Here is a 72089-nt window from a genome sequence, read left to right on the forward strand (position 1 = left end):
AGCTCAAAAAGGGTGAATATCCGGAGATCTGACATGAGATTCAAAGAAGAGGTTGGGAAATTCTCACTATCCCCATTCAACAAGTCAGAATCTTAATGGTTTAAGAGTTCTATGCCAATGCATGGATCACTAAGAACCATGATCAAAGTATGAACCCGGACCCCAAGAATTGGCTTACAATGGTCCGGGGAAAATACTTAGATTTCAGTCCGGAAAATGTAAGGTTAGCATTCAACTTGCCCATGATGCAAGGAGATGCACACCCCTACACTAGAAGGGTCAACTTTGATCAAAGGTTGGATCAAGTCCACATAGACATCTGTGAAGAGGGCGCTCAATGGAAGAGAGATTCAAGAGGAAAGCCGGTTCAACTAAGAAGGTATGACCTCAAGCCCGTGGCTAGGGGATGGTTGGAGTTTATCCAACGCTCAATCATTCCCACTAGCAATCAGTCTAAAGTTACTATAGACCGGGCTATCATGATCCACAACATCATGATTGGAGAGGAAGTAGAAGTTCATGAGGTTATATCCCCAGAACTCTACAAGGTGGCAGACAAGTCCTCTCCTTTGGCAAGGTTAGCCTTCCCTCATCTCATTTGTCACCTCTGCAATTCCGCTGGAATTGACATAGAGGAAGACATCCTCATTGATGAGGACAAGCCCATCACTAAGAAAAGGATGGAATAAATAAGAGAACCTCACCAAGAGCATGAGGAAATTCTTCATCATGAAATCCCTGAGATGCCTCAAGGGATGCATTTTTCTCCACAAAACTATTGGGAGCAAATCAACACCTCCCTAGGAGAATTAACTTCCAACATGGGACAACTAAGGGTGGAACACCAAGAGCATTCCATCCTCCTCCATGAAATTAGAGAAGACCAAAGAGTCATGAGAGAGGAGCAACAAAGGCAAAGAAGAGACATTGAGGAGCTCAAGCACTCCATAAGATTTTCAAGAGGAAGAACAAGCCGCCATCACTAAAGTGGACCCGTTATTTAATTTCCTTGTTCTTATTCTTCTGTTTTTCAAAACTTATGCTTTATGTTTTATTTATGTATGTGTCTTATTACATGATCACTAGGGTTTTAGTGTCTATGACTTAAAGCTATGAATGTCCTATGAATCCATCACCCTTCTTAAATGAAAAATGTTCTTAATTGAAAAAGAAAAAGAAGTACTTGAATTTCTAATTTTAAAACAGTTTAATTATTTTGACGTGGTGGCAATACTTTTTGTTTTCTGAATGAATGCTTGAATAGTGCATATTTTTGAATCAATAACACTACCTGAATTCTGAGTTCCTATAGAAGCCAATCATTCTGAACTTCAAAGGATAAAGTGAGATGCCAAAACTATTCAGAAGCAAAAAGCTAATAGCCCCGCTCATCTAATTAAGACTGATCTTCATAGATGTTTTTAGAATTTATTGTATATTCTCTTCTTTTTATCCTACTTGATTTTCAGTTGCTTGGGGACAAACAATAATTTAAGTTTGGTGTTGTGATGAGCGGATAATTTATACGCTTTTTGGCATTATTTTTAGTATGTTTTTAATATATCTTAGTTACTTTTTATTATACTTTTATTAGTTTTTAAATAAAAATCATATTTCTGGACTTTACTATGAGTTTGTGTATTTTTCTGTGATTTCAGGTATTTTCTGGCTGAAATTGAGGGACTTGAGCAAAAATATGATTCAGAGGCTGAAAAAGGACTGCAGATACTGTTGGATTCTGACCTCCCTGCACTCGAAGTGGATTTTCTAGAGCTACAGAAGCCCAATTGGCTCGCTCTCAATTGCGTTGGAAAGTAGACATCCTGGGCTTTCCAGCAATATATAATAATCTATACTTTTCCCGAGATTTGATGGCCTAAACTGGCGTTCCAAGTCAGCATAGAAATTCTGGCGTCATAACGCCAGAACTGGCATAAAAGCTGGAGTTAAACGCCCAAACTGGCACAAAAGCTGGCGTTAGCCTCCAAGAAAAGTCTCTACATGTGAAAGCTTCAATGCTCAGTCCAAGAACACACCAAGTAGGCCCGGAAGTGGATCTATGCATTAATTACCTATTTCTGTAAACCCTAGGCTACTAGTTCTCTGTAAATAGGACCTTTTGCTATTGTATTTTCAATCTTTGATTAGTCTTATGCTATGTTAGACCTTTATGGGGGCTGGCTATTCGGCCATGCCTGAACCTTCATTACTTTTGTATTTTCAATGGTGGAGTTTCTACACACCATAGATTGAGGTGTGGAGCTCTGCTGTTCTTCATGAATTAATGCAATTACTACTGTTTTTCTATTCAATTCACGCCTACTTCTTCTCTAAGATATTCACTCGTTCTTCAACCTGATGAATGTGACGATCTGTGACACTTATCACCATTCTCACCCATGAACGCGTGCCTGACAACCACTTCTGTTCTACATGCAACAAGCTTGAGTGTGTATCTTTTAACCTTCTGGTTCACGACGCATGGTTGCCTCACCTGACAACCGAGCTTTCCATTCCGTGAGATCAGAGTCTTCGTGGTATAGGCAAGAATCAATTGGCAGCATTCTTGAGATCCGGAAAGTCTAAACCTTGTCTGTGGTATTCTGAGTAGGATCTGGGATAGGATGACCTTGACGAGCTTCAAACTCGCGAGTGTTGGGTGTAGTGACAGACGCAAAAGGATCAATGGATCCTATTCCAACATGATCAAGAACCAACAGCTGATTAGCCGTGTGATGACAGCGCATTTGGAACATTTTCACTGAGACGACGGGAGGTAGCCATTGACAACGGTGAAACCCAACATAAGCTTGCCATGGAAAGGAGTATGGATGATTGGAAGAAGGCAATAAGAAAGTAGAGGTTCAGAAGGAACAAAGCATCTTCATACGCTTATCTGAAATTCTCACCAATTAATTACATAAGTATCTCTATCTTATTTTATGTTTTATTTATCTTTCAATTATCAATTCTCCATAACCATTTGAATCTGCCTGACTGAGATTTACAAGATGACCATAGCTTGCTTCAAGCTGACAATCTCCGTGGGATCGACCCTTACTCACATAAGGTTTATTACTTGGACGACCCAGTGGACTTGCTGGTTAGTTGTTCGGAGTTGTGACAAAGAGTTGAGATTACAATTGTGCGTACCAAGTTGTTGGCGCCATTGATGATCACAATTTTGTGCACCACCTTTACAATGATCTAATGGACTTTTTTCTCACCTCCTACCACAATGCAGTACAGCATGATGGCCCTTTCTTTGGTGACTTCTGATGTGTTAACAGTTCCCAAAATTGATCTTCTTATAAGTTCATACCACCCTTTTACTTCAGGGGCGAGATCCTTCCTTCTCAGCTATTTGTGCCTTCCATAAGCGTCCCTCTTCCAATCAGTATTAATCACACAGATATCGCTAGAAATTTTATCATAATCTCGATTACCATTTATTCTCTCTTGATAACCAGGCTCATCAAAATATGCTGCCCTTAAGCCCAGAACCCTCATGATGCTCTTCGGGCTAAAATCCACCTCCACACCCCTTACATAACTTTTGTAAGTGGTGGGAATGGACGTCTCCAACCTTGTTGTATTAGCATAGAACTCTCTTATAATGTTGGCATTGACCCTGGTGATCAGATTAGTGAGGGCCTCCCATTTCCTCTTTCTTATCTTCTCTCTTATTTTCGGGCATTCACCTTCGGGCAGCTGGAAAGGAATTTCTGGCAATATCCCTTTGAAAGTCATCCATATATATTGTATTTGATGAAATGATGACTTGAACTTCCATCGATCAAATTCAGTTCTTTCTTCTTCAATAGCAGGCTCTTTCCCTTTTCTTCTTTTGTGGCCTGATGAAGATGCCATGGTTATCTTACTGTTTGGTTGAGTATTGGTAGAGAAATAGTAATGAAGATTGGCTAGTGTAGTGCAATTTGGGATGAAAGGACGGTTTGAGAGTGAAGTGAGGTTATGAACTCAATGAGACCAGAAGGGTTTGAGGCATAAGGAGCACGGTTGTGACTTTGAACCTTAAGGACATAAGACTAAATTTATGAATGCAGGAAGTTTAAAAATTGGAGCTATGAGACACGGTCCAAGTGAAGACTATATATAGCAATTAGGAGTGGAGTTTGGATGGTTGGGATGCTATGTGAATGGGTGAGGATCAGTGGTATGCATGTAAAGTTGAATGAGGACAAAGTTTGCCTCTTCCTTGAGCATGTGGCTTGGCCATTTGGGTGTGGTGCACCTCCCAAGCATTGTGCAGATTTATATTCTCCAAGGAATGGATTCCAAACCATGGGACCCACTTCTTGTCTTTATATCAACTGTACCCTTTATTAACTTTTCTCTTTCATTCATTTATTCTTCTGCATGCCTATCCATCACAAAAAGGAAAGAAATATGAATTAGAAAGGTGGCAGCAAACACATGACCTGCTGTAATTAAATTTAAAACTAAAGACTTGACTAGTGTGCCTCATGGGTGTTCAATCAGCCGTGACTCTTTATGTGCATTTCTAGTCTTGGTGGACACCAAACTTAATGTTTGGCAATGTGGTTCAAAGGATTATTTCCACCAAGTGATGTCATTGAAGTCTTACAAAATTCTTGTCACCTTTGATTAAATCATTATGAGAAACACTTTATTTTCTGAATTTAAACATGAACTAAAAAATGCAAAATGTAAAACATGGTTGCACTTCATGAAATTTAAGACTTAATTCAATTTTGACTCTTATCACTTGTGTTCTTCGTATATATAGAACACCAAACTTAAGGTTTGGCTATATACTCCAAGAAAGCAATTAGGCATATATCAATAGGGCTATATGATCATTACTGTTTCAAAAACATTTTAGGTGCCTATAGGCACACCAAACTTAGAGTCGGATCATATGCTTCAAGATATCCTATACAAGTGTTCACTTTGTCTCTGAAATCTTGAATTCATGTTAGTAAACCAGTGATTATTCGTATCAAAGCAGTAAAAGCAATAAACTAAAGCATGGGTTACCTCCCATGGAGTGCTTCTTTAGCGTCATTAGCTTGACTGTTAGTCTCTGTTAGGGTGGCTTGTAGTGCCTCATGTCCTCTCCTCGCACAGTGAAGCTTTCTCCACTTGATTCCTTGATGATTTCTACATGTTCCAAGGAAAGGACCTTTCTGATTGTGAACACTTGAGGTAACTGGGATGGAATGGTTGGAGGATCGGGTGGGGTTGGTAGATAGTGGGCTGATATCACTTTGTCTCCAAGGGAAATACCTTCTGTAGGAATCTTCTTGTTTCTCCATCCCCTTGGTAATTTCTTCATAACTCTTTTTTCTTCTTCTTGTAGTGCTCCAGTGACTCTTGTGTTAGAGAGGTCCTTGTTAGCTGCTCTTCTTGATTCTTGTGGCTTCATCTCTTTCTTGAACTCTCTTGGTTGTTGTATCTCTTGAAATTCTTGCTTGTTCACTAAGGATTGTTTCAAGTACTCTGATTCCGGATCACTGTGGCTTTCCTCCAGGCACATGTTACTGTGATCATCCTTCGGCTTTTTAGGTTCTGGCTTAGATTCAGATGTAGGTTTAAAAACATGGAAGGTAAGATGTTCATCATGTATTCTCAATATTAACTCTCCTTGTTCCACATCGATGAGCACTCTAGCAGTGGTTAAAAATGGTCTCCCCAGGATGATTAGATGGAGGTAACTTTCTTCCATGTCTAGAACAACAAAGTCAGTGGGGAGAAAGTACTTTCCCACTTTGACCAATACATTCTCGACTACTCCTTCAGCTTGCTTCTGAGTCTTATCAGCCAGTTGGATGATTACATCTGTAGATTTCAGCTCATTAATTTGCAACCTCTTCATGAGAGACAGAGGCATCACATTTTTGCTAGCTCCTAGATCACAGAATCCTCTATCAATTTTTGTCTCTCCTATGGCACAGGAAATATGAAAGCTCCTTGGATCTTTATTCTTCAGAGGTAAGTTCTTCTTGATGAGGGCACTACATTCCTTGTTCATTATCACTGTTTGTCCCGCTTTCAAGGTTCCTTTCTTGGTCAGTAGCTCTTTCATGCACTTGATGTATGTAGGCATCTGTTGGAGAGTTTTGATGAAGGGGATGTTGACACTGAGGGATGCAAACATGTCTAGGAATCTTGAGTATGACTTTTCTTTCTCACCTCCCCTAAGTCTCTGGGGGAATGGTGCCTTGGCACATAAGGGTTCAGCATTTCCTTCCTTGTTGGTTATTTCCCCTGTACAGGTCCAATTCCTTGTTCCTTTTCCTCCAAGTTTCCCTAGGAACCTTCTTGGCTGTGCTCTGTTGGCTTGCTGGTATCTTCTTCCAGGATTTCTTCATTCATAAGAGTAACTGCCTTACACTCTTTCCATCTCACCTTCTTCATTTCCCCTCTTCGATTTTTCTCAGTGTCACTTGGAAAACTATTAGTGGACTTTGGAATCTGCTACGAGAGGTGTCCTACTTGAGATTCGAGGTTCTTAATAATCTCTCCTCAGCTTTTCATATTATCTCTCACTTCTTCTTTGAAATTTCTATTGTCCTTAACTTCCTTGCAAAAGTTGGTGAGCACAGCTTCAATCTTGGATAATTTGTCCTCTGATGGTGGATTGGGAATTGAGTGTTCAGACTGATTGGCTTGGGCTTGATAAGGTGGCTGAGAGGGATTGTTGTATGGTTGTTGATATGATCTTGGATTGGACTGTTGGTATGTGCATTGGTTGGGATTATGAGGTTTGTGGTCTTGGCTCTGGTTTTGTTGGTTTCCCCACCCAAAGTTTAGGTGGTTCTTCCAACCAAGGTTATAAATTTTAGAATATGGATCATGAGCTTGACTAGATGAATTTCCAAGGTAATTGGCTTCCTCCCAATTAACTCTTTCCCCTGTGTGCAACTCTCCTTGAGGTGATGGTTGAATATGGATGGTTGCAGCTTGACTCTTTTTCATTTGCTTGGTCAAATCAGCTAGTTGCTTGGTAATCATCTTATTTTGGGCCAAGATTGCATCCATAAGGTTTAATTCCATGACTCCCCTCTTGTTACTTCTGTCTGAGGCATAAAAATACTCATTGTCAGCCACTGTCTCTATGACATCAATGGCTTCTTCAATGGTCTTCTTCTTGTTCAGCGACTCTCCAGATGAGTGGTCTACAACCTTCTTTGATTCATACGAAAGTCCTTCATAAAAGATATGCAATTGCACCTGATGAGCAGATAATTTATACCCTTTTTGGCATTGTTTTTACTTAGTTTTTAGTATGTTTTAGTTACTTTTTATTATATTTTTATTAGTTTTTATGCAAAAAGTACATTTCTGGACTTTACTATGAGTTTGTGTGTTTTTCTGTGATTTCAGGTATTTTCTGGCTGAAATTGAGGGACCTGAGCAAAAATCTGATTCAGAGGCTGAAAAAGGACTGCAGATGCTGTTGGATTCTGACCCTCCTGCACTCAAAGTGAATTTTCTGGAGCTACAGAAGCCCAATTGGCACGCTCTCAATTACATTAGAATGCAGACATCTTGGGCTTTTCAGTAATATATAATAGTTCATACTTTGCCTGAGATTTGATGTCCCAAACTGGCGTCCAAAGCCAGCCTAAAACATCTTGGCGTAAAACACCCAAACTGGCACCAGAATTGGAGTTAAACGCCCAAACTGGCACCAAAGCTGGTGTTTAACTCCAGGAACAGCCTATGCACATGAAAGCTTTAATGTTCAGCCCAAGCACACACCAAGTGGGCCCCAGAAGTGAATTTCTGCACTATCTACACTTAGTTACTCATTTTCTGTAAACCTAAGTTACTAGTTTAGTATAAAAACTACTTTTAGAAATTTATTTTAGGAGCAGATGCTATCATAGACCATTGTTCACATTTGGAGGCTGGCCATTCGGCCATGCCTAGACCTTTTTCACTTATGTATTTTCTACGGTAGAGTTTCTACACCCCATAGATTAAGGTGTGGAGCTCTGCTGTTCTTCATGAATTAATGCAAGTACTATTGTTTTTCTTTCAATTCACGCCTACTTCTTCTCCAAGATATACTCTCGTACTTAATTCAATTAAGTCAGAATGAAGGAGTGACCCGTGACAATCACCTAATCTTCGTTACTCGCTTAGCCAAGATCCACGTGCCTGACAACCACAAAGCGGTCTACATGATGTTCAACGTAGTCATTGGACGACAGCCGAAGTATATTCTCTTGGATATCTAATACACAGACCGAGTCCGTGAGATTAGTATCTTCGTGGTATAGGCTAGAATCATTGGCAGCATTCCGGGGATCTGGAAAGTCTAAACCTTGTCTGTGGTATTCCGAGTAGAATCCGGGAAGGGATGACTGTGACGAGCTTCAAACCTACGAATGTTGGACGCAATGACAGTGTGCAAAAGGATCAATGGATTCTATTCCGATGCTAGCGGGAACCGACAGATGATTAGCCATGCGGTAGCTATGCCTGGTATTTTTCATCCAAGACGAGAAATCCGACAATTGATTAGCCGTGCAGAAACCGTAGAGGACCATTTTCACTGAGAGGATCTTACAGCTTGCCATGGAAGGGAGCACGCATGGTTGGAAGAAGGCAATAGGAAAGTAGAGGTTCAGAAGCAACAAAGCATCTTCAGACGCTTATCTGAAATTCCCACCAATGAATTACATAAGTAACTTTTAAAAACCAATAGGTAATCGTTCAAAACCTTTTCGAAGAAACAATGGTTAATCTTTCAAAAATCCAAAATCTTACTTTTCTTATAAGAAAATCTCAATCAGAAACCATTCACGCAATCAAACAACACAATCATTAATTTAGCACCAAAGTTTATTCTCAAATGTAGCATGCCAGGACAAACACAGGCATGACAGACAAGGAAAGCACAAGTAGGTAGCAGTTATAGCAAATAGTTCAAGTAGTAGTTAAGAACAGTTTATCAATTAGGCAAACCAAAACAAGTTCAAACCCAAGCAAAGCATACAAATGCATATGATGCATGCATGTCCTATGGCTGATGAGGCTCATCTGTCGGTTATCCAGCCAACCCGACAAGTCTGAATTGTCCTTAGACTGTCCCCCGACGTGCATCCCCAAGAGTCTATGCATAGCTTTTTCTCAAATAATCAATATTGCTCAATGGGGGTAACATTCACGGGAATTTATATAGTGCCCGGTCACACTTACGTCGTAGGGTCAACAGAGTATCGAGTTTTCAACCTGGTACACATGGTGGCAAGCCACGGTACTTTATCCAGGAAACCTCGTATCTCAGATAATTCAAATTTATAAGCCATGTGAATAATTCAAAGTTCATATCTCAACATTCTCAACATTCTCAACATCATAACTTCATCAACCCAAATCTCATTTTCAACTTCATTCAAAAACCATATTTCAAAGAAAATTCTCATCATCATTCTTTCCATTCCATCCATTAACAATCCCAAATCAAAACATAATTCTTTCTCTGATAAATAAATAAATCTTAAAACATATAATGTTTAAAACAAATCTTTTTAATTAATTACTTCAAATAAAACTTCCAATTTTATAAAATTTCGGCAGCATCTCCTCTAAAACTCAGATACTGCCACCCTTTTCGGGTCCCATCCAAACATTTCTCAAACCTTTCCTCAACTATTTCCAAATCTCAAACCTTTCATAATAATCAAGTAAATAACATTTCAAACCGGTTTTTACCAACAACCATACACCACTCACGCAATCAAGTACCCAATAATCCAATCCAACCAACCATCATATCAACAAGACAAATATAATCACAAAAATATATCTTTTTACGTCAATATCTATTTATCACAACTCTGTAATGTAAAATAGATTTTAAGAAAAACTCCTACCTCGATTAACCGAGTTCGCACAAATTTATCGTGATAATTCCCTCTCCTTTTAATTCATGGCAGCAGCTGCGACTGAGACAAAGGAACAAGATGGAAGCAAAGCAAGGATTAAACCTTAAAGTTTCAAGAACAGAGAAATTGGAACCAAAACAACAACTCCAACATCGGCTCAATCAACAGAACAGGGCGCAACAACAACGGTTTCAATCTAATTGATGGCAGCAGCGGTGGCGGAGCAGGACGGCATGAGAGCGGACCTCGTCCTTCTCCCCCTTGTCGCATTTCTGCTCCCCTTTCTTCCATGCATATCTCATGCTTTCCACTCTCCTCTGCCTCGTTGTCGTCGTCCTCGCGAGCCGCCACCGCCGGCTTGGAGCCTGCCGCTCGTGTCCCACCGCTCGTGTCCCGCCGCGTCGCCATCTTGTTGCGGGACTTGGTGCCGCCGCTGCCATCGCGTCGTTTGGAGAGGAAGAGTCGCGCCTGAAAGGGAGAACCAGGAGGACCGTCGTGCAAGAGGGAGGTGACGCCTTGTTGTCGCGGTGCTTCCATGGCCACCGACGCGCCGCCGCACTTCATCGTTACCGCCGAAGCCTTCATCACCACAGATACAGTCAACTCTGATTAGGGCAGAGGAGAGTGGAAAGCATGAGAGATGCATGGAAGACAGGGGAGCAGAAATGCGACAAGGGGGAGAAGGACAAGGTCCGCTCTCATGCCGTCCTGCTCCACCACCGCTGCTGCCATCGATTAGATTGAAACCGTTGTTGTTGCACCCTGTTCTGTTGATTGAGCCGATGTTGGAGTTGTTGTTTCGGTTCTAATTTCTCCGTTCTTGAAACTGTAAGGTTTAATCCTTGCTTTGCTTCCATCTTGTTCCTTTGTCTCTGATTAGTACTGTTGCTTTATTTTTCCTATCGCACAAAGATTTTATGTTTTATTTATATTTTAATTATCAAAACCTCATAACCAATTGTATCTGCCTAACTGAGATTTAGAAGATGACCATAGCTTGCTTCAAGCCAACAATCTTCGTGGGATCGACCCTTACTCACGTAAGGTTTATTACTTGGACGACCCAGTGCACTTGTTGGTTAGTTGTGTGGAGATGTGAAAAGTGTGAATCATGATTTTCGTGCACCAAGTTTTTGGTGCCGTTGCCAGAAATTGTTCGAGTTTGGACAACTGACGGTTCATCTTGTTGCTTAGATTGGGTAATTTTATTTTATGTTTAAGCTTTTTATTTTTAATTTTCGAAAAATTTAAAAATAATAATAAAATATTCTTCAGAATTTTTAAGAATGAATTCTAGAGCTTCATGAGATATGGTGAAACCTGGCTAGCTGTTAAGCCATGTCTAATCTTTTGGACCGAGGTTTCCACCTTCCATTGTAAAAAGGACATGCTTGTATGTGTTATGTTAAAGCTTGGCTGGCCACTTGGCCATGTCTAATTCTTTTGGATCGGAGCTTTAGAATCACATTACACGAGCCTTTGGATTCTCATTCATAATTCTATGCTGAAGCTTGGCTGGCCATTAGCCATGTCTAATCTTTTGGACCGAAACTTTAGACTAACATTACAGGAATCCTGGAATTCTTATTAAAAAATTTGAATTTCTTTATTTTCCTTTTCTAAAATAATTTTTGAAAAATACAAAAAAATTAATAAATCATAAAAACCAAAAATTTTGTGTTTCTTGTTTGAGTCTTGTGTCAAATTTTAAGTTTGGTGTCAATTGCATGTTTTAATTTCCCTTTAATTTTCGAAAAAAATTGCATTGTGTTCTTCATTGATCTTCAAGTTGTTCTCGATGATTTTTCTTGTTTGATCTTTAAATTTTCTTGTTCTGTGTCTTTTCTTGTTTTTCATATGCATTTTTGAATTATTAGTGTCTCAACATTAAAAATTTCTAAGTTTGGTGTCTTGCATGTGTTTCTTTTCTTAAAAATTTTCAAAAATATGTTCTTGATGTTCATATTGACATTCAAAGTGTTCTTAGTGTTCATCTTGACATTTAAAGTGTTCTTGCATGCATTAGTTGTTTTGATCTTAAATTTTTATGTTTTGTTTCATTTTTGCTGTTTAATGAAAAAAAAAGAGAAAAACAACAAAATGATATCTTTTTCTCTCTCCTCATTAAAAATTCAAAAATAAAAAATAATATCTTTCCCCTATTTTGCTCATAAATTTTGAAATTTTGGGTTGACTTAGTCAAAAAATTTTAAATTTAGTTATTTCTTGTTAGTCAAGTCAAAATTTCAATTTAAAAATTCTATCTTTTCAAATCTTTTTCAAAAATAAAATATTTTTCATTTTTCTTAATATTTTCGAAAACTTTAAAATTGATTTTCAAAATCTTTTTCTTAATATTATTTCATAATTTTTCAATTTATTGCTAACATTTAATGTTTTGATTCAAAAATTTTAAGTTGTTACTTGCCTATTAAGAAATGATGAATCTTTAAATTCTAGAATCATATCTTTTACTTTCTTGTTAGTCATGTAATCAACTTTAATTTCAAAAATCAAATCTTTTTAATTTCCTTTTCAAATCTTTTTCAAAATAGATTTCAATCATATCTTTTTCAAAACTTAATTTCAAATCTTTTTTTTCTAACTTCTTATCTTTTCAAAATTGATTTTCAAATCTGTTTCAATTAACTACTTGACTTTTTGTTTTAATTTTAAAAGTTCACTATTTTTTTCAAAATCACCTAACTACTTTTCTCTCTCTCTAATTTTCGAAAATCACTAACCACTTTTTTAAAATTCTTTTTAATTAACTAATTGTTTTAAATTCTAATTTTATTTTATTTTCCTTCTTAAATTCGAATTCTAACTAATAATTAAAATAAAAACAAAAATATTTTTCTTTTCTTTTGAATTAATTTTTGAATACTCTCTCTCTCTCTTTCATCTCTTTCTATTCATGTATTTATTTACTAACACTTATCTTCTTCTTATAATTCGAACCCTCTCACTCTCTCTGTGTTCGAATTCTTCTTCTCCCTTCTTCATTCTATTTCTTCTATTCTTCTACTCACATAAAGAAATCTCTATACTGTGACATAGAGGATTCCTCTTCTTTTCTGTTCTCTTCTTTTTTATATGAGCAGGAACAAGGATAAGAACATTCTTGTTGAAGCTGATCCTGAACCTGAAAAGACTCTGAAGAGGAAGCTAAGAGAAGCTAAAGCACAAAACTCTGGAGAGGACCTAACAGAAATTTTCGAAAAAGAAGAAGACATGGCAGCCAAAAATAACAATGGTGGAGATGCAAGGAAGATGCTTGGTGACTATACTGCACCCACATCTGACTTCTATGGAAGAAGCATCTCAATTCCTGCAATTGGAGCAAACAACTTTGAGCTTAAGCCTCAATGAATTTCTCTAATACAGCAAAATTGCAAGTTTCATGGACTCCATTAGAAGATCCTCATCAGTTCTTAGCTGAATTCTTGCAAATCTATGACACTGTTAAGACCAATGGGGTTAATCCTGAGGTCTACAGACTTATGCTTTTCCCTTTTGCTATAAGAGACAAAGCTAGGACATGGTTGGACTCACAACCTAAAGAAAGCCTGAACTCTTGGGAAAAGTTGGTCAATGCTTTCTTAGCCAAATTCTTTCCACCTCAAAAGTTGAGCAAGCTTAGAGTGGAAGTCCAAACCTTCAGACAGAAGAAAAGTGAATCCCTCATGAAGCTTGAGAAAGATACAAGCAATTGATCAGAAGGTGTCCTTCTGACATGCTTTCAGAATGGAGCATCTTATGTATATTCTATGATGGTCTGTCTGAATTATCCAAGATGTCATTGGATCACTCTGTTGGTGGATCTCTTCATCTGAAGGCCTGCAGAAGCCCAGAAACTCATTGAAATGGTTGCAAATAACCAATTCATGTATACTTCTGAAAGAAATCCTGTGAATAATGGGGTGACTCAGAAGAAAGGAGTTCTTGAGATTGATACTCTGAATGCAATATTGGCTCAGAATAAAATATTGACTCAGCAAGTCAATATGATTTCTCAAAATCTGACTGGAATGCAAGCTGCATCCGGCAGTACTAAAGAAGCTTCCTCTAAAGAAGAAGCTTATGACCCTGAGAATCCTGCAATGGAAGAGGTGAATTACATGGGAGAATTCTATGGAAACACCTATAATCCTTCATGGAGAAATCATCCAAATTTCTCATGGAAGGATAAGCAGAATCCTAATCAAGGCTTCAATAATAACAATGGTGGGAGAAATAGCTTTGGCAATAGCAAGCCTTTTCCATCATCTTCTAAGCAACAGACAGAGAATTCTAAGTAGAGCCTCTCTGACTTAGCAACCATAATCTCTGCTCTATCTAAGACTACTATCAGTTTCATGACTGAAACAAGGTCCTCCATTAGAAATCTGGAGGAACAAGTGGGTCAACTGAGTAAAAGAGTTACTGAAATCTCTCCTAGTACTCTCCCAAGCAATACAGAAGAGAATCCAAAAAGAGAGTGCAAGGCCATCAATATAACCAACATGGCCGAACCTATAGAGGAGGAAGAGGCAGTGATTTCCAGTGAGGAAGACCTCAATGGACGTCTACTAACCCCTAAGGAGTTCCCTATTGAGGAACCAAAGGAATCTGAGGCTCATACAGAGACCATAGAGATTCCACTGAACTTACTGTTGCCATTCATGAGCTCTGATGAGTATTCTTCCTCTGAAGAGGATGAAGATATTACTAAAGAGCAAGTTGCTCAGTATCTAGGAGCAATCATGAAGCTAAATGCCAAGTTATTTGGTAATGAGACTTGGGAGGATGAACCTCCATTGCTCATCAATGAACTAAATACCTTGGTTCAACAAAAATTACCTCAGAAGAAATCGGATCCCGGAAAGTTCTTAATACCTTGCATCATAGGCACCATGACCTTTAAGAAGGCTCCATGTGACCTTGGTTCAAGTATAAACCTCGTGCCACTCTCTGTAATGGAGAAACTAGGGATCTTTGAGGTACAAGCTGCAAGAATCTCACTAGAGATGGCAGACAATTCAAGGAAACAGGCTTATGGACTTGTAGAGAATGTCTTAGTGAAGATTGAAGGCTTTTACATCCCTGCTGACTTCATAATCCTAGACATTGGGAAGGATGAAGATGAATCCATCATCCTTGAAAGACCCTTCCTAGTCACAGCAAGAGTTGTGATTGATGTGGATAGAGGAGAGCTAGTCCTTCAATTGAATGAGGACTACCTTGTATTTAAGGCTCAAGGATCTTCTTCTATAACTATGGAGAGGAAGCAAGAAAAGCTTCTCTCAATACAGAGTCAAACAGAGCCCCCACACTCAACTTCTAAGTTTGGTGTTGGGAGACCACCACTAAGCTCTGAATCTCTGTGAAGCTCTCTAAGAGCTCACTGTCAAGTTATTGACATTAAAGAAGCACTTGTTAGGAGGCAATCCAATGTTATTTAATTATATTTATTTTCCATTGTCATTTTATGTTTTTTTTAGGTTGATGATCATGTGATGTCATAAAAACAACTGCAAAATTAAAGCAAAAATAAAAAACAGCATCAAAAATAGCACACCCTGGAGAACAGGCTTACTGGCATTTAAATGCCAGTAAGGATAGCATAATGGGCATTTAACGCCCAGCCTGGCAGCATTCTGGGCGTTAAACGCCAGAAAAAGGTGTCTGGCATCTGGCTGGCGTTAAACGCCAGAAAGGGGCAGCAGACTGGCGTTTAACGCCAGAAAGGGGCAGCAGACTGGCGTTTAACGCCAGGAAAGGTAGCAGAGCTAGCATTTAACACCAGAATTGGCACACAGAGGGCGTTTGAATGCCAGAATGGTGCAGGGAGCAGAATTCCTTGACACCTCAGGATCTGTGGACCCCACAGGATGCCTACCTACCCCACCTCTTCTTCTCTCCTCTTCACACATTTCCATAACACTCTTTCCCAAATATCCTTGACCAATCCCATCAATAACTCTTACCCAAATACCCTTCACCTATCAAATCCTACCCTCTTTCCCATATTCTCTTCACCATTTACATCCATCCATCATAAACCCCACCTACCTCACCATTCAAATTCAAACCATTTCCGTCCCAAACCCACCCATTCTCACACGGATTCCCTATCTCTCCTACCCTATAAATACCCCTCCTCACTACCTTCACTTTCACACATCACAAACACTTCTTTCTCCCTTGGCCGAAACCACTACTACCCTCCATCTCCTCCATTTCTTCTTCTTGTACTCCTTTCTTTCTTCTTTTTCTCGAGGATGAGAAAACATTTTAAGTTTGGTGTGGAAAAATCTCTGCTTTTCTATTTTTCCCATAACTATTAATGGCACCTAAGGCTGGAGAAACCTCTAGAAAGAGGAAAGGGAAGGCAATTGCATCCACCTCCGAGTCATAGGAAATGGAAAGATTCATCTCAAAGGTCCATCAAGACCACTTCTATGAAGTTGTGGCCAAGAAAAAAGTGATTCCTGAAGTCCCCTTCATGCTCAAAAAGGGTGAATATCCAGAGATCCGACGTGAGATTCAAAGAAGAGGTTGGAAAGCTCTCACCAACCCAATCCAACAAGTCAGAATCTTAATGGTTCAAGAGTTCTATGCCAATGCATGGATCACTAAGAACCATGATCAAAGTATGAACCCGAACCCAAAGAACTAGCTCACAATGGTTCAGGGGAATTACTTGGATTTCAGTCCAGAAAATGTGAGGTTGGCATTTAACTTGCCAATGATGAGAGGAGATCCTCATCCTTTCACTAGAAGGGTCAACTTTGATTAAAGGTTGGACCAAGTCCTTAGGGACATTTGTGTGGAAGGAGCTCAATGGAAGAGAGACCCAAGATTGGTAATCATCTTATTTTGGACCAAGATTGCATCCATATGGTTTAATTTCATGACTCCCCTGTCGTTACTTCTGTCTGAGGCATAATAATACTCATTGTCAGCCACTGTCTCTATGACATCAATGGCTTCTTCAATGGTCTTCTTCTTATTCAGTGACCCTCCATATGAGTGGTCCATAGCCTTCTTTGATTCATCGGAAAGTCCTTCATAAAAGATATGCAATTGCACCTGATGAGCGGATAATTTATACCCTTTTGGCATTGTTTTTACTTAGTTTTTAGTATGTTTTAGTTACTTTTTATTATATTTTTATTATTTTTATGCAAAAATTACATTTCTGGACTTTACTATGAGTTTGTATGTTTTTCTGTGATTTCAGGTATTTTCTGGCTGAAATTGAGGGACCTGAGCAAAAATCTGATTCAGAGGCTGAAAAAGGACTGTAGATGCTGTTGGATTCTGACCCTCTTGCACTCAAAGTGGATTTTCTGGAGCTACAGAAGCTCAATTGGTGCGCTCTTAATTGCGTTGAAAAGTAGACATCTTGGGCTTTCCAGAAATATATAATAGTCCATACTTTCCCTGAGATTTGATGGCCCAAACTGGCGTCCAAAGCTAGCCTAAAACATCTTGGCGTAAAACGCCCAAACTGGCACCAAAGCTGGCATTTAACTCCAGGAACAGCCTATGCACGTGAAAGCTTCAATGCTCAGCCCAAGAACACACCAATTGGGCCCCAGAAGTGGATTTCTGCACTATCTGTACTTAGTTACTCATTTTCTGTAAACCTAAGTTACTAGTTTAGTATAAAAACTACTTTTAGAGATTTATTTTAGGAGCGGATGCTATCATAGACCGTTGTTCATGTTTGGAGGCTGGCCATTCGGCCATGCCTAGACCTTTTTCACTTATGTATTTTCTACGCTGGAGTTTTTACACCCCATAGATTAAGGTGTGGAGCTCTGCTCTTCTTCATGAATTAATGCAAGTACTATTGTTTTTCTCTCAATTCACGCCTACTTCTTCTCCAATATATACTCTCGTACTTATTTCAGTTAAGTCAGAATGAAGGGGTGACCCATGACAATCACCCAATTTTCGTTACTCGCTTAGCCAAGATCCACGTGCCTGACAACCACAAAGCGGTCTACATGATGTTTAATGTAGTCATTGGACGACAGCCAGAGAATATTCTCTTGGATATCTAATACACGGACCGAGTCCATGAGATTAGTATCTTCGTGGTATAGGCTAGAATCATTGGTAGCATTCCTGGGATCTGGAAAGTCTAAACCTTGTCTGTGGTATTCTGAGTAGGATCCGGGAAGGAATGACTGTGACAAGCTTCAAACCTGCGAATGTTTGGCGCAATGATAGTGTGCAAAAGGATCAATGGATTCTATTCCGATGCTAGCGGGAACCGACAGATGATTAGCCATGCGGTAGCTGTGCCTGGTATTTTTCATCCGAGACGAGAAATCTGACAGTTGATTAGCCGTGCAGAAACTGTAGAGGAATTTTTTCATTGAGAGGATCTTACAGTTTGCCATGAAAGGGAGCACGCATGGTTGGAAGAAGGAAATAGGAAAGCAGAGGTTCAGAAGCAACAAAGCATCTTCAGACGCTTATCTGAAATTTCCACTAATGAATTACATAAGTAACTTTATTTTATTTTATGTTTTATTTATATTTTAATTATCAAATCCTCATAACCAATTGAATCTGCCTGACTGAGAGTTACAAGATGACCATAGCTTGCTTCAAGCCGACAATCTCCGTGGGATCGACCCTTACTCACGTAAGGTTTATTACTTGGACGACCCAGTACACTTGCTGGTTAGTTGTGCGGAGATGTGAAAAGTGTGAATCACGATTTCTGTGCACCAGCATCCACTCGTTAAACATCTCAGGGGGGCATTTCCTTGTCAAATCTTTGAATCTCTCCCAGGCTTCATATAAAGTTTCACCATCCTGCTACCTGAATATCTGCACCTCAGTTCTCAGTCTATTCACTCTTTGAGGAGTGATAAAACCCATATTTAGGGTTTATCTTGTATTGGTTTTAGGAGATTTTATCACCTTTTACCCACATTTATTCAATAAAATAGCATGGTTTCATGATTGTCTCCCAATTTGTGCTTAAGTGTGAAAACATGCTTTCTAGGTCCTTAATTAGCTAAATTCAATTCACCCTTGATTCCACTAGATGCCTTGATTTGTTTGTTAAGTGATTTCAGGTTGAAAAGGCTAGGAATGAATCAAAGGAGTGAAGAGGAAAGCATTCAAAGTAGAGAACACATGAAAAGCCAAAGATTTGGATATCTTCATCCATGCGCACACGCACTGTACGCGTACGCGCCGGTGGGCACACGTGATTTTTTAATAGAAAATGTGTCCAGCGATTTCTGAGAGCTGTGGGGCCCAATTTGCAACCAACTTTGGCCCCAAAATGCATTTAAAGGATGAAGGATTGAAGGGAATCAACACTTAACATCATTTACACACATTAGGATTAGTTTTAGTTAGTTTTAAAGAGAGAGGCTCTCACTTCTCTCTAGAATTAAGATTAGAATTAGGTTTAGTTCTTAGATCTAGGTTTAGACTCATGCTTTCTTCTACTTTTGCTTCTCAATTCTTGTTGTTGCAATCATGATTCTTCTATTCTTTTGTTGTAATTTCCTTCATGTTGCTTCTATCTTTTGTTGTAGATCTACTCTTGTTCCTTCTCTACTCTTTCAATTCAATTAGAGGTAATTCATAATAATTGTGTTTCTTTTAATTGTTGTTGTTAATTCTTTGCAATTAGTTGTTGTTAGATTTTGTTCTTGTTGTTGATTTACTATGTTTTCCTTTTAGGCCTTCCAAGTGTTTGATAAAATGCTTGGAAGGATGTTAGAGTAGATTTTAGTGCTCTTGGCTTGGGAAGGTAACTTAGGAATTCTTGAGTTACTAATGTCCAAGTGATTGATGATTGGGAGCCATTAACTCTAGATCTCACTAATTGAATTGGTGGAGAACTATGACTTATGGACTTGGATTGACATAGCTCATTTGACTTTCCTTTATTAGTTAAAGGATGACTTAATGGGGTTGATCCTTGCCAATTCTCATGTTGTGGTTAGTGATAAGGATTGAGATCCTTGACCACCAAACCTTGCCAAGGCTTTTCTAGTTGTTAGTTTATTTTTCTTGCCATTTATATTTCTTGCCTATTATCCCCAAAACCCCAAAATACATCTCATAACCAATAACAAGAACACTTTATTGCAATTCCTAGGGAGAACGACCCGATGTTTAAATACTTCAGTTATTAGGATTATTAGGGATTTGTTACTTGTGACAAACAAAATTTTTGTATGAAAGGATTATTGTTGGTTTAGAAACTATACTTGCAACGAGAATTTATTGTGAATTCTAAACCACACAAAAGTCCATTCATCAAGGAGGGTAGAACCTTGCTAAGAATCTATTCACCACATCCTCCCAGGTTGTCAAGCTTTCTTTGGGAAATGATTCTAGCCATTTGGATGATTTGTCCCTCAAAGAAAATGGAAACAGTAACAATCTATAGGTGTCGGGATGAACACCATTAGATTTAACTGTATCACAGATCCTTAGGAATGTAGTAAGATTCTGATTAGGGTCTTCTTGGGCACTTCCTCCGAAAGAACAATTGTTCTGCACGAGAGTGATAAGCTGAGGCTTTAATTCAAAATTATTAGTATAGATGGTTGGCTTTTGAATGCTGCTACCATAGTTTCCTGGGTTTGGATTGATATAGGAGTCTAAAACTCTCCTCTCTTGTCCAGCAGGATTGGCTGCACCTCCTCTGGCATGATTGTTCACCTCTCCTTAATTATGGTTTTCCATATCATCCTCCATGTTTATATCCAACTCTTCCTCCTCTTCCTCTGCAACAATGGCCTTCTTTCCTCTTGCTTCCCTCCTTAATCTCAGGAAGGTTCTCTCCGGTTCACTGTCAAAAGAGGTTGAAACCTCTCTTCTACCTGTCATACAAAGTCCAAAATAGGCAACAACTAGCAAGTGAAGATTTCACAGTTAATGAAAAAGTGTGGTTAGAGAAATTGAGGTAATTAATCAATCAGTTAATGAGTCAGTGGATTAGTGTTAACGGAAAGTAAAGAAATAAAGAAAAAAATAATGAGAAACAACTAAAATTGCAGAAAGTAGATGTAATAGGAGAAATTGAAATTCAATTAACAAAAGCAAAGAATATTGCTCAATCTAGTTATCCTCCAATTTAGTAATTGTCAATACAAAACCAATCCCTGGCAACGGCGCCATAAACTTGATGTCCTGAAAACTGTCTCTCAACAATTTTCTACCGGCAAGTGCACCAGATTGTCATCAAGTAAAAACTCACTGTAGAGTGAGGTCGAATCCCACAGGGATTAGTTGATTGATCAATGTTAATTGGAGAATCGTTCTAGTTGAACAAAATCAGAATTTAATTGGGGTTGCAGAATATAAATTGGCGGGAAACTTAAATTGTAAGTAATTAAATGGCAGAAACTTAAATTGCAAGAAATTAAATGGGAGTGGGGATTAAGCATGAAATTAAAGAAGCAGAATGTAAAAGAATGGGTAGATCAAAGATGGGAAAGCTCATTGGGATCAGGAGATGTTATAATTCTCCATATCAAATTCATTTCCATCTCTTTCTCAATCAATGTATTCATTGATCTCCTTGGAAATCTTAGATGATTAGATCCCAATTCCTTGGTAATCTAATCTCTCTAAGCATGAACAATTGCCCAATTCCTTGATTTAAGTGCTCATGGGAAGAGATGAAGTATGGTCACTGATTATACCACACATATTCATAGATCAAAGTGTTGGTAGAATTACATGTCACGATATCCATCCAAACCCCAACCTAATCCAATGTGAGAAAGCATTTCTAGCATGATCTCCTCATTCCTCTTCCAAGATTCAGAGGAGATCCAATTATGAATAGCTTCTTTTCCAAGACAACTATCCAATTGGATGAAGAACGAAATCTTTCTAGCCAGATCAAGAGAAAAGAAAGAAGAAGAAATATGAAAACTAATATTGATCCATTGAATTACACAGAGCTCCTTAACCCAATGAAAGGGGTTTAGTTGTTCATAGCTCAAAAAATGAAAAACGGAATTGGAAGATACGTTGCAGAAAACAAAATACAGAATTGAAATTGGCAGAGTTTCAATATCGTGAATCCCCCTCACTGACTTGAATCCTAAGCTATTTATACACTTTCTTCCATTCGTCTTCAGTCTCTGAATTGGGCTTTTGGCCTTAATAGAAATGGGTAGAAGTTGCTCCCAATAGCTTCCCTTGCTGTTGAGAAGAGATCTGCTTCAATTTGCCAAGTTCTGATGCTCACGTTAGAGTCCACGTTTGAGGGCCAACGTTTCAAACGTCCTTCAGAGAAATTGGTTTTTTGGACGTTTTGAGCAACGTTTGACTCAACGTTAGAGTGCCAACATTTTCTTGTCCATGCGTACGCGTGACCTACGCGTGCATGTGGATGGAACAATTTACCACGTCACGCGTACACACTGCTTATGCGTGTGCGCGGTTGGGGTCAAAATGTTCATCCACGTGTGCACGTGACGTACGCGTGCGTGTGGATGCAAATTTCTAAACTCATATTTTTAAAACGTTTTCGAAGACATTGGCATCAGTGTTGGACCAACAACATTCCCACCAACGTTGATACATCCACGCGTGTGCGTCATATACGCGTGTGCGTAAATTGCAGATTTTCACGCTCACGCGTACGCGTAGCATACGCGTGCGTGTCGATTCGCCTTTTCAAAATCCAAATTTTGGAGCTCAGATCATGCACGTTGGCCTCAACGTTGGATTGGAAACATTCCCTCCAACGTTGCCTATCCACGCGTGCGCATGGATTGTCAAAAATGCACAATCCACGCGTGTGCGTGGATTATAAAAAATTCACAATTCACGCGTGCGCGTGTAGCACGCGTATGCATCACCACAATTTTTCCAATTTTCCAAAAAGCCTTTTGTGTCTAGCGTTGGGGGTAATGTTGGCTCACCAACGTTCCCTCCAACGTGAGTATCAGATAATTATGCAGAATCTTCCCTCTAAACGTTTGAGGCAACATTGGTGGTCTAACTTGGCCACCAACGTTGCTTCCTCTTCATCCTTTCCATGGCCATTCTTCAACCTTCTTCCATACATTTCTTCACCTGTCATCAACCAATATATGCATCAAAGCCTTACTAATCTTCATGAGAGATTGCATCATTCTTAGCACACAAGTAATTATGGCCAAAGTCTCATGAAATTGCATCAAAATAACCATGGTTGAATGAATCAAGGCATACATGAATTTCTAACCCAAATGATTACTTATGGCTCAAGAAAGTGCATAAAACCTAATGAAATCAAAAGAAAAAGGCTAGTGAAACTAGCCTAAGATGCCTTGGCATCACTAAATGAACAAGCTTACATTGTCATGGTTATAATTCCATTTAAAACTAATTTTTTTGTCTGTTTCTTTGGAGTTTATTCTATTTGGTTTTGAAAAAAAGAAGAAATTTATAAGATTATCAAGGAAAAGATGCAGACAAGACTGCTGGATAATGGAGTATAATTTTTAGCCTGACAATTACGGGTATCAGGGTTTTTTAGTGAGATTTATGAATGGAAAGTACGCATATCTGCTGTACAAGCCTAACCGTGGATCACTGGAATCTTTATCTGGATATTTTTTGCTGCATCCTCATGCTATAAAATTCGTGATATACTTCTAGTCTTAGGCATTTTTTTGACAAACTTATCATTTAATTGTCTCTGATGCTAATAAGGCCACGCTTGTGCCAATATGGTAATAATATTTATATTGTGCCAAATTATCATGTTTACCTAAGTATCTAATTCTGCATTTGGTGTAAAAAGGTCTAAACTGTTGAAGAACAAGTCAGAGCTTCTGTTGAACACAAACTGGGAGTTGCTAATCAGAGCATTACTACTGGGTTTTTTGATAATAATACAAGATTGACATGATACATTTCTTGCTGTTAGTTCATCACAAAATTTAAATCAGCTCTGAGGTTTTATTTTGCCTCTATGTATTATATTGCTGAGGACCGAAGAGAATTCTTGGAATCCCTCCTACGTGAGTGCAAGAAAGAGGACGTAGGTACTTGATTTCTTGAAAATTACACCATTTTCTGTCTCTGCCTAATACTTCTTGATTCATCTGATAATAAATTGGCTTTAGGATTTGCACTTTCTAAATTGTAATATAACTTGATTCGCTTATTGGGAATGATTATCAATATGTGTTTGCGTCATGTCAATGACCAACTCTCCTTAAATCTTATTCTTGGCAATATTGCGTTAGTGTACATGTACTTATATTTTCTTGGCTGGTGACTATTCTTATCCAACAGAATTTTTTTATGCTGGTAATAAGTTATGCTTCCTGATTTATGGTTGTCTATTTTATTGAGATTTTTATTTTCATTAATTAGCCTTCTTTTTCCACCCTACTTTTTCTCGCTGAACATACATGGAACCTAAAAGTATATAGCATGAGCTTGTTTATCATATTCTCTGAGTTGCATGAACAAATGATGATTTCTTTTCCTAATTATGTTTGAAACAACAAGCGTTTATTATTCCATGAGGATAGTATTGAAGAAATTGTTATTTGCAACTTCTTAAGATTATCAAGATTATTGATTCAATTTGATCTCGGATTTCACTTTGATTCACTATGATTTTTTACTTATATTTTTGTTTTTTATATTTTTAAACTCTAACTTCTGTTCCTCCTTTCTTTTTTCAATTTTTAAGGAAGCTTATCTTTTTCAGTTCATTTTTTGGCTTTGAAACCAGAAATTCTTTCTTCCAGTAATTTTTTAAAAGTGCAGAATTTTACCATGAGTAAGCAACCTTTCTAATACCATTCATATGCTATCTTTTATCCGGGATACAAGTATCTTTGTCTCTGTTTCATTTCTAAGTTATTCTCCCGTTCTCTCTCTGGGATTACTTATTGAATTAAAATATATTATTACTTTCCCATTACATAATTGTGATAAATTTTAAATATTTCTTTTGACACTTTGCCCGAATTTTTTTAAAAGATTTTTGATTTGTATTACCTTTTTAAATATTTAATATTGTAATTTTAAATTTAAGTTAGATCAGATTAGTAAACAAATTTGACCATTTAAGTATTTTTTTTATTTGTAATTATAAAAACGCTGAATTATTAGAATTATTATCAGTTTAATCTACTTCAGGTTATGATCTTTTTTAAATTAGTCAAGGCCCACACCACTAACTAACTAATTAAGTAATTATACTTCCTAACTTCTCTCAATTCGCACGTACAATCCCACTCTTCCCCAACTAAATCCTTATTTTTGCTTCACACATTGTCTTGCCATGGAAATTTGTCTATTCCTTGTCGCCGCTGAGCATCGTAGTCGGAATTGTGCGTCCTTGGCTCCCTCACCATCATTAGTCAAGTTCTCTTCCACATTGTCATCAGTTAAGTTCTCTTCCACACCTCGTCGTGCTCGTTGAGGTAACAAGTTCCCATCTTCATGCTAATCCTTATCTTCCTCCTATTGCTTCAGTTTCTTGCATTTTTTAATTGTTGACCATATATAATCACATGCATTCTTTTCTACATTTTTAATTTATTCACCTTATTCCATTAAAAAAATTATATGGGGATATGAACAATCACAGCTAAGATTTGATGGGTTTGGGGGTTGTATAATCATATCTTCATTATAAATAGGAAAAAAATTAAAAAATATGGCCTCTGATTCATTGAATTATTTTCTGATTTAAAAAAGGTCCATTTATGTAATTAATATACGTACATATATCTAATGTTATTTTCTATACAGAGCTAGCATGATGCATCAATTATTACTGGTACTTGTCTATTAATTAAACTCAGTCAATTTAAAGGGGAATAATATTTACCTACTTCACAAATGCAAGTTGGAAGAACTAATTAATCACCTTAGGTTATTAATGAGTGACATTTAAATTTAGCGCTCTAGAAGATTAATGCTAAGTATTCAACTTTTGATGCTATGAGTAAATGGGTCCTCCAAAGCCAAATGTATTTTTGTGGTGTTCAATTCATATAGTTGGAACAAATTCTATTAATTTGTATTTGGATTTATGCTGTTCACCTTCTCATGTTGAATTGAAATTTATGTTCTATGTACCAATTATGTCCTTCATTATTTATATGTTTATTTTTTTAGAATATTTTTTTCTAATACTCTCTTATGCATATTATTATTTTTTATGAAACTTTTTATTTTTTTTATATGAGTTCTTTTACAGTTATTGTTATTTTTTTTTTATGAAATATTTTTTTACTTTGTATTATGATTCTATTAATCCTATTAGAGTACTAAAGAATACTGAGAATACTAAAAAAAGAATGTTAAAATTTATTTAAATATTTAAAATAAAATTATAAGATAATACAAAATAATTATTTAAATTTATATTTTTTTTGTAATTTTTCATCTAAAAGTGATTTTGAATAATGTAATCCAAACAATATTTAGTTTATTATAATATATTTTCAGATATATTTAAAAGATATTAAAAAATATTATAAATTTAACACAAATAATTTTAGTATGTATTAGGTTTTTTATTTTGTAATTTTTCTTTTTAACTTATTTTTGGGTATGATTTAAAAATATGCCACCAGGCCCATCTTTGTGAGTGTATGTATCCAATTCTATATTTGTTTGTCTTTGTGCGTGTATTTTACTTCTAACTGTCCACTTTCTGTAGTAACCACACCTATACAAGAGAGAAATCAAGATTACAAAAATTATATACTAGTAAATGATACGAATTCAACAAATAATGTAAACCAACCTTTACTATTTTATCCAATTATGTTAATTACATCACCTGTTAATTATTATATTAGTCTAAGATTAGTTAATGTTTTTTGGCATGCTACATGTGTTTATACAAGGATTTTAAGATGTCAAGGAAAGCTCGCTACATGAAAGGCACAAGAGTGGAGCCACCATGTCAGCAGCTTCCAACTGCACCTCCTGCGTCTTCACCATCCGCTAACGATGACTGGCTTATCTCCCCGCCCCCCCAAGTAACGGTAAGGTCTCCGCAACGGCTCCTCTCCGACCCTTTCGTCCGCCCCGGAGTGAACCAAGACCTGAGTCACAGACAGCTAACAGTGTACAAGTGACATAACCTAGCAATGAAAACATGGACCCGAAGGCGAACGAGGTGGATTTGTTTGATGAACACATTGACAGGATGTTTATTGCTTCTGATGCTGAAAAGCACAAAGGACTAAAGACTACTGAGTTTTGGGATGTTGATCTCATTGGTAACAAGTGTTGAACCATACGACTTTTTAATTGATTAGCCAATGATATTGTTATGTTTCTCACATGTTGGGCACAATGGACACACAAATAAGATATGATTTTTATAGATTCTGATGGAATAGTCAAGCACGCAAAAATGAGTGTGAGGGAGGATATGAAGCGGTCTCTTAATGGTAGGAAGATTATACTGAGGTTCAACGAGGAACTACAAGCAGTCGGAGATTGAGCTGACCTTTTGAGTGGCATTCTAGGAGCGCTGGATCTTATTACAGCAAATTTCCTATTTGTGAGAAGAGTTGGGCAAAGGTGCAGGGCAAAGACAGGGTTTATGATGATTGCATAAAGGTAATGACTTTTGGCATTCTTTAATCATATTAAACCTTTCAACTTACAATTACTTACAGTTGGACATTGTCATCGCAGGAGATGTTCCACTTTCAAGAAGATAGCGGTGGTAGAATCAAGAAAACATTTTTGCAACAAATGGAGAGGTCCTGGAAGGATACAAGTGGGAGGCTGTATGACTCACATTACAAACCAACTTTGACACTTGAGCAGAATCTTAACAACCGCCCGGAGAAAATTCCTAGAGAGCATTGGAGGTGGTTCATTGATTATCGTAATGATCCTGCCACAAAGGTACCCCATTTTTTAAGTAGCCCTTGTCTTTAATCAACCTAGGATCTATATAAAGGCATATAATACCAACTAATTTTCAGTCTTTGAGATTAATTTATTGCATTCAAGCTTTTTTGGAGTTATATACATTACTTTTCAAAAAAATAGAAAAAGAACGTATATATAAGTAATACACCAAAGTAAAAGAGAAACATAAGAATATTTAACTATTTATGGTACACTTGTATGTATTCATTCTGTGTCTAACCAATGTTACTGTTGATGACATAATAGGCGAAGTGCAAGCAAAATGTGCTGAATCAAAAGAAGCAGCTTTACATGCACATTAGCGGTTCTAAAAGCTTGGCTAGGGCAAGGGAACAAGAGGTAATATAGATTTTTAATCAAGTATAGGTGCCTATCATTGTCTCGAATAATTCTCTATACTTTTAAGCAAATCATTCTTTAGTTTTGATTTATAAGGAATTGACAACTGATGCTGATTTTCAAAAAATAAACGCTGGAGCTATTAAAATAAATTTACTATTTAGGTATAATCAATTACTCAATCCTTGTAAAATAAATGGAGCAATCATTAGATTATTAATCGATTGAGGAAAAATAAATTGGTTGGTATGTAGTTTGGATTTATTTATAGGGAAGAAGAAAAAAAATTATTGGAGAAAATTAGATAGGTGAAACTTATGGTATACACTGTATTGTCACAGTCACAAAAACAAGGGAGGAGAGTAGATAGAAGAGAAGTATGGATCCTAATGCACAAACGACGTGATGGCACCTACATATACGAAGAAGCGTAGAGGATTGGTGTAAGTATACTTAATCAATTATTATGGTACATGTTAGGTTTAATTATTAAAATGTCTTGAGTATGCTATATTCCTAGTGTGATTGAGTATTCTTATTTACGTCTGTAGAAAAAAATATCTAAGATTGAGCAGTTGGATGAAACTACGAGAATATCGTCTGAAAATGATTCCCTTGCCCAAGCTCTCCGTAAAGAGCGCTCGGGTAGAGTGCGTGGCATAGGTTTCGGGCCGATACCAAGTCAACTCTTTCATCTGAGTGCGCAGCTGCCGGTGGATAGAGCTCAAACAGAAGAGGCCCAAAGGATGCTGTTTGAACTACAGGCGGAGGTGACGACCGAGAAATTGAGAAGGTAGGCAGTGGAGGATAAAGTAGCAGCAGAAAATTTGAAAAGGAAGGCAATGGAGGATGAAATAGCAGCAGAGAAAACAAAGAGACAGGCATTAGAGAGTGTGCTGAGTTATATAGTCCAACAGCAAGGTGGGCAGCTGCCACCAGACATCGCTGCACGGATGAATTCTTTGGATGGACATGGCGGGAAATAGAAATTAGGATATGTGTGATAGTTTTTTTTTCAGTATATGTTTTGTTTATGTTACTATGCAACATTAATTATTAGCCAAATACTTTACGTTTTTAGGTGACTATTGAAATACTTTATTGATATTACAATAAATATGTTAGTTTTTTTGCAATTAAATATTCTTGAGTTTTTTTCCTGCAATATAGAACTTTAAAGGGGAACAAAAAGATTTTTAAAATAAAAAAATACTCCATATGATTACGAAATACTCCCAGATTAATTAAATAAATCAAAATAAGATTTTAGAATTTATAAAAAAATGCGCCTAAACAATTAGTGTTTGAAACCGCCGCAAATAAATACCGTATAAAACATAGGAAGCAAATAGTGGCGGTTAAAATACGTCGCAAATATACTGGCTAAATCTCTCTTGGTGATAAATCGCCGCAAAACTAACCGACGCAAAATAATTGATTTGCTGTGGTTATGCCTGAGGTTGCTGGAAACCGCCGCAAAATGTCATCCCCGCCCCCTTATGCACTGCGTTTGTATTGTCGTTGGTGTTATGTTTAGCAGCAATTTAAAACTGTCGCAAATTGGCATTTTAACCACCGCTAATCTTCGTTCTTGTTGTAGTGAAAACTCGGAATCAATATTAATAATTAGTTTTGAGTTGATTTTAAGTTGCCATTTCTATTCTTATGACACATTCTTTCAGGGTGTATTTGTGGGTTGAAATAAAAAAGAAAAGTAAAGTGAAAAGATGCCTTAGACTTGATTGAGTAAAAATTTTATTTTCTTACAAATAATTTATCAAAATGAATTTTTAAGAAAGAAAAATATTAGGAGTCTTAACTCTTAATTCATTTTTGTACTTATTCTCTTAACTTTTAAATAAATAATTTTTTTTATATTTTTAAGAAGTAACATATTTACTCAAACTTTAACTAAGTTAAGCTGATTTAGTAGTTAACTTATTATTCTGCTTATGCACGTGTTAGGGATTTGAATCATGCCTTGTGTATGCATGCAATAATCTATTGGCCAGCAATAAACTTTTTTCAATCTGCAATGAATTAGTCCCTTCCGGCTGCGCCACTCTGATAGCTCGGATATTACGACGACTCTTATACTATTTAATACTAAAATATGAGCCTGTTTAAAACTTTACCCAAATCATTGATAAACATACATCCAGGCTTACAATATAAGTTATAAAACTCACAGGAAATATATATATAAGTTATAAAACTCTCATCACAACCCTATCCCTCTTACAAGACTTGCAAAATTAAAGGCAAGGGAAACATAAGTACTAAAACAATACAAAAATATCGTCTGACAGAAAATAAATAATATCTTCTGAACTTCGTCATCTGTAACCTGAAAAGAGAAGATCTGTAGGGGAGTGAGAACATCATCCTCGAAAGGATTCTCACTATAGGGTTGCATAATTATTATAATAGGATATACGAGATAAGATCATTACAGTGATTAATAACCGCCTTATGCATCATTTCGAAAGCAAAGGTTTACTATAAAATAATAATCTGAAATCTTTTTTGAAAGAGGAACTGTTCATTTCTTAAAAATTCAAAAGCCTTTCAAAAGGTTTATCTATGCTGAGCCAGATTAATTTTTTCATAATTTTCCAAACCAGAAACACAACCGGAACCAACCATCGACCCATCTCATAATTAACCACGGCCCTAGGCCCAAACAATCCATTTCAAAAGAGATACAATACTTTTCTTAAGAAACAAAACTAAATCACAATTTCCTTTTCAATGATTCATTTCAAAAGCATAAGTCATCCCTTTCTTAATAATTCGAATAAAATAGTAGAAGTCTTTAACTCATAATTTTTCGAATAACATTTCAATAAAGTCCCGAATTCTCTTGGAATTTCGGCAGCACCTCCCCTAAAACTTGGACTCTGCCACCCTTTCCGGGTCCCATCCAAACTGATCCACCATCCTTTTCAACGGTTAAAAACCAAAAATCAGTTCAAAAGCAAACTTAATCCAACATTCACCTCATTTTCATATCTCAAGGAAATCGTCTCAAGATCAAATAATTATCAACCGATTAAACTCATTTTCAAAACTTTAAAGTGACAATTCGGCAACAATCCATTTATCAAAACCAAACAATAACCCAATCAAACATATAATCATATTCATCCAAAACAGCCAGGCAATACATAAGACTTATACAATCACTGAAAAGTATATAATTCTCACATCAGTAATTCCAAATTATAAAATCGAAATTTTAGAAAAACCCCTACCTCGACACGTTGAAACCACAACCCAAACTCGTTAACTAACTCCTTTCGTCTCGACCCGAATCGACTGCAACCAACACCTCAGCTCCACTTGCTTTCTCGACAATCACAACGACTTTAATCACAATATATAATAATCAGGAGTCGACCCCACGTTACCAAAACTCATATTCATTAACCAAACACAAAAAAATACTAACGCGAGACTTTTCGAAACATACATACTTACCGAAATAACAAAATGAGCCACCTGCGATTCCGAACCGACCCGACAACAGCTCCAATAACGACCAGAAGCTCCGGTGGATCAACTATAATAACCACGTAGCATCAAAAGCTTCTCGAAATCCAAAAAGATAGAAACCTCAATAAAAACCCTTACCGGTAGAGTTTTCCGGTGACGGCAGCGGGGTTTTGGGTGGCAGTTCCGATGGAGGCGACGTGAACGACGACTGGGCGCGGTGGTTGGACTCCCAGCTCAGCCTCAGCTCTCTCTCGTTTGCTCTGTTCCCGAACTCTCTCTCTCTCTCTCTGGCTCTGCCATAAATGACAGCGACTGACTCTGTGGCAAGGATGACGGCGACGCAGTGAGGACGACGGCGGCGGTGAGACCCCAACAGCGGCGAGCTTCACGGCGGCAGAGCAAGCATGAATGGTGACGACGCGGCTGGAGGTCACGGCGCGTACGGTGGCGACGCGGACTGGAGGTGACGGCGCGAAGGGAGACGGCACATTCCTCTCCTCCAAATCGCTCTCCACCTTCTCTGGTGCACGACGACGCGGCTGCGGCGGCTTCTCCCCCTGCTCGCGTCTTTGCTCCTCAACGACGGCCATGGTAGAACAGCGACTCAGCAGCGGCGGCTCCCTCTCGCGTGCCCTGGCTCGTGCTCGCCTCTCTCTCTCTTCTAGGCTCTCTCCTCTGCGACAGGAATAGCAGCGATAGCCTGGCTCCTGATGCGCGGCGGTCCGGCGATGGCTCCACGGGACGACGGTGACGCGGTTGGGCAGCGGCAGCTGTGCAATTCCCCCTCCCTTCCCTTCTTCCTCTTCCGGTTTTCCTTCTAACCCTCCCCCCCCCTTTTTTTTGTTTTGTTCTTATTGCAGCGTTGCTGTTGCTGAGGTTTTGAGGGGGGTTTCGGTGGCTGCTAGGGTTGGAGGGGATTAGGGTGTTGAGTAAAATTAGGGCTAGGGGTATTTTTGTAATTTCATAGGATAATTAGAAATATAAAATAATAATCAAAAACCAAATTAAATATAAAATCTCTATCTTAAAAATACCTTCCAATTACAATTTATTAATTTATTTCCATTCAAATACTAATTTAGTAAAACTCAGAGATAAGTAAATTAACTCTCTTTTATTTATAAAATAAAATTAAAAATCTAGATATTAAAATTAAGACATATAAAATATTTATTATTTTTCAATTATAAGAACTCTAAATTAAAAATAAGAATTATTCTACTTGTATACGAAAATCTCTAAAATATAATCTTAATTAAATATGTTAGATCATAAATAATTTATCAATAACTTTCCAAAATCCGGGGTCTTACATTCTACCCCACTTATAAAAATTTTTACCCTCGAAAATTTAAGTAATACATAGAATAATACTTAGTCTTAGTATTCTACTTTTAAATGCTTTTTGGAAATGTAAGAAATCTTAGCATATACATATACGTATAAATGTTCAAATAGCACATAACCATGAGACTTAAGTATAAAGTTAGGGTATATTGTAAGGCAGAAAATACAAAAGGCTTGATGCAAAAGGCCATATAGTTTCAAGGTTCTGCAAAAATCAGAGAAACACAATAGGGTGCAAGCTTTTTAAGATAGGCATTCACAGAAGTAAGACGGTAGTTAAAGTGGCCAAGCGTTACAAGGTAGGCTGGTATTTAAGGCAACAGATACAATGTTCGCTTACCGATAACGTACCCACTCCAAAACATCAACTTCCAACCCATCCAGATGCATTTCCACCATTACTAACCATACCATATCAAACAACTCGTCCGAGAGTTCTCTACGTCTCCACTTCCCTTGTACGCCTACTACCGGTCTCAAGTCTAACACCCGCAAACTCTTTCACAAGGAACAAAACCACCACAACTCCTCATAACGTTACACACCTATCACTTCACCTTCCGTATACACAAATCACGTTTTAAAGAACTAACGCATCGCATTACTCCGTCTATAGGTCGTACGTGACATCAAAATAATTCTCGAGTCTACTCAGAAGGATACAAGATTTTAGAAAGGAGAGATAAATGTCAAAGATAATACTCATAGATTTGAAAGAATGTATGAAATTCCAAGTAAACAAGGATGCTCAAGCAATAAAGTTTGCTAGAAATAAATCAACTCACAGCCCTTGGATCAAAGTAATTCAATAGGATCAATAAGAAGAAAAATCAGCGCATTAGTTTGAAACAAATTCAAACTGAGTCAAAGAAGTATGAGGTTTATAGAAAAGAAAATCCAAGGCCAAAGACAAACTTACAAGAGTCGAGTATGGATGAAACTCTTTCGAATGCATTGCTCATGAAGAGTGAAAAACCTTTCAAAAACTATTTCATATTTTCAAAGAAATGGGTGTGCAACAAACACTTTGAAAAAGGATATCAAGAGTATAAATGTGGCATCCTTTAATACAGTTCCATGTTGAAATAGATTAGGAAGAGATTTAAAACCAAATGAACACCAATTTGGCTAAGAACAAAAATATTTCCCCAAATATTTTAGATAGTTAGGTGCACAACCTAACCAATGTAATCATAAAACTTGGAAGAAAACCAAATGCTGGTTCAAAAATTCTCCAAGTTCATATTCAAACAAGCGTGTATAAAATTATTGAAAGGACGGAAGAAGAAATTAAACTCTATTTAGAAAAAAAAATTCGAGGTAAAAATTTGTTTATAAGCTAGTAAAGGAAATAAGTGGTGCGTTGCAAACAGACAGATTTGCGATAAATATGGGAGCTTTCCAAAACTTCATTTAAAATGGTGCATGCCAACCTTAAAATAACTTTGTCAAAATTTGAAGGATGGTTTCAATTACAATCAAGCAACAGAAAAATTTTAGTTTGGAATTTTCTTTAAAGAGAATTCAAAACTTCTTTAAAAAGTTCAAAACAAGACTCCGAAAGTATACTTGAAATCACCATCTCAGAAGGACATTCAAGAAGTCTAGGATGTACTTAAAAAGGAGTCAAGCCATACAAGAAAGGATCTTAAATCAAGATAGTTCAAACAAGATTGGTGCGTGGCAGAAGTCAGACCAATTAAGAAAGTCTTAATAAGAGAGATGCGTTGCAAGTATAGCTCTCAACCAGCTAAAGTCTGCCTCACCAATTTAAAAAGGGGTTGCCACAAATTTTAGAAATAAAAATACTGGGAGTATGAGTCCCAGGTCGTCTCCCAACGAGTTGCAGGAAAGAGTGCTATTTTATTAACTAGAAGTTTCCAGAAAAGTTGAGTTTTGATCATGAATAAAAATAATTGTATAAAGCGATAGAACTAAGAATTATTATTAATATCAAAAGGCCTTGACTGGGGGAATGATTAATTGGAAGTTCTATCCTTGTTGGAATTTTCTCAAGTGTAGTGTAAAGAGGTTATTGTTTTCACTTAGTTAACCCTTACTAAATAAAGAAAAGTCAAGTGATTGAGCTGACTCTTACCCGCAAATCCTAGTCCTCTCCCTTGGGAAGGTCTAGCGTTAGTAGGTACAGAATTAGCCAACAACGTCTAATTTAACTAAGCGCTTGAGCATTCCAACTCAAGTGTCTCCTCTTAATCAACCCCTATGTCAAGTAGGAAATCTACTCCATTGACATAGAATTAATATTCATAAAAATATAAGAAGACATAATAAATTAACTAAAATAAAATAGAGAATTAAAATTAATTAAAATGAAAAGCAACTCTGTATATTAATAAATTCAAAATGTAACATACTTAATTGAATAGGGTCAATGAGCAACTAATAAGAGTAAAGGAATAAAGAAACAAACTAAAGTAATGTCTTCACGGAGGTAATGACTCTTCAGCATCCAAAATTACAAGGCAAAAGCATAAACTACTAATGTAAAGCTAATCTAGATTCAGATCTGAAACTGAAAGCAATCCTAATATCGATGTATCTTGTAACACCCTAACTACCAAAACTCACGCTTCTGGCTGCACGACTCTGATAGCTCGGACGTTACGACGACACTTATACTATTTAATACTAAAATATGAGCCCGTTTAAAACTTTAAACCGCGAAACCGCTCCCAAAAATACTTTCGTTCGATAACGTATATCCATAAATACCATACAACTCACAACAACTCATAAAGAGTACATCCATATATATATACATAAATATATATACAAATAATATTACAAGCAATAATCAATACAATTCTTAACCCTCTTACAGATTATATCAAGATGAAGGCGAGGGTACAATAAACCATAACTAAAACAATACAGAGTACCTCAACAACTAAATAAACTTCTCGTGACTTCTGCGCCCTTATCCTGAAAGGGGAAAAAATGTAGGGGGTGAGAATATCATCCTCGAAAGGGTTCTCAGTAGAGGGTTTTTGGGAATTACTGTAATAGGATACATGAAGATAAACCGTACCAGTGATTAATAACCGTCTTATGCCTCTTTTCAAAAATAACGGTTTACAATAAAAGTAAATTCGGAAATATTTTTTTTTTTGAAAGAGGAACAGTTCAATTTTCAAAACATCAAAAGCCTTTCAAAAAGGTTTATCTAAACTGAACCAAAATAGCCTTTCATATTTTATTCCAAACCAGAAGCACAAAACCAAAATCAACCATTGGTTCATCTCATTCCAACCACGGCCCTAGGCCCAAACAATCCAACAACAACCAATCACCACAGTCCAACAGAGTCCCAGTAGCAAACACAAATAGGGAGATGCAAGCACAAACAAACAGTTATTGCAAGTAGAACAGTTAGCAATTAATCACATAGGCAAACCAAATATAATATGCACACCCAAACAATGTCACATAAATGCATATGATGCATGCCTGTCCCTAGTGGCTGATGATATCATCTGTCGGTTATATAGCCAACCAGACACGTCCTGGTAGCTAACCATGGACAGAAACACCCATCGTGGAGCAAGTAAGTTTGAGCTACAACCTCATTGCTACTACCCGCTCGACCCAGAGCCAGTGGAATAACCACTACTGCGGCTACTACCCAGGCGGGTGTTTAAAAGCTCAACCTGGAGCGAGTGGAATCACCACTACTACCGCTACTACCCAGGCGTCACAGTCTCTAACCTGGAGCAAGTGGGACGAACCACAACCCTTGGTACTACCCAGGTATCTCAAGCATATATTCATTCAGTCACAGCCATGGATCAACATCCATCTCAGCCATTCGGCTTAAAATTCAAAATTCATAGTCAGCCATACGGCCCATAACTCATTCAGCTATCAGCCATAAATCAATATCATACATAGCCATTCTGACTCACGATTCAATCCAGAACTAACCAATATTAATAATCATACCCAGCCATTCCGGCCCATAACAAAACAGCACTTCCACCATTCGACATCATTAAATTCATAAAACCGGCATTAAAGCCATAAATCACTTTTCTCAAGCCATTTCACTTTGAAATCAAATTTCAACTCTTTTCAGCCTTTGGCTTTAAAGATCTCATTTCTCAAATCATCTCAGGCTCGTAAGCCAAATTTACTCAAAGTGAGTTCCCTTTTTAAAACAAAGCCACTCTCGGCATTCTCTTTCCAAAACTTCCAAAATCATGGCAAGTTAAGGATTTATTTCAAAGTATTCAAAATCACCCGTCCAACAATGGGATTTTATAATAAAAGCTTCTCGGCAGAGTCCCAAGTCTTTAGGGAAGGTCAACCTATATCAATTCCTTAAAATTCATTGAAACTCTTAAAATCATGGATTCTCGGTTCAAGTAAATAAAACTGAATTTATTATGAAACCGAACATACAAAATCACAAGTTCCAACCTGGTCCAAAAATCAACTCATTTGAAAAGGAACCGGTTTATTTGAATCAAACCACTTTCAGGTTTCTTTTTGGAACCCATTTTTATAACTCTTCCAAAATGCCTCAAACTTAATTACTCAATCAAAAGTCTAGATTCCTTTGAAATCACTAAAAGCTCCTTTTTATATTGAAATCAATATTAGAGCATCATTCTTTCTTTCAGTGATTCAAACGGTAAGAATAGTTCATTTCTAAATAAGTCAAATTCAAGGCATAAAGTTCACTAAATAAATTAAGCTTGAAAATATAAATATTCTCTTAATAAATCAAATAATACAACTTCTCAAATCCAATCCTTTTTAAATAACTTTTCAAACAAGACTAGGATTTTGTAGAAATTTCGGCAGCACCTCCCCTAAAACTTGGACTTTTGCCACCCGGTTCGGGTCCCAACTAAACCGTTTCTCATTCCTTTTCAACAGCTCAAAACCAGAAACCAATTCAAAGCAAGCTAAATCCAACAGTCGCCTCAGTGGCATATCTCAAGAAAACCATTTCAAAGTCAACTCAATATCAACCGATTTAACTCATTTCCAAAGCTTTAAAGAAACGGTTCAGTAACAAATCATTTGTCCAAGATCAAGTCAATTAAAGTAAACCAGGCTGAATTCAAAAGTGCATTCGACTTTTCACATCATCAAATAATTGACTCAAATCAAATCAATCCTCAACGGATTAAACTCAGATTTCAAATCTTTAAAGAATCACTTCAAAACATTACATTTCACAAAGCCGCACAACAATTCAGCCAAACAAACATCCATAATCATTCGAGTCAATCAAATAATACATAAGGCAGATACAATCACTAAATACACCATATCTCACATCAGTATCCATATGTAATAATACCAATAATAAACTATAGTTTTCAGAAAGCGCCCCTACCTCAAAATGCAAATTCCATAACCCAAACGTCTCACAGAGTCCTTTCCGCCTCATCCCGAAATCACCAGCAGCTTGAACCACAGCTTTGCTCACTTTTGTAGTAACCACATCAACTCTAATCGCAACACGTAACAAACGAGATTAACTCTCATAACAACGAATGCTACAACACCTCAACGTTTAACAGGACAGCAACTAAAGGGGTTACCGGAACGTAAACGCTTACCGCAAATAAGAAGTGACTGAACCATGAAGTGGCAGTCCTGGTGGTGGTTCTGGCAACAGCAACACTCTTCCAGTGGCCCCAACTCGCAGCAACTCCAACCACCGAAGGATGAATACTAAAAGTGAAACAGCCACTTTTATGGCAACTCCAAATCGATGGTAGCAACCCTGGCGGGCAGCAAGGAACCAAGAACAGCCATTAAACAGAGAGTAGAACAAAGCAGAACAGGGCAAGAGAAGCAGCAGTTGCGGGTTCTTACCAGGCAAGACGGTGCTAGTCCTAGCCTCTCTCTTTTCGCGATGAGCTCCAGCCCGTTCCAGCAGTGATGGCAGCGGCTCTAGAAGCCTCAGCAGGGCACGGCAGAGGTAGCAATACAGCGATGAAACCCAGCCTCCACCCCTTCTCACTCATCGAGCATGCTCTCTGTTCTTCATGATGCTCAACGGCGGTGACATGAGCTCCGGCGGCAGTGGCCTGCGACGAGATTGACGGTGGCGAGTCAAGGCATGATGGTGGCGCAACTGGCGGCGGCTTTAACAGCGGCGACAGCAACGCCATCCTTCACCCCCGCGCGTGCACCCTCTGCTCGTGGATCTCCGAGGACGGAAAAGATGACGCGGCCACACGGAACAGCGACGGCGACTTCTCCTCGTGACGGTAAGGGTGGCGAGGCGCGACGGGTTGGACAGTGGCGCGGCGGCACGCTCTCTTCTCTCTTCATTCGGTGCGCCATGGCGGCGGCAAGGCGGCATCTGGACAAGGCGACGGTGACGCGGCGGCGACACCCCTCCTTCCCCTCTTCTTTGACGTTGATGGTGAACGGCGAGCAGCTCGGTGGTGACGGCGAGGCCCATCGGTGCTAGCTCGCTCCTCCCTCTTCTCTTCCCCTGGCGCGACTCAGATTCCATCTCCCTTTTCTGTTTCTGTTTTCCTTTTCCATTGCAGCGTTACTGCTGCTGGTTGTTGGGGGAGGGTTTTAGTGGCTGTAGGGTTAGAGGTAATGGGTAACCGGGTTAGGGTTTTTAGGGTTAGGGGTAGTTTAGGTAATTTTAATAAAATTAGGGTAATAGAGTAATTGAAACTCAAATTAAATCCAACACTAATTGTATATAGAAAATACTATTTGCTCTTCGATTTTACAAATTATTTTCAATAAAATTTCCAAATCTAAAAATTGGAAATAACATAATTAATTTCTCTATTTTCCAAAATAGCAATATTAATATTTAAAATATTAATTATTTAATCCAAATCATATAGAAATCCTTATTATTTCACAACTACCAACTTTATAATTTGAATATAGAAAATAACCCAATAATTGTAAAATTGGATAATAATCTCAATTTATTTCAAATTCAATAAATCAAAACTTGCTTTAATTTTCTTTAATAGAGAAATTTTCGAAATTAAAGCTACAGAAACACTGAATTTGAAATTAGCTAATGATAGCCCTTTTTCAAAGGTTTTGGGTCTTACATTCTACCCACCTTATAAAAATTTTCGTCCTCGAAAATTTATACAAAACGAAAGAAATTTCGTAACAGTTCACCTTTGAACACATTTAAGAAAGAAACAAAAATATCTCAACGTATAAACATATATACGGTTTTCAAATACTTGGATGGTCGTATGTATAAAGATACAAAGCATGAGTGTGATTGTAAAGCAAGCGTTATAAGATAGGCTCAATGCACAAGGTCATATGACCTCAATGCCTCACAAAACTTGAGGTGCCAAAATAGGGTGCCAATCAAGATAGGCGTTCACAAAGCAAAGATGACATGGTTCAAACATGTGATAGTAAAACAAGGCATCGAAGGCTATAAAACATGATGGGGTTAAAACAACGTGCTTAGCATCCGCACACTAATCTCATATCAACCTCAAGGCTTCAACTTTCCAACTCTGTCAAGCACTTTTCAACCTCATAGCCAATCATAAGCCTAACACCCGCAAGCTCGTTTGCAAGGGATAAAACACCCACAACTCATCATAACGTTACACACCTACCGCTTTACCTTCCATATATACATATCACGTCTTAAAAAACTAACGTATCGCATTACGTATACGTCTACAAGTCGCACGTGATATCAAAACAATTCTCGAGTCTACTCAGAAGGATACAAGATTTAGAAAGGAGAGTCAAATGTCAAGGATAGCAATAATAGATTTGAGAGAATATATCCAATCCCAGATAACCAAGGATACTCAAGCAATGAAGTTTTCTAGACACAATTCAATTGACAACCTCAAAGATAACCCTTGAATCAAAGAAATCCAATAGGATCAACAAGGAGAAGGATCAGCGCATTAGTTTGAAACAAATTCAAGCTGAGTCGAAGAAGTATAAGGTTTACAGAAAAGAATATCTCAGACCCAAGACCAAGCTCACAGAACTCAAGAGCATAATTAAAATACTTCCGAATATGCTGTTCGTTAAGAGCCGAAAACTTGCGAAAAAAATCACTTTGCGGTCTAAAACAGAAGTTAAGCAACAACCATACTTCAAGAGAGTAACAAAAGCATAATCGTGTCTTTACTTTAATGCAAATTCATGTTGAAGTATACTTTGTAGAGTTCTAAAACAAAATGCACACAAGTTCGACTAATAGCTAAAATATTTCCTCAAGTATTTTAGAAAGATAGTTAGGTGCACGACCTAACCAAAAGCAATTCATAAAACTCGGGAGGGAAATCAAATGCTTGTTTAAAAATTTCCAAAGTCCATATTTAACAAGCGTGTATAAAAGGTTTAGCAAGGACGAAAGAGGAAGTTAAACTCTTTTTAGAAAAGAAATTCTGAGGTAAAAATTTTCTTACAATTTGGTAAAGGAAATAAGTGGTGCTTTACAAATGAATCGGTTTCCACTAATCAAGGAAGTTCTCCAGAACCTCATTTAAAATAGCGCATGCCGATTTTTAAATTAACTTCATCAAAATTGAACAATGGTTTCAATCTCAATCAAGCAACAGAAAGTAAATTCCGTTTAATATTTCTTCAAAGAGAATTCAAAACTTCTTTAAAAGGTTCAAAACAAGACTCCAAAAGCGTTCTTGAAATCACCATCTATGAAGAACATTCAAGAAGTTCAAGATGTACTAAAAATGAGTCAAGCCTTGCAAGAAAGGATCTTAAACCAAAATAGTTCAAACAAGATCCACTAGGCATGAGACATCAAATAAGCTTTCAATTGATCCCAAAGAATACAAAAGTCATAGAAAAAGACCACTCAATCATTTGTAATTTCTCAATGATAAATCTTTGACTAAAAACTCTTGTAGAGATAATGGGAGAATAGACAATGCACTAACTTGAAACGAATTAAACTGACCCTCATAAGGATGAGATTCAAAAGATAGGACAAACCAAGATCAATGGTAATGTTCACAAAATGTAAAAGATTAGTAAAAAATAAAGTAAAGTATGACATTCATAGAGATGAAAGGTTAAATAGAGAATTTAGCCTGTTCATAGGAAGAAAGCTATGAGTCCAACACTTTCAAAAGAACAACAATGGCACAAACCATATAGCATGCTAAATCAAACTCAATACAAAATAAGTTAGGTAAAGCTTATCAAATGAAACTCAACCGGGATAAAAGTGAAAAATATTTCCTTTCCAAAATTTTGAAAAATATCCAAATACATAATCAAATGAAGATGTGCATTGGAACTATAGTAAAATTACTAGAAAGTCAATTTACTTTTAAAGTAAGTGCAATTCCGTAAACCAGTAAAAGTACAGGCGAGGTATTAGAGATAAATAGTTGTTAAACTGTATAAGAAATCTCAAAGTTTCATATATAGATAAGTATATATCTAATCAACAGCAATTTTTATAAAACCTCAAAATTAGCTGTAATCACTGTCAAATAAGAGGAAAACTGAATCAACAAGTTCTCTAAGAATGAACTTGGAATCCGGAGTTAAAATGCACAACGCAATAGGACAAGTTCAAGGCTATATCAAAGAATACACGAATCAAGAAGAACTCAAACCGAGGATGATAGATACAACAAGGATTTCAAACAAGCATATGCACTTAAGATCAAACAAGAATGCATATGAATAGAGGAATAGAGTTGAAAAATCAAACTACTTTCCAAAAAGATTAGAAAACAAGAACTTCAAGTTAGGATATAAAAGAACAGGTCAACTCGAACAGAATTCAAGACACACAACTGAATAGCCTCGAGAAATAGTTTCTAACGTTCCCAAAACCCACGATTCGCTTTACTCAAAACTCGTATAACATCTATGATAACCCATCAGTACTTTCATGTACATAATTCACTAGTATTAAGCCGGCCAAACTTAATATCAAGAAATATGCAATGCAAGACTAACAGCGTTAAATCAATAGATCGTCATGTGCATAAAGCTCTAATTCTCGTCATTCGGCAAGACCTAATACATGACAAACACTCAGAGTATGCAATTGAAGCATAGTCAGTCCATTCCTCAAGCTCTACAGGAAAAACTGCTCTGATACCATAATGTAACACCCTAACTACCAAAGCTCACGCTTCCGGCTGCGCGACTCTGATAGCTCGGACGTTACGACGACACTTATACTATTTAATACTAAAATATGAGCCCGTTTAAAACATTAAACCACGAAACTGCTCCCAAAAATACTTTCGTTCGATAACGTACATCCATAAATACCATACAACTTACAACAACTCATAAAAAGTACATCCATATATATATATATATACATAAATATATATACAAATAATATTACAAGCAATAATCAATACAATTCCTAACCCTCTTACAGATTATATCAAGATGAAGGCGAGGGTACAATAAACCATAACTAAAACAATACAGAGCACCTCAACAACTAAATAAACTTCTCGTGACTTCTGCGCCCTAATCCTGAAAGGGAAAAATGTAGGGGGGTGAGAACATCATCCTCGAAAGGGTTCTCAGTAGAGGATTTTTGGGAATTACTGTAATAGGATACATGAAGATAAACCGTACCAGTGATTAATAACCGACTTATGCCTCTTTTCAAAAATAACGGTTTACAATAAAAGTAAATTCGGAAATTTTTTTTTTTTGAAAGAGGAACTGTTCAATTTTCAAAACATCAAAAGCATTTCAAAAAGGTTTATCTAAACTGAACCAAAATATCCTTTCATATTTTATTCCAAACCAGAAGCACAAAACCAAAATCAACCATTGGTTTATCTCATTCCAACCACGGCCCTAGGCCCAAACAATCCAACAACAACCAATCACCACAGTCCAACAGAGTCCCAGTAGCAAACACAAATAGGGAGATGCAAGCACAAACAAACAGTTATTGCAAGTAGAACAGTTAGCAATTAATCACATAGGCAAACCAAGTATAATATGCACACCCAAACAATGTCACATAAATGCATATGATGCATGCCTGTCCCTAGTGGCTGATGATATCATCTGTCGGTTATATAGCCAACCCGACACGTCCTGGTAGCTAACCATGGATAGAAACACCCATCGCGGAGCAAGTAGGTTTGAGCTACAACCCCATTACTACTACCCGCTCGACCCAGAGCCAGTGGAATAACCACTACTGCGGCTACTACCCAGGCGGGTGTTTAAAAGCTCAACCTGGAGCGAGTGGAATCACCACTACTACCGCTACTACCCATGTGTAACAGTCTCTAACCTGGAGCAAGTGGGACGAACCATAACCCTTGCTATTACCCAGGTATCTCAAGCATATATTCATTCAGTCACAACCATGGATCAACATCCATCTCAGCCATCCGGCTTAAAATTCCAAATTCATAGTCAGCCATACGGCCCATAACTCATTCAGCAATCAGCCATAAATCAATATCATACATAGCCATTCTGACTCACGGTTCAATCCAGAACTAACCAATATTCATAATCATACCCAGCCATTCCGGCCCATAACAAAACAGCACTTCCACCATTCAACATCATTAAATTCATAAAACCGGAATTAAAGCCATAAATCACTTTTCTCAAGCCATTTCACTTTGAAATCAAATTTCAACTCTTTTCAGCCTTGACTCTAAAGATCTCATTTCTCAAATCATCTCAGGCTCGTAAGCCAAATTTACTCAAAGTGAGTTCCCTTTTTAAAACAAAGCCACTCTCGGCATTCTCTTTCTAAAACTTCCAAAACCATGGCAAGTTAAGGATTTATTTCAAAGTATTCAAAATCACCCGTCCAACAATGGGATTTTATAATAAAAGCTTCTCGGCAGAGTCCCAAGTCTTTAGGGAAGGTCAACCTATATCAATTCCTTAAAATTCATTGAAACTCTTAAAATCATGGATTCTCGGTTCAAGTAAATAAAACTGAATTTATTATGAAACCGACCATACAAAATCACAAGTTCCAACACAGTCCAAAAATCAACTCATTTGAAAAGGAACCGGTTCATTTGAATCAAACCACTTTCAGGTTTCTTTTTGGAACCCATTTTTATAACTCTTCCAAAATGCCTCAAACTTAATTACTTAATCAAAAGTCTAGATTCCTTTGAAATCACTAAAATCTCCTTTTTATATTGAAATCAATATTAGAGCATCATTCTTTCTTTCAGTGATTCAAACGGTAAGAATAGTTCATTTCTAAATAAGTCAAACTCAAGGCATAAAGTTCACTAAATAAATTAAGCTTGAAAATATAAATATTCTCTTAATAAATCAAATAATACAACTTCTCAAATCCAATCCTTTTTAAATAACTTTTCAAACAAGACTAGGATTTTGTAGAAATTTCGGCAGCACCTCCCCTAAAACTTGAACTTTTGCCACCCGGTTCGGGTCCCAACTAAACCGTTTCTCATTCCTTTTCAACAGCTCAAAACCAGAAATCAATTCACAGCAAGCTAAATCCAACAGTCGCCTCAGTGGCATATTGAAGTTAGGATTTTTCCCAGTAAAGAATGTCATAAAAACAGTCGCGTTGTAGATATAGTCTCTAAACCGACAAAAATCCCTTCGTACAAACGTTTTGGTTGTCTCAAGTAACAAACCCCGTTGAAATTGATAACCGAGTATTCAAACCTCGGGTCGTCTTCTCAAGGAATTGCAGGGAGGTATGTTCTTATTATTGGTTATGAAAAAAAAGTATGTTTTGGGGTTTTATTAATGTATAAGATAAGAAGCAACAATAGTAAATGGCAGAGGAAATAAAATAATAACAATAAAAATAAACTCTTGGCAAGGTATTAGAAATTGGAAGTCCGGACTTAGTTATCCTGAGTTACTAATTTCTTAACCAAAGCCAAGAATGTAGAAAACTAAATTAAAATCACAAATATCTGGAATACCTCAGATAAAATACATTCAAAGTAGTAAAATCTAACATGGAAAAATTCATAAGCCAATTGGGCAACATAAGTCAAATAAAAATAAAAGCATTAGAGTATCTGAAAGTAAAAGAGAAATATGAAGAAAAGGAATATTAAACCTGGGATTGAGAGTCACTCCTAAAACTAAGAGAAATCCTAAATCCTAATCCTAAGAGAGAGGAGAGAACCTCTCTCTCTAAAAACTACATCTACTCCTAAAATTATGAATTATGAGAGCCTCCTCATGAATGGATGCATTCTCCTACTTTATAGCCTCTAATTTGTGTTTTTTGGGCCACAAACTGGGTCAAAATAGTCCAGAATTCGCTGGTTTCGAATTTTGCCACGCTAGTTTTTCGTCACTGCGACGCGGCCGCATGGATCACGCAGTCGCGTCGCCTAGCGTCAGGGGAACTATAGCATATTATATATCAAATCGAAGCCCCGAATGTTAGCTTTCCAACGCAACTGGAACCGCATCGTTTGGACCTCTGTAGCTAAAGTTATAGCCGTTTGAGTGCGAAGAGGTCAGGCTGGACAGCTTAGCAATTTCTCCAACTTCTTGTATTCCTTCCACTTTTGCATGCTTCCTTTCCATCCTCCAAGCCATTCCTGCCCTATAATCTCTGAAAATACTTAACACACATATCAAGGCATCTAATGGTAATAAAAGAGGATTAATATTAAGCAATTATAAGATCAAAGAAGCATGTTTTCAATCATAGCACAAAATCAGGAAGGAAATATAAAACCATGCAAATATTATGAATAAGTGGGTAAAGAGTTGATGAAATCCACTCAATTGAGCACAAGATAAACCATAAAATAGTGGTTTATCAACCTCCCCACACTTAAACACTAGCATGTCCTCATGCTAAGCTCAAGAGAAACTATAAAGATGAAGAGGAATGGTAGATTAATATGAAATGCAACCTATCTATATGAATGCAACTACATGCTAAGATGTTTCTACCTACTTGGTTAAAAGTAAACAAATCTTTCAAGAGGAAATATGAACTGGATTTCACTAATTCAAATCATAAAAATGAAGTACAAATAGACTTGTAAGAAGAAAATAGCTCATGAAAGCAGGGAACAAGGAATTGAGCATCGAACCCTCACTGGTAGTGTATACACTCTAATCACTCATGTGTTTTAGGTTCGATTCTCTCAATTCTCTATTAACCTTGCTTTCTAAGGCTTGCTCTTCATCTAACAATCAACATAAATTTAATGCACAGATACACATATCAAGAGGTCTTTTAAGGGTTGTAATGGGGTTAGGGTCAAGGTAGGATTGTATTTGGCCAAGTGGACTAAGATCTGAATCCTTAATTAACTTAAACTTTCCACCTAACTTAAACAATCCATGTAATTACAGTACAAAATCTAACTATCCATCAACCATGTTTTCCACATATTCATGTATCCTAATTCTAAGTACAATACATATGCATTGCTTTCACCACTTACTTTGGGACATTTTGTCCCCTTTTACTTATTTGCTCTTTTTCTCTTTTTTTTCTCTTTTTCTTTTTCTTTTCTCTTTTTTTTTCTTCCTTTTTTTTATATATTTTTTTTCCTTTGTTTTTCTCAATGCATATGATCAATTTATTGAATGCATGAACATGTCCTAAACATTTCTTTCACATTTTTAGAAAATTCTAACATACTCAATTCTCAAACCAAATATTTCCAAACCCAATTTCCCACACTTAAATCATAAGCACTCTCACTAGTCTAAGCTAACCAAAGATTCAAATTAAGGACATTATTGTTTTTCGCTTAGAGTTGATGATGTGCTAAATTAAAGAACAAAGGGGTAAAATAGGTTCAAATTGGTTTGCAAGGGATAAAGAAAAGGTTAAGGCCATATGGGTATGTAAGCTCAGTGAAACAAAGGCCTCAATCATATAAGTGCATGCATACATCAAACCATGGAAATATAGAATTAAGCAAGACAAAGATCACAATTTTAGAGAGAAAAATACACACCAAAACAAAATTTTTGGTTGATAAAATGCAACCAATTCAAATAGGCTCAAAATCTCACAGGTTTTGTGTGTTCGAGTTCTAAACCATGTTCTAGTATAATATCTCTTCAAACAAGTGTAACATTAAATTTTATTCAAATTAGTGAAATTCTCTAAAAATTTTATTGAAAAAGAAAATATTACTTCAACCAAGTGGTAAAATATGCAAAAATTTAAATAATCATGCAATCAAACATGCAAATGCAACAATTAACAAGGAAAATAAAATTTTGGTGTTTGAGAAGAAAATACTAACCCGTGGAGATCGGTATCGACCTCCCCACACTTAAAGATTGCACCGTCCTCGGTGCATGCTAAGATGTGCAAGTGGATGGGGGTTGTGGTTTCTCAGCTGGGCTCTTTTTTTTGTTCCTTTCCTTGCCAGCGGTTTGGGAGTAGCTTTCTCCTTTTCTTCCTTGGTGGCCATCCTGAAGAATGGAAGAGAAAGTAAATTAAATTCAAATAGATATATAGCAAGGAAGAGAATGGAAGAGTGGTGATGGATGCACATTAGGATGTAATTGACATTAACATATGCTCTTGAGTACATGTGAAAAGCCAGCAATGAAAAATAGCCAGTGCATCGAAAGATAAGTGGATGCAGGGTGTTTATTGGCATGCCGGAAAAGGGCATGAGTAGCATAGACCAAGCATTACTTGTAATAAATTATCATGTTTGTATTGATAATTATATTCAATTAAAATAGTAAAGGGGGTTTATGAAAAGCAAGCATTAAATAGTATAAAGTATAATAGAGAAGTGCATAATGCCATATGGGCTTTTTCACAAACACATAGCATGTATGGTAAATAAGCTATTTGAAAGTATTAAATTGAACATGCAAACATCCTTTAAAAAGTAATATATAATTGTCAAATAATTATGCAATAATCCACAATGACCCAAATAAAATTCTAACACCAGTGAAAATAATGCAATGAATGAAATATGCAAATAAATGAAGTAAAATAAAATGAAAGATAAGAAGAATGAGAAGGGAAAGAAAGAGAGGAGAAGTAAGTAAGAAATAAGGAGGGAAAAGAGAAAATAGGATTTGGGGAAGAGAAAGACAAGATATTTTGGCATATGAGGTTAAGGTGTGCGACGTTGGCGACGCGGTCGCGTGGGTGACGCGGCCGCGTGGTGCGCAATAAGGTCAGGCGACGCGGACGCGTGGGGCACCCGATCGCGTGACTTGATTTGTGCTAGTGGCGCGAGTGCAGCCTCGCGGTCGCACAACTCTCTGTTCAAAACTTAGTATTGCCAAAATCCTGGGTGACGCGGTCGCGTGGGTGACGCGATCGCGTGAATGGGCTTATCTTCAATATGACGCGGACGCGTGGGGCACGCGTTCGCGTGGGAGGCTTGGGCTTCCAACATGAGTCCAGCCCAACTCCAGCACAACTTTCAGCCAAGCACCCTTTTTACGTCAATTTTTCAGGGTACGCGGCCGCGTGGGTGACGCGGTCGCGTGGGAGGCCAAAGTTCCCACGTGACGCGGACGCGTCAGCGATGCGGTCGTGTGGGGTGATTTGTGCCATTGGCACGCCTCCAGCGCTACTCCTGCAAAACTCTCTGTTCATATTAATAGTCTCCCATCTCCTTGCGACGCGGACGCGTCGCTGATACGATCGCATCGCGTGCTCGCTTTTTTTTTTCTTTTTTTTTGGTAATCTGAAAAATGCAGAATGCAGTGTTAATATGAATGTGATGCAAAACTCCAGGTTCAATATAAAAAAATAAAATAAAATTCAAAAACAAATAAAACTAAATAAAAATGAAAAAGGACGATCATACCATGGTAGGTTGTCTCCCACCTAGCACTTTTAGTTAAAGTCCTTAAGTTGGACATTTGATGAGCTTCCTGTTATAGTGGCTTATGCTTGAACTCATCCAGGAATCTCCACCAGTGTTTGTGATTCCAGTAACCGCCGGGGTCCCAAACTAGGCATGTAAAACCCTTGAGCAGCTTCAAAAAGATTCTTAGGCTCCCGGGGTGTTGGATGTCAGAACAGATTCCAGGATCCCAAACCTTGCTTTTACACCCATTTTTGTCGGAATCTGTATTTTTTCAGTCGGGTGATAAGTAATTTGAATTCTCACTGCAGCTACCAAACAGCTTCCTAGACCCATTCAATTGAGCTCTACACCAACCTTTGCGTTTAAACTTAAAGCTTCCAACCATAATGAACCTTGCAGGACAATTCTTACCACTGGCCATCTTCCTCTTACTCTTAATGCCACAAAGAGCTCTAAGTTGACCATCCGTCTCCAGTAGCCCATATTCAAGTGGGATTAGAAAGCTATGGGATATGAATTTTACCTACTCGAATGTTGTGAAGGATGATGGCAACTTAGGGGGAGGGGTTTCCAACAACTTTGGCAAGGTAATTTCAAGCTCCACTCCTTTGTGCTCTTCTTTGACATCTTCTACCTCTTGATCAACCTCTACAAAATCTTCAACCATGATCTGCATTGGAGGTTGTACGCTCTTCTCAACATCAACATCAAACACCGTGGAAGGAGGCTTTGTGACTGGACTTTCCAATGGAGGTACAGCATCTCTTAAGTCTGCAACCACTTCTTCCTTTTTAATAATTGTTGCTTTGTCCAGTTGCTTAAGTATAAAATTGTACTCATCCTCGATGATTTTCTTTCTATGACAACTCCTTTCAACTATTCTTTCATCTTCAAGGGTCTCTCCTACCCTTACCCGTAGGGCCTCCTCTAGCTCTTTATGAAGTATGAATTTACGAAGAAGATTCCTTCTTTCCTGTTCCATATCAATAGCATAATTGGGATCATCTTGCTCTTGGATTGATGGATGTGGGTGCTCTTCCATGGATGGTGGTGATGGGATGGAGAGATTATTCGGTGGTTGACAAGAAAGTGCACTAGAGCTTGAGGGTTGATTGTTAAAGGTATTCGGTGGTCTGATTTGGGTGAAGAGGGCTTGTATAGTAGAGTTTAGATCAGCAAGTGCTTTCTCCATGGAGGTTGGGGTGGATCTATGTATGCTTCATTTGGTTCATAAGGTGGTTGGTATGGTGGATGTGGGTTAGGGTCATATGGAGGTAAGTGGTGGAAAAGGGCTTGTGAGTATGGTGGTCCCAAGTTGTGTTGAGGAGGTTCATAGGCATATGATGCTGGTTGTTGATAGTCCATTGGAGGTGGTTGTTGCCATGAGGGTTGATTAAATCCTTGTGGCTCCTTCCATCTTTGATTGTTCCAACCTTGATGCATGTTCTCATTGTAATTTCTTCTTCCTGCAACATAATTGTAACCAGACTCATAGCCAAAGGGGTGAGAGTTCATAGTAGCAATTAAAAATGAAAATAAAAATAAATTTAAATTAAAAGGTTATTTAAATTTTGAGTTTGAAAAATAAATTTTGAAATTTGAATTTTGAAATTTTGAAATTTGAATTTTAAAATTTGAAAATTTTTGAATTTGAATTTTGAAATTTGATTTTTGAAATAAGATAAGATAAGATAAAAATTAAAAAAAAATAAAAATCTGAAATTTTTTTTTTTGAAAAAATTAAATAAAAATATTTTTGAATTTAATGAGGAAAGAGAAAAACAAAAAAAAATGACACCAAATTTCAAATTTTTAGATCAAAACGAAGAAAACAACTAAGAACAGCTTGAAGGTCAAGATGAACGTGAAGAACAACTTGAAGATCAAGATGAACACTAAGAACAAAATTTTGAAATTTTTAATAACTAAATAAAAATCAATAACCTCTTAATTTATGGAAAAATAAAAATAAAAACAAAAATAAAAACAAATAAACAAGCAAAAATAAAAAAATATTTACAATAACCAATAATAAGGCACACGTTTGCAATTTCCCGGCAACGGCGCCATTTTGACGTTAGGATTTTTGCCAGTAAAGAATGTCATAAAAACAGTCGCGTTGTAGATATAGTCTCTAAACCGACAAAAATCCCTTCGTACAAACGTTTTGGTTGTCACAAGTAACAAACCCCTTTGAAATTGATAACCGAGTATTCAAACCTCGGGTCGTCTTCTCAAGGAATTGCAGGGAGGTATGTTCTTATTATTGGTTATGGAAAAAAAGTATGTTTTGGGGTTTTATTAATGTATAAGATAAGAAGCAACAATAGTAAATGGCAGAGGAAATAAAATAATAACAATAAAAATAAACTCTTGGCAACGTATTAGAAATTGGAAGTCCGGACTTAGTTATCCTGAGTTACTAATTTCTTAACCAAAGCCAAGAATGTAGAAAACTAAATTAAAATCATAAATATCTGGAATACCTCAGATAAAATACATTCAAAGTAGTAAAATCTAACATGGAAAAGTTCATAAGCCAATTGGGCAACATAAGTCAAATAAAAATAAAAGCATTAGAGTATCTGAAAGTAAAAGAGAAATATGAAGAAAAGGAATATTAAACTTGGGATTGAGAGTCACTCCTAAAACTAAGAGAAATCCTAAATCCTAATCCTAAGAGAGAGGAGAGAACCTCTCTCTCTAAAAACTACATCTACTCCTAAAATTATGAATTATGAGAGCCTCCTCATGAATGGATGCATTCCCCTACTTTATAGCCTCTAATTTGTGTTTTTTGGGCCGCAAACTGGGTCAAAATAGTCCAGAATTCGCTGGTTTCGAATTTTGCCACGCTAGTTTTTCGTCACTGCGACGCGGCCGCATGGATCACGCAGTCGCGTCGCCTAGCGTCAGGGGAACTATAGCATATTATATATCAAATCGAAGCCCCGGATGTTAGCTTTCCAACGCAACTGGAACCGCATCGTTTGGACCTCTGTAGCTAAAGTTATAGCCGTTTGAGTGCGAAGAGGTCAGGCTGGACAGCTTAGCAATTTCTCCAACTTCTTGTATTCCTTCCACTTTTGCATGCTTCCTTTCCATCCTCCAAGCCATTCCTGCCCTATAATCTCTGAAAATACTTAACACACATATCAAGGCATCTAATGGTAATAAGAGAGGATTAATATTAAGCAATTATAAGATCAAAGAAGCATGTTTTCAATCATAGCACAAAATCAGGAAGGAAATATAAAACCATACAAATATTATGAATAAGTGGGTAAAGAGTTGATGAAATCCACTCAATTGAGCACAAGATAAACCATAAAATAGTGATTTATCACATATCTCAAGAAAACCATTTCAAAGTCAACTCAATATCAACCGATTTAACTCATTTCAAAAGCTTTAAAGAAACGGTTCCGTAACAAATCATTTGTCCAAGATCAAGTCAATTAAAGTAAACCAGGCTGAATTCAAAAGTGCATTCGACTTTTCACATCATCAAATAATTGACTCAAATCAAATCAATCCTAAACGGATTAAACTCAGATTTCAAATCTTTAAAGAATCACTTCAAAACATTACATTTCACAAAGCCGCACAACAATTCAGCCAAACAAACATCCATAATCATTCGAGTCAATCAAATAATACATAAGGCAGATACAATCACTAAATACACCATATCTCACATCAGTATCCATATGTAATAATTCCAATAATAAACTATAGTTTTCGGAAAGTGCCCCTACCTTAAAACGCAAATTCCATAACCCAAACGTCTCACAGAGTCCTTTCCGCCTCATCCCGAAATCACCAGCAGCTTGAACCACAGCTTTGCTCACTTTTGCAGTAACCACATCAACTCTAATCGCAACACGTAACAAACGAGATTAACTCTCATAACAACGAATTCTACAACACCTCAACGTTTAACAGGACAGCGACTAAAGGGGTTACCGGAATGTAAATGCTTACCGTAAATAAGAAGTGACTGAACCATGAAGCGGCAGTCCTGGTGGTGGTTCCGGCAACAGCAACACTCTTCTAGTGGCCCCAACTCGCAGCAACTCCAACCACCGAAGGATGAATACTAAAAGTGAAACAGCCACTTTTATGGCAACTCCAAATCGATGGTAGCAACCCTGGCGGGCAGCAAGGCACCAAGAACAGCCATTAAACAGATAGCAGAACAAAGCAGAACAGGGCAAGAGAAGAAGCAGTTGTGGGTTCTTACCAGGCAAGACGGTGCCAGTCTTAGCCTCTCTCTTTTCGCGACGAGCTCCAGCCCGTTCCAGTAGTGATGGCAGCGGCTCTAGAAGCCTCAGCAGGGCACGGCAGAGGTAGCAATACAGCGACAAAACCCAGCCTCCACCCCTTCTCACTCATCGAGCACGCTCTCTGTTCTTCATGGTGCTCAACGGCGGTGACATGAGCTCCGGCGGCAGTGGCCTGCGACGAGATCAACGGTGGCGAGTCAAGGCACGATGGCGGTGCAACTGGCGGCGGCTTTAACGGCAGCGACAGCAACGCCGTCCTTCACCCCCGCGCCTGCACCCTCTGCTCGTGGATCTCCGAGGACGGCGAAGACGGCGCGGCCACACGGAACAGCGACGGCGACTTCTCCTCGCGATGGTAAGGGCGGCGAGGTGCGGCAGGTTGGACAGTGGCGCGGTGGCACGCTCTCTTCTCTCTTCATTCGGTGCGCCATGGCGGCAGCAAGGCGGCATCTGGACGAGGCGACGGCGGCGTGGCGGCAACGCCCATCCTTCCCCTCTTCTTTGACGTTGGTGGCGAACGGCGAGTAGCTCGGTGGTGACGGCGAGGCCCACCGGTGCTAGCTCGCTCCTCCCTCTTCTCTTCCCCTGGCGCGACTCAGACTCCCTCTCCCTTTTCTGTTTCTGTTTTCCTTTTCCATTGCAGCGTTGCTGCTGCTGGTTGTTGGGGGAGGGTTTTAGTGGTTGTAGGGTTAGAGGAAATGGGTAACCGAGTTAGGGTTTTTAGGGTTAGGGGTAGTTTAAGTAATTTTAATAAAATTAGGGTAATAGAGTAATTGAAACTCAAATTAAATCCAACACTAATTGTATATAGAAAATACTATTTGCTCTTCGATTTTACAAATTATTTTCAATAAAATTCCCAAATCTAAAAATTGGAAATAACATAATTAATTTCTCTATTTTCCAAAATAGCAGTACTAATATTTTAAATATTAATTATTTAATCCAAATCATATAGAAATCCTTATTATTTCACAACTACCAACTTTATAATTTGAATATAGAAAATAACCCAATAATTGTAAAATTGGATAATAATCTCAATTTATTTCAAATTCAATAAATCAAAACTTGCTTTAATTTTCTTTAATAGAGAAATTTCCAAAATTAAAGCTACAGAAACACTGAATTTGAAATTAGCTAATGATAGCCCTTTTTCAAAGGTTTTGGGTCTTACATATCTGAATGTGTGTGGATGCCTCCTGAGTCTTTGCATGTTTCCTACCTCTAATCTGTGTTTTCTGGGCCGAAAACTGGGTCAAAACGCGGCCCGAAATCGCCCCCAGTGTATTCTGTTATTTCTGTAGATCGCGTAGGTCACGCGTACGCGTCATCCACGCGTTCGCGTCATTCGGCAATTTTCCTAGTCACGCGTTCGCGTCGTCCACGTATTCGCGTCATCCGTGCAGACTCCACTCTATGCGTTTGCATCAGGCGCGCGTTCGCATCGCTGTGATTTCTTCATTTTGCCGGCTCGCGTGAGCCATGCGATCGCATCAGTGTTCGCTGGTCATCTCCTTAGTTTCTTGTGTCCCTTCAATTTTTGCAAGCTTCCTCTCAATTCTCCAATCCATTCCTGCCCTATGAAGCCTGAAACACTTAACTCTCGGATCACAGCATCGAATGGGATGAAGGAGAGTTAAAATGTATGATTAAAAGATCTCTAGGAAGCAAGTTTTTAACTATGGAACAATTTTGGGAAGGAATTGTAATATCATGCTAATCGTATGAATAAGTGGGTAAAGAATTGATAAAACCATTCAATTAAATACAATATAAATCATAAAATAATAGTTTATCAACCTCCCCACACTTAAACATTAGCATGTCCTCATGCTTAGCTTAAGGAGACAAAAATAAATGAGTAGGGAAATGTAAAACTCATGCAATGCAATGTAACCTATATATATGAATGCAACTATATGATTCTTGTCTACTTGGTTAAAATAAATAAGCTCTTCAAGATAAACATAAATCAAATTCTACTAATTCAATTTATATAGTAAGAACAGGTAACATTGTAAGAAGACAGCTCATGAAAGCAGGGAACATAGAGTCAAGCATTGAACCCTCACTGATGGTGTATGTGCACTCTAGTCTCTCAAGTGTATAGGGTAATCACTCTATCCTTCTCTAATCATGCTTTCTAAATTTTTATTTTTCACCTAACCAATCAACAATATTTAATGTACGAATGCAACATCATGAGGTCTTTTTTTCAAGGTATGGGTAAGGGTATACATATGGCTAAGTGAGCTATAAATTGAATCTCTGACTAACCTAAGCTCTTATCTAGCATACATACACTCCATATAACCCTAGAATCATGCCTAACTACCCATAATTTTCACTTTTGCATTACATACTCATGTGTTAACCTTTTATCTTAACTTGTATCACATATGCATTGGGGTTTTACTTAACTTAGAATTGGGATAATTTTGTCCCCTTATTTAATTACTTATCTATTGAATATTTTTGGATTTTTTTTTAACTAGGAAAATAAACATAGCTTATCAATGCACATGGATAAATAATAATTTTGTAGTTTCACATGAGTAGGTACCCAAATTTTATCATGACACATTCCCTTATCAACTCATGTTCCCACAATTTCCCCATGCTTAATTAACACACAAATTCTATCTTAAGCTAACCAAAGATTCAATTGGGATAATTAATTATTTTTCTGCTTAAGGCTAGTAATGTGGTAAAATATAGAACAAATGGGATTTAAAAGGCTCAAAGTGGCTAACAAAGGTAATTGAAGGGTAGGCTTATTTGGGATAAGTGAGCTAAACAATTAATGGCCTCAATCATATGCATGCATATAGATACATTAAACATTGGACATATAGGATGAAACAAAATAAAGATTACAATCATAGAGAACTGAACACACAAGAATAAAATATTTATGGTTAAATAATGTAACCATGTAATTAGGTTCAAAATCTCATGGGTTGCGTGTTCTTAGATTTTTGAACTATGTTCCAATTACAACTTCAAACAAATTTAACACAAAAGATTTATTTTAAATTAGTGAAATTTTTCAAAAATAGGGTCTTAAAAAGAAACTTATTATTTTTCAATCAAGTAGAACATGCATGCAATTAACCTATTACTATGCAATTTATCCTATTCTGAATAAAAGAAAAACTAACTAATATCCTATATTATTGGTGTTTAAGGAAAAAGAAATTACCTCTGGAAGTTAGGTACTGACCGACCTCCCCACATTTAAAGCTTTGCACCGTCCTCGGTGTCATCTGTCAGGAACAAAAGGGGGCTGGTAGCAGTATTTCCACTATCGGGACCATCATGGTTCCCTGTGCTGGTAAATGAGGTAGAGTCCGGGGTGTCTGGGTCTTCTCTAGGTGGTTGGTTACCAACAAGTAGCTCCTTGAGGTATGTAAATCTGCGCTTGTTACGGCGCTCTCTTTGCTTTCCTTTCCGTTCAATCCGTTCTAGCCTCTCAAGTATCTGATTGAGCAGTTGGTTTGTAGAAGGTGCTTGTGGTGTGGAAGAAGAAGGAATATCTTCTGCTGGTTCCGTGCTCCGGTTGATAGTTGCTGCTGGAGGTCTGATATACTTCCCGTTAGGGACGTATTGATCATCTCGTGGAATCATGGCCTTGGTGTCCCCAACTCTGTAGGAGACTCCGGCTACTGAGACTAGATTTGAAACCAAGGCGGGAAAAGGTAAGTTGCCCGCAATTTGTACATGTCCCATAGCATGCCAAATGTGTCTTGGTAAATTGAGGTGCTGGTATGTAAGGATACACCTTAGTAAAACAGCAATGTCTGCAGTGAAAGAAGACTCATGAGTGCTCGGAAAGACGTAATGGGACATGATCTGTACCCATACTCGAGCCTCTAAGGTGAATGCGGAAGCCAATATGCCCTTAGGTCAGGAACGATGGTATCCGTAGATCCATCTGCTGCCAGGTTGTGCAATAACTCTGAGAATGGCGTCCCAGCCAAATTGGTATGTCTGGCGCTTGAACGAGGCTTCTTGAAATGCGTCCAATCCTTCTGGAGCAGGGGGAAGATTTAAAGCTTGTTGAATGGCCTCTTCAGTTATGGGGACTTGCTTCTGACGGACATAGACAGACTGCACGGTTGGCATGTGAAAATTGGAGTAGAATTCAACTACCCATGATAGATTAACCTGTCGTGGCTGTCTCCGTAGGAATCCCCATTGTCTTCGCTCAATGCGTGGCTCAATAATTTCAGTAATAATGGTTGGGAGGATGAGAAGGTGCTCGTTGTTATAGTTCCTTGCTGCCAGGATGGAGAACATCTACTCACAGTAGCGGTTAGTGAACCGCGCAGTGTCCTTTGTTGGGAAGGCTTTCTCTTTTTCATCGACCTTGATGATCCTCTTGATTTGTTTTGTTGAGGGTTTCACCGCTGTTGAAGATGGTTCTTCCACTAATGCTCTTTTTGTTCCTCTCTTTGCTGGTGGTTTGGGAGTAGCTTTCTCTTTACCTTTCTTGGTGGCCATCCTAAAAAAGGAAAAAGAAAGTAATATGTAAAGCTAAGGGTTTGAGCAAGGGAGCAAATATTAAGGGTGATAATCAATGCACGGTAAAGAAGGATGTCGTTAACATATGGTCTAGACTACATGTGAAAAGTTCATCAAAGGTGATAGAGTAAGTGCATGTGATGGCAATGAAATGCAAGATGTTTATTGGCATGCCGGCAAAGGCATGAGTAGCATAGATCAAGCATTCAATGTCCAAGTTAGATTACCAAGCCTTTCAAACTAATAATCTGTTTGTATTGACAATTATATTTAATTAATAAAATATAAAAGGGGTTTTGTGAAAAACAGGCATTAAAGTAGTAGAATATAATAATTAAAAATAATATGCAATGCCATACGGGCTTTTTCACAAACACTTAGCATGCATGGTAGATATGTTATTGAAAGTAGGAATTTGAATATGCAAGCAACCCTTATGAAAAGTAATATATAATTGTCAAACAATTCATAATAACTCACAAGCAAAATATAAAAAAAGATAATGACCCAAATAAATTTCTAACACCAATTAAAGGAATAAAAAGAAAAATAAAAGAAAAATAGAATATAGACAATGAAAGTGAAAGAAGAAGTAAACATAAATAAATATAATGTAAAAATAAAAATAAAGAGAGAAAGAAAAGAACCTTGATAATGGATGTGAAAAATAAAGGAGGAGAAAGATAAAAAGTGAGAGTGAGTAGAGAAGGAAGAAGGGAGAAGAAAGAAATAATAAGGGAAAAAGAAAAATTAGGATTTGGGGAAGAGAAGATAAGATATTTTGGCTGATCTGGATAATCTGTGTGCCGCATGTGATGCAGACGCGTGGGTCACGCGGTCGCATGACTTGATCTGTGCAAATGGCGCGAGGGCAGCCATGCGTTCGCGTAACTCTCTGTTTCAAACTCATATTGCCAAAATTTAGGGTGACGCGTTCGTGTCGATGATGCGATCGCGTGGATGGCTATATTTTGAAAATGACGCGGCCGCATGGGGCACGCGGTCGCGTGGTAGGGCTGGTGCTTCCAGTATCATTCCAGCCCATTTCCATCATAACTTGCTGCCATACACCTCTTTTATGTCAATTTTTAGGGGCACGCATTCGTGTGGGTGACGCGGACGCGTGGGAGGCTATTTCTGAAAATGACGCGGCCGCGTGGGCATGTTTGTGCCTAAGGCACGCCTCCAGCCACACTTTCGCGTGACTTTCTGTTTAATTATCTTTTCTTCAGAACGCACATATGACGCGGATGCGTCAGTGACGCTTACGCGTCGCGTGCTTCTTTATATATATATATATATATATATATATATGCAAATGCAAATGTGAATGCAGACTATATGCAAAAATTATGAGAAGAGTCATTAACAAAAATAAAATAGAAGAAAGTAAAATAAAACTAAGACTGAAACGGAACGATCATACCATGGTGGGTTGTCTCCCACCTAGCACTTTGCTTTTACATCCTTAAGTTGGACGCTCTTCAGACTCATTCTGCTTCTGTTGGTGGGTCTTCCAAAAGGAAGACCTCTAGTTCCTTTTGATCCTTCGTCTTCTCACCATGATAAAGCTTCAGGCGATGTCCATTCACCTTTAAAAATTTGGAGCTAGAAGGATGACGCAGGTGGAAAACTCCGGATGGCTCTGCCTTTTCTACTCTGTATGGACCTTCCCATCTTGATCTCAGTTTACCTGGCATAAGCCTTAGTCTGGAGTTATAAAGAAGAACTAACTCCCTTGGTCTAAATTCTCTCCTTTTTATGTGCTTGTCATGGACGGCCTTCATCTTTTCTTTGTATCTCCTGGAGTTGTCATATGCTTTTAGGCGAAGGTTCTCCAGTTCTGCTAGTTGCAGCTTCCTTTCAGCACCAGCTTCTTCATAGTTCATGTTGCACTCCCTCACAGCCCAGAAAGCCTTGTGTTCCACCTCTACTGGGAGGTGGCAAGCCTTTCCGTATACCAAGCGGAAGGAACTCATCCCAATGGGTGTCTTGTACGATGTTCTGTATGCTCAGAGTGCATCTTGTAGTCTGGCACTCCAGTCCTTCCTATGAGGTTTTACTATCTTTTCCAGAATACGCTTTATTTCTCTGTTTGAGACTTCTGCTTGCCCATTAGTCTGGGGATGGTAAGCTGTTGATACTTTATGAACTATCCCATGCCTTTTCAGTAATCCCGTTAGTCTCCTGTTACAAAAGTGAGTGTTTTGATCGCTCACGATTGCTCGTGGTGATCCAAAGTGACAAATAATATGGTTTCTAACAAAGGAAACAACTGTGTTAGCATCATCAGTACAGGTAGGAATTGCTTCCACCCATTTAAAAACATAATCTACGGCTAACAGTATATAAAAGTAACCATTAGAATTTGGAAATGGACCCATGAAGTCAATGCCCCAAACATCAAAAATTTCACAGAAAAGCATAATCTGTTGAGGCATCTCATCCCTCTTGGATATGTTACCAAACCTTTGGCATAGGGAATAGGATTTACAAAATTCAGCAGCATCTTTAAAAAGAGTAGGCCACCAGAATCCACAGTCTAGAATTTTTCTAGCTGTTCTTTGAGGGCCAAAATGTCCTCCACTCTCAGATGAGTGGCAGGCCTCTAAAATGGACTGAAATTCTGATTGAGGCACATACCGTCTAATTGCCTGGTTAGCACCACACCTCCATAAATATGGATCATCCCATATAAAATATTTGGACTCACTTTTCAGCTTGTCTCTTTGATGCTTAGTGAAATTTGGAGGAAAACTGTGGCTAACTAGATAATTAGCTACAAGTGCATACCAAGAAACTATCTCAAATACTGCATGTAAGCTATCAAAATAAAAATTATCATTTATAGGAGTGGAGTTATCCTTAATGTGCTCAAGGCGACTCAAGTGGTCTGCCACTAAATTCTGGTTACCACTCCTATCCTTAATTTCTAAATCGAATTCTTGCAGCAGTAGTATCCAACGTATTAGCATTGGTTTGGACTCCTTTTTAGCTAATAAATATTTTAGAGCTGCATGATCTGAGTACACTACTACCTTAGTACCAAGTAAATAGGCTCAGAATTTATCCAGAGCAAAAACAATAGCTAGAAGCTCTTTTTCAGTAGTAGTATAATTAGATTGAGCAGCATCTAAAGTCTTAGATGCATAAGCAATTAGAAAAGGATCCTTACCTTCGCGCTGAGCCAACGCCGCTCCTACTGCATGGTTGGAAGCATCACACATAAATTCAAATGGCTGGCTCCAGTCTGGTCCTCTCACAATTGGGGCTTGAGTCAGGGCGATCTTTAGCTTATCAAACGCTCGCATACAATCCTCACTGAACTCGAACTCAATATCTTTTTACAACAATCTGGATAAAGACAGTGCTACCTTACTGTAGTCCTTAATGAATCTCCTTTAAAAACCTACGTGGCCAAGGAACGAATAGACTTCCCTCACGGAGGAGGGGTAAGGTAAACTAAAAATAATATCCATCTTTGCTGGATCTACAGAAATGCCAGTATTAGACACAACATGTCCTAGTACAATTTCTTGTTTTACCATAAAGTGACATTTTTCAAAATTTAATACATGGTTGGTACTAACACACCTGTCTAACACTCTAGATAAACTATCCAAGCAAAGGCTAAATGAATCACCTTCCATACAGTTCTCAATGAGATCAGAGAAAAGACTCATCATGCACCTTTGGAAAGTAGCTGGTGCATTGCATAAACCAAAAGACATTCTTTTATAAGCATATGTTCCAAAGGGACATGTAAAAGTAGTCTTTTCCTGATCTTCAGAAGCTATATGAATTTGAAAATATCCTGTATAACCATCTAAAAAACAATAATGAGATTTACCTGACAGGCGATCAAGCATTTGATCATTGAATGGCAAGGAGTAATGATCCTTGCGAGTGGCTTGGTTGAGACGCCTATAGTCAATGAAAACTCTCCATAAATTCTGCACTCTAGTTGTCAGGAGCTCTCCATGCTCATTTCTTATTGTTGTGACTCCAGACTTCTTGGGCACTACCTGTACTGGACTTACCCATTCACTGTCTGAGATGGGGTAAATAATATCTGCTTCAAGTAGTCTGGTTACTTCTTTCTTGACAACTTCTAAGATGGTAGGATTCAATCTTCTTTGAGGTTGATGGACAGGCTTTGCTCCCTCTTCTAAGAATATTCTGTGCTCATAAACTTGGAGACTGATGCCTACTATATCCACTAAGCTCCATCCAATTGCTTTCTTATGTTTTCTCAACACACTGAGCAGTTGATCCTCTTGTTGAGAGGTAAGTTCCCTTGCAATGATAACTGGAAACTTCTGATTATCCTCAAGGTAAGCATACTTGAGGTGTGGAAGAAGAGGCTTTAATTCCAATTTCTGCTCATAGCTAGGCTCTGGGTCATCCGGGGCTGGTGATAATGGTAAAAGGGTCTTCATTATTTTCAGAAAGTGTACCCATACTTGGACCTTGCTCCATGTGCTTTTCTTCTATTTCTTCTTGGTGAACTTCAGCTACAGTTTCATCAATAATGTCGCACTGGAAGATAGAATGATCTTCTGGAGGGTGCTTCATAGCTTCATTTAAACTGAATTTCACTGTTCTACCATCTATCTCAAAGGAGTAAGTTCCTGAGAATGCATCCAGCTTGAACTTTGAAGTCTTCAGGAATGGTCTTCCAAGCAGGATTGATGATGGTCTTCCTGAGTCATTAGGGGGCATTTCCAAGATATAGAAGTCAATAGGAAATGTGAGCCCCTTAATGCTCACCAATACATCTTCAGCAATTCCAACTACTGTAATAATGCTTTTATCTGCTAACGCAAAATGAGTTGCCGACCTTTTTAAAGGAGGGAGCCTCAAGGTATCATATATAGACAATGGCATTATACTAACACATGCTCCTAAATCACACATGCAGTCAGAAAAAATTACACCTCCAATGGTACATTTAACCATACATGGACCTGGGTCACTACATTTCTCAGGTATACCTCCCATTAAAGCAAATATAGAACTACCTAAAGGAATAGTAGACTCAGCTAAGTCACTGATCAGTTGCCAGGCTCATCTGTGATTCTGTACTTTTTCATAGAACCATTACTAGCACCATCCAGTGTAGTCTTATCCTGGGGATTCATGCCTTGAGTGAAGTAGCTGATCAATACTAGTCTGTCAATCATGTGATGGGGGCATGCGTCTAGAAGGTTCTTAAAACGTTTCCAGTATTCATAGAGAGTCTCTGAGTCACTTTGAACAATGTAGGAGATCTCTTTTCTCAGTCTATCTGTGACTTCAGCTAGAAAGTATTTTTCCAAAAATTCTCTCCTGAGTGTATCCCAGTTGGTAACAGTCGCTTCAGGTTGGGAGTAGTACCACTCCCTTGCACTTCCCTCAAGAGAAAACGGAAAGGCAGTTAATAGAATAGAAGTTTCATCTACACCATTACGCCTAACAGTAGAACAGGCTATCTAAAAATTCCTAAGGTGCTTAATAGGCTCTTGAGCAGGTAAGCCATGAAACTTGGGCATCAAGTTGATTAGTGCAGTCTTCAATTTAAAATCTGCAACCAGGTTTGGATGATGCACTTGGTAAGGTTGCAGTGTAAAATCTGGGGCTCCAGCTTCTTGGAGAGTAACTCTCCTAGGTTCTGCCAAGTCACCTGCACGTGAATCAACTAGATCAGTAGTAAAGGAGCTTGTCTCGCTCTCAGATGGCGGTTTAGATTTGCCCTCAGATGAGACTGGTGAATTGATAACAATCACTTCACCACCCTCAGAGGCTAACCGACATCGAGCTCGCCTAATACGTGAAAGAGTTCTTTCAATTTCAGGATCAAAAGCGGCTAAGCTCGGATCAGGCAATGAACGCGTCATTCAATGAGAAAGACGTATAGCTCATGGTAACATAAATAAAAATAAAATAAAATATGTACACTAATTAATAATCTAGCACGCTATTGCAACTCCCTGGCAACGGCGCCAAAAATTTGGTGCGTGACAGAAGTCAGACCAATTAAGAGAGTCTTAATAAGAGAGATGCGTTGCAAGTATAGCTCTCAACCAGCTAAAGTCTGGCTCACCAATTTAAAAAGGGGTTGTCACAAATTTTAGAAATAAAAATACTAGGAGTATGAGTCCCAGGTCGTCTCCTAACGAGTTGCGGGAAAGAGTGCTATTTTATTAACTAGAAGTTTCCAGAAAAGTTGAGTTTTGATAATGAATAAAAATAATTTTAAATTAAAGCGATAGAACTAAGAATTATTATTAATATTAAAAGGCCTTGACTGGGGGAATGATTAATTGGAAGTTCTATCCTTGTTGGAATTTTCTCAAGTGTAGTGTAAAGAGGTTATTGTTTTCACTTAGTTAACCCTTACTAAATAAAGGAAAGTCAAGTGATTGAGCTGACTCTTACCCGCAAATCCTAGTCCTCTCCCTTGGGAAGGTCTAGCATTAGTAGGTACAAAATTAGCCAACAATATCCAATTTAACTAAGCGCTTGAGCATTCCAACTCAAGTGTCTCCTCTTAATCAACCCCCATGTCAAGTAGGAAATCTACTCCATTGACATAGAATTAATATTCATAAAAATATAAGAAGACATAATAAATTAACTAAAATAAAATAGAGAATTAAAATTAATTAAAATTAAAAGTAACTCTGTATATTAATAAATTTAAAATGTAACATACTTAACTGAATAGGGTCAATGAGCAACTAATAAGAGTAAAGGAATAAGGAAACAAACTAAAGTAATATCTTCACGGAGGTAATGACTCTTCATCATCCAAAATTATAAAGCAAAAGCATAAACTATGATGAGCGGATAATTTATACGCTTTTTGGCATTATTTTTAGGTAGTTTTTAATATGTTTTAGTCACTTTTTATTATATTTTTATTAGTTTTTAAATAAAAATCACATTTCTGGACTTTAATATGAGTTTGTGTATTTTTCTGTAATTTCAGGTATTTTCTGGCTGAAATTGAGGGAGCTGAGCAAAAATCTGATTTAGGCTGAAAAAGGACTGCTGATGCTGTTGGATTCTGACCTCCCTGCACTCGGAATGGAATTTTTGGAGCTACAGAATTCCAATTGGTGCTCTCTCAATTGCGTTGGAAAGTAGACATCCAGGGCTTTCCAGAAATATATAATAGTCCATACTTTGTTCAAGGATAGATGACGTAAACTGGCGTTCAACACCAGTTCCATGTTGCATTCTGGCGTTAAACGCCAGAAACAGGCTACAAGTTGGAGTTAAACGCCAGAAACAGGTTACAACCTGGCGTTTAACTCTAGAAACAGCCTAGGCACGTGTAAAGCTCAAGTCTCAGCCCCAGCACACACCAAGTGGGCCCCAGAAGTGGATCTCTGCACTATCTATCTTAGTTTACTCATTTTCTGTAAACATAGGTTACTAGTTTAGTATTTAAACAACTTTTAGAGATTTATTTTGCACCTCATGACATTTTTAGATCTGAACTTTGTACTCTTTGATGGCATGAGTCTCTAAACTCCATTGTTGGGGGTGAGGAGCTCTGCTGTGTCTCGATGAATTAATGCAATTATTTCTGTTTTCTATTCAAACACGCTTGTTTCTATCTAAGATGTTTATTCGCACTTCAATATGATGGATGTGATGATCCGTGACACTCATCACCATTCTCAACCTATGAACGCATGCCTGAAAACCACTTCCGTTCTACCTTCGATTGAATGAGTATCTCTTAGATTCCTTAATCAGAATCTTCGTGGTATAAGCTAGAATCCATTGGCAGCATTCTTGAGAATCCAGAAAGTCTAAACCTTGTATGTGGTATTCCGAGTAGGATTCAGGGATTGAATGACTGTGACGAGCTTCAAATTCACAAGGGTTGGGTGTAGTGACAGACGCAAAAGGATCAATGGATCCTATTCCAGCATGAGTGAGAACCGACAAATGACTAGCCGTGCGGTGACAGCGCACCTAGACCATTTTCACTGAGAGGACAGATGGTAGCCATTGACAACGGTGATCCACCAACACACAGCTTGCCATAGGAGGAACCTTGCGTGCGTGAAGAAGAAGATAGGGGGAAAGCAGAGATTCAGAAGACAAAGCATCTCCAAAACTCCAACATATTCTCCATTACTGCATAACAAGTATTTAATTCATGCTTTTTTATTTTTCGCAATCCAAACTGATAATTATAATTGATATCCTGACTAAGAATTACAAGATAACCATAGATTGCTTCAAGCCAACAATCTCCGTGGGATTCGACCCTTACTCACGTAAGGTATTACTTGGACGACCCAGTGCACTTGCTGGTTAGTGGTACGAGTTGTGAAAAGTGTGGTTTACAATTCGTGCACCAAGTTTTTGGCGCCGTTGCCGGGGATTGTTCGAGTTTGGACAACTGACGGTTTATTTTGTTACTTAGATTAGGAAAAATTTTTCTTTTTGGTTTAGAGTCTTCTATTATTGTTTTTGGTTGAAATTTCTTTTTTAAATCCTTATTTTTTCTTTTTAAATTTTTCAAAAATTTTATAAACTGATAATTGAGTTTTTCTGTTTGAGTTTAGTTTCATATTTTAAGTTTGGTGTCAATTGCATGTTTTTATTTTCTTTTAAATTTTTGAATTTGTGTTCATTGTTCTTTCTTAATCTTCAAGTTGTTCTTGTTTATTTTCCTTGTTTGATCTTTGGTTTGTCTTGTTTTGTGTCTTTTCTTGTTTTTCTCGTGCTTTTTCAAATTTTTAGTTTCAAAATTTTTTTTTTATTAAATACCTTGTTAAAACACGTTAAAATTTATAGCTCAATTGGCTAGAGTGTTGTGCTTATGTTCTTGGTAATTGGCTATCTTCCTTTTAAAACTTTTTCAAAAATAATTTTACTTTGATTAAATCTTGTATCAGGTTTTAAGTTTGGTGTTCTCTTGTTAATTTTCTTTTAGTTTTCGAAAATTTCATTGTGGTTTGCTAAAAATTTTAAGTTTGGTGTTCTATCTCCATGTTCTTGTTGTTCTTGTGAGTCTTCAAGGTGTTCTTGAGTCTTCCTTGTGTTTTGATCTTAAAATTTTTAAGTTTGTTGTTCCTTGGTATTTTTCCTCCAAAATTTTCGAAAATAAGGAGCATTAGATCTAAAAATTTTAAGTTGTGTGTCTTTTGTGTGTTTTTCTTTTTCATCATAAAATTCAAAAATAAAAAAAAATATATTTTCTAACTATTTTTAAGCAAATATTTCGAAATTTTTCTTAAAAATTCAGATTTCAATTTCAAAATTTTATCTTATCATATCTTAGTTGTCAAGTTTTTTTTTTTAATCATATCTTTTTCAAATCATATCCCTTTTTAAATATTTTTTTTTAAAATCATATCTTTTTCAAAACCTCCTAACCACTTTTTCTCTCTCTTCATTTTTCGAAAATCCTCACCCATTTTTCATTTTATTTTATTTTTTTAATTTTCGTTTTCTAAAATAAAAAAAATTAATAAAAAATTATTTTAATACTATTTGAATCTCCAATTCAAAACATCTCCCTTTCTCCATCATAGACCTAAGTGGAAATGAACAGTCTAGAAGGACTCTGGGGTTATATGCTAACCCCACTACTGCTTCATATGTGAGTAGTATCTGTATACCCTCCATCGGAGTCAGTAGTTTTGAGTTGAATCCTCAGCTCATTATCATGGTTCAGCAAAGTTGCTAGTATTCCGGTCTTCCACAGGAAGAACCTACAAAGTTTCTGGCACAGTTTTTACAAATTGCTGACACAGTACATGATAAGGAAGTAGATCAGGATGTCTACAGATTATTACTGTTTCCATTTGCTGTAAAAGACCAAGTTAAGAGGTGGTTAAATAACCAACCTAAGGCTAGCATAAGGACATGGAAACAGCTGTCAGAAAAATTCCTGAATCAATATTTCCCTCCAAAATGGATGACACAGCTAAGGCTGAACATCCAAGGCTTTAAACAAGGAGATAATGAATCTCTTTATGATGCTTGGGAGAGATACAGAGAGATGCTTAGAAAATGCCCCTCTGAAATGTTTTTAGAGTGGGTGCAGTTAGATATCTTCTATTATGGGCTTACAGAGAAAGCTCAGATGTCTTTGGACCACTCAGCTGGTGGATCTATACACATGAGAAAAACAATTGAAGAAGCTCAAGAGCTCATTGATACAGTTGCCAGAAATCAGCATCTGTACCTAAGTAGTGAGTCTTCCATGAAAGAAGAGGCTAAAACAGTAACTGCTAAACTCAGTCCTACAGAACAAGTTACTGAATTCAATCAGCAATTAGATTTTCTAACAAAACAGCTAGCCGAATTCAAGGAGATACTACAAGACACAAGAATGGCTAATATGAATATGGAAGTACAGTTGAAGCAAACAAAACAGCAGTTATCAAAACAAATAATAGAAGAGTGCCAAGCAGTTCAATTAAGAAGTGGAAAAACATTAAATACCTCACTTCAAAGCAGCAGGAAGCCAAGCAATGAACAAACTGCTACCCAAAATCCCTCTGAGGACAGTAAGAGCCCAGAGAGGAATAATTCTGGCGCTCAAACGCTAGAAAAGGGTGAAGAGCTGGCGTTAAACGCCCAACCCATGCTCAGTTCTGGCGTTCAAATGCCAGAAACAGGTAAGGAGTTGGCGTCCAACACCAATCCAGCTTCCAACCCTGGCATTCAAACGCCAGTGAGGGATCAGACACACACACGTGCTGATAACAACCCCTCTAAAAAGGCTTTTCCAACCACCTCTGTAGGAAATAAACCTGCAGCAACCAAGGTTGAGGAATACAAAGCCAAGATGCCTTATCCTCAAAAACTCCACCAAGAGGAGCAGGATAAGCAATTTGCTCGCTTTGCAGACTACCTCAGGACTCTTGAAATAAAGATTCCATTTGCAGAGGCACTTGAGCAAATACCCTCTTATGCGAAGTTCATGAAAGAGATCTTGAGTCATAAGAAGGATTGGAGAGAAACTGAAAGAGTTCTCCTCACTGAGGAATGTAGTGCAGTCATTCTGAAAAGCTTCCCAGAAAAGCTTAAAAATCCTGGGAGCTTTATGATACCATGCATATTAGAGGGTGATTGCACCAAGAAAGCTTTATGTGATCTTGGGGCAAGCATCAACCTAATACCTGCATCCACTATCAGAAAGCTTGGTTTAACTGAAGAAGTCAAACCAACCCGGATCTGTCTTCAACTTGCTGATGGCTCCATTAAATACCCATCAGGAATAATTGAGGACATGATTATCAAGGTTGGGCCATTTGCCTTCCCTACTGACTTTGTAGTGCTGAAAATAGAGGAGCACAAGAGTGCAACTCTCATTCTAGGAAGACCATTCCTAGCAACTGGACGAACCCTCATTGACGTCCAAAAAGGGGAGATAACCCTGAGAGTTAATGAGGATGAGTTTAAGTTGAATGTTGTCAAAGCTATGCAACATCCAGACACATCAGAAGAATGCCTGAGCGTTGATATTATTGACTCCCTAGTAGAAGAGGTCAATATGACTAAGAGTCTCGAATCAGAGCTAGAGGACATTTTTAAAGATGTTCAGCCAGATCTGGAGGAACCAGAGGAAATAAAAGAACCTCTGAAAACTCCTCAGGAAGAGGAGAAACCTCCTAAACCCGAGCTCAAACCACTACCACCATCCCTGAAATATGCATTTCTGGGAGAAGGTGACACTTTTCCTGTAATCATAAGCTCTGCTTTAGAGCCACAGGAAGAGAAAGCACTAATTCAGGTGCTAAAGACACACAAGACAGCTCTTGGGTGGTCCATAAGTGATCTTAAGGGCATTAGCCTAGCCAGATGCATGCACAAGATCCTATTGGAGGATGATGCTAAGCTAGTGGTTCAACCACAGAGGCAGCTAAATCCCGCCATGAAGGAGGTGGTTCAGAAAGAGGTCACTAAGTTACTAGAGGCTGGGATTATTTATCCTATTTTTTATAGCTCCTGGGTGAGCCATGTCCATGTTGTCCCTAAGAGGGGAGGTATGACAGTGGTTCATAATGAAAAAAATGAACTGGTTCCTACAGAACAGTTACAAGGTGGCGTATGTGTATTGACTACAGAAGGCTCAATACAGCCACCAGGAAGGATCACTTCCCTTTACCATTCATAGACCAGATGCTAGAAAGACTAGCAGGTCATGAATACTACTGCTTTTTGGATGGCTATTCAGGTTACAACCAAATTATAGTAGATCCTCAGGACCAAGAGAAAACAGCATTCACATGTCCATTTGGAGTATTTGCATACAGAAGAATGCCTTTTGGTCTGTGCAATGCACCTGCAACTTTTTAGAGGTGCATGCTCTCTATCTTCTCTGATATGGTAAAGAAATTTCTAGAAGTCTTCATGGATGACTTCTCAGTATTTGGAGACTCATTTAGCTCATGTCTTAACCATCTAGCACTTGTTCTGAAAAGATGCCAAGAGACTAACCTGGTTTTAAATTTGGAAAAATGTCACTTTATGGTGACTAAAGGAATTGTCCTTGGGCATAAAATTTTGAACAAGGGAATAGAGGTGGATCAAGCTAAGGTAGAGGTAATTGAAAAATTACCACCACCCACCAATGTTAAGGCAATCAGAAACTTTCTGGGGCATGCAGGATTCTATAGGAGGTTTATAAAGGATTTTTCAAAAATCGCAAATTCTCTGAGCAATCTGCTAGCTGCTGACATGCCATTTGTGTTTGACACAGAGTGTCTGCAAGCGTTTGAAACCCTGAAAGCTAAGCTGGTCACAGTGATACGCATAAACTTGTTATGCTACGATTTAGGAAATTGCACGATCGGCAAAATTCCTTCCGGCAAGTGCACCGGTTATCGTCAAGTAAAAACTCACAATAGAGTGAGGTCGAATCCCACAAGGATTGGTTGAGTGAGCAATTCGGATTAGAAGTATGTTCTAGTTGAGCGGAATCAAGATTTAGATGAGAATTGCGGAATGTAAAATTGCATGAATTAAAGAGCGAGAAGCTAAATTGCTGAAATTAAAAGGGATGGGGGTGATTGCATGAATTTAATTGCAGAATGTAAAGAGAAAGTGGAAGATCAGAAATGGGGAATTCATTGGGTGTTAGGAGATATTGAGATCTCCGAATCAAAACATTTTTATTCTTTCCTCAACCAATGCATTCATTGAATTTTGCTTGGCAATCTTATATGATTGGATCCCAATCCCTTGGCTCACCAATTCTCTCTAAAAACGAACAAATTCCCAATCCCTTGGTTTAAATGTTCATGAGAAGAGATGATGCTCGATCACTGATTATACCACACAGTTTCATGAACCACAATTTGGTAGGATTACATGTCACAATATCCATCCAAACCCCAATCCAATTCACTGTGAGAAAGCTTCTCTAGCATGAATCCTCCATTCCTTTCCCAAGGTTCCGAAGGATTCCAATTATGGGTAGTTTCTTTCCCAAGACAACTACCCAATGGAATTAGATCGAGAAGCTTTCTAACAAAATTCAAGAGAAAAGATTGAAGAAGAAGATAAAACTATTATTGATTCATTGAATT

General features: G+C 37.8%; 1 protein-coding gene and 1 non-coding gene across 2 annotated transcripts; both read left to right on the forward strand.

The window, feature by feature from the left end:
- The first annotated feature begins 18629 nt into the window (after window positions 1–18629).
- On the forward strand, window positions 18630–18737 carry LOC112760157 (small nucleolar RNA R71). Its single transcript, XR_003180608.1, has one exon. It is a non-coding gene; the product is annotated as a small nucleolar RNA R71 (small nucleolar RNA).
- Window positions 18738–26994: 8257 nt separating this feature from the next.
- LOC112757300 (uncharacterized) lies at window positions 26995–28921 on the forward strand. Its single transcript, XM_025805895.1, has 5 exons — window positions 26995–27118; window positions 27227–27311; window positions 27524–27758; window positions 28032–28124; window positions 28676–28921. The coding sequence occupies exons 1-5, from the start codon at window positions 26995–26997 to the stop codon at window positions 28919–28921; spliced, it is 783 nt and encodes a 260-aa protein (XP_025661680.1).
- Window positions 28922–72089: the final 43168 nt, after the last annotated feature.

The sequence above is a fragment of the Arachis hypogaea genome, chromosome 16 (assembly GCF_003086295.3).
Source record: "Arachis hypogaea cultivar Tifrunner chromosome 16, arahy.Tifrunner.gnm2.J5K5, whole genome shotgun sequence".
NCBI lineage: Eukaryota > Viridiplantae > Streptophyta > Magnoliopsida > Fabales > Fabaceae > Arachis > Arachis hypogaea.

Coding starts and splice junctions, on each gene's coding strand:
- LOC112757300 (XM_025805895.1), top strand. CDS start 26,995: ATGGACCCGAAGGCGAACGAGGTGGATTTGTTTGATGAACACATTGAC. Junction 27,759..28,031: donor GTAATGATCCTGCCACAAAG/GTACCCCATTTT, acceptor ATGACATAATAG/GCGAAGTGCAAGCAAAATGT. Junction 28,125..28,675: donor CTAGGGCAAGGGAACAAGAG/GTAATATAGATT, acceptor TTACGTCTGTAG/AAAAAAATATCTAAGATTGA.